Source organism: Salmo salar, chromosome 18 (assembly GCF_965601325.2).
Source record: "Salmo salar chromosome 18, fSalSal1, whole genome shotgun sequence".
Classification (NCBI taxonomy): domain Eukaryota; kingdom Metazoa; phylum Chordata; class Actinopteri; order Salmoniformes; family Salmonidae; genus Salmo; species Salmo salar.
Genome location: NC_138308.1, coordinates 80,683,721 through 80,744,668, shown reverse-complemented (window position 1 = coordinate 80,744,668; position 60,948 = coordinate 80,683,721). Strand labels below are relative to the sequence as shown.

Genomic DNA, 60,948 nt, shown 5'->3' with positions numbered 1-60,948 from the left:
TCAGATCCATCATAATTAAAAAACATCATGTATTTAAGCTGTTACAGTATTACAATTAAACTACGATAAAAAATATATGTTCGCAAATAAAATAAGATAAAAATCCTTAATGTACAAGGTGTTATTGTGTGTGTGTATAATCCATGTTCCCAGGTTGCTCCTGTTCCTCCTCTGATGGTGTGTCCCTCCATCTCCCTCAAGGACCTGTAACATATCACCACACACAGTTATCCTCTCCAGCGTCCCGTCCCGTATGCGGGATCAAAATCCAGGGAAAACTCCTAGCGACATTAGCATAACGAAATGTAATACTTTTTTTTTTTCAAATATATGACTGTCTCATATCGTTTTATAGATACACCTCTCCTGAATCGACCCACGTCGTCCGATTTCAAAAAGGTTTTACAGGAAAAGCAAATCATTAGATTATGTTAGAGGAGTCCATCGTAAAAGCAGCAACATAGCCATTTTCCGACCAACCACATGCATCACATATAACCAAAAAACAGCTAAATGCAGCACTAACCTTTTACAAACTTCATCAGATGACACAACTAGGACATCATGTTACACAATGCATGCATTCTTTTGTTCAATAAAGTTCATATTTATATATGAAAACAGCATTTTACATCGGCGTCTGACGTTGACTAACTATTTTCCCGTCAAATGCATCCAGGGAAACAGTGCTACAATTTACTGAATTACTATTCGAAAACATTTTTAAAATGTAATATTGTCATTCTAAGATTGAATATAGATGAATATCTCTTGAAAGCACATGTCATACCAGATTTAAAAATAACTTTACTGGGTAATCACACTTAGCGATAAAAGGGGAAGCAATACTCAGAAAATGAGCTAGTAAACGTAGCTCGGCGCCATCTTGGAACAATCGCATATCACATCTAATCTTGTATAATATTGTCAATAATCGCTTACCTTTAGTTGTCTTCATCAGAAAGCACTTCCAGGAATCCCAGGTCCACAACAGATGTATTTTCGGTCGAAAAAGTCCATCCTTTATGTTCCATTAGCTTGCTGTTGTTAGCGCGTCTGAATGCTGTATCCAAATACTCTGCCGGCCGCGGGACAGCCGTTTCGAAATATTTTTTTTTTTTCCCCATTTAGGTTCATTCAAACATGTCAAACGTTGTATAACATAAATCTTCAGGGCCTGTTTCAACAAGAGAGCCAATAAGATTCGAGTGGGACGATTGCATTGTGTTTCAAAACCTTTCCAAAGGTGGGGGTAGACAGGGCCGCCGGCGTCATAATGGTGATGGCCCTCCCCCTGTGACCAATTTCCAACGCGTCTCATTCACTGAGTTTCGACAGTAGAAGGCTCAAAACACTTTGTAAAGACTGGGGACATCTTGTGGAAGCAATAGGAAGTGCTCAATGAACGATAGCTCACGGTGTGAATAATAGGCAACGCCGTGAAGTTGAGTCCACAATTCAGAATTCCACTTCCTGTTTCAATCGGTCTCGAGGTTTTGACTGCCATATGAGTTCTGTTATACTCACAGACACCATTCAAACAGTTTTAGAAACTTTAGGGTGTTTTCTATCCACAGGTATTAATTATATGCATATCCTAGCTTCTGAGTTTGATTAGTAGGCCGTTGACAATGGGCACGAATTTTTTCCAAAATGCGCTGTGGCGCCCCCTATCCTAGGGTAACGTCAAGAGGTTATTTATCCCTCCATCTCCCTCAAGGACCTGTAACATATCACCACACAATGATATTTATCCCTCCATCTCCCTGAAGGACCTGTAACATATCACCACACAGTTATTTATACCTCCATCTCCCTCAAGGACCTGTAACATATCACCACACAACATTTGTTTGTGCATGCAGTCAAACAAAATCTTAAGAATAAAACAGAGATATACTGTAAATAGATACAGTATACTATGATATATGAGCATCAGTTCCATGTAAGTGTAATACCCTGATAAACCATGTATTAGAAACATGTCATTTTACTACAGCCTCTGCTGTTAAGCCTATGTTATATCATTGTCATGTGCAAGCGTCAAAGAAATGACATGTAAAAAATTCCTTCCCACCAAAACAGGCTGAAATGTCGATCGGTCTTTTCGCTTTTAAAATAAATGGGCACTGTTATAAATTTAACAATTTCACAGTATTATTGCAACATCAGTGTGGAAATATATATAAAACATAGAAAAATCATGTTTTTGATTGCACTGGGCCTCTAAGAGTCACAGTTTGTTGAATTCTTTGATGTACAGTCCACTCAATTATTTGGACATGTTTTATGTTCATGTAAACTAAGTAAACTGATTTGGTTTAGCCAACGACAAGCCTTGTTAAAGTTCTGGGCCAATTGCGTAAACTCCTGGTTTGCTGTGGCAGAGGACTTTTGAGGCACTGGAAAGGGTGATGCTGCTGGAGACACGAGGATAACTGAGACAGACACTATTGTTTTTGGATGTATAACTTATACATTTGAAGGGATTAAGGATTGCATTTAGCAAAGAGACTGTTGCTTAATTGCACTTACAAGTGTACAGAAAGTCTTGTTAAATATCTATAGAATTTACCTGCTGCTGTGTGGATAATTTTGTCATGGTAGCTTACCTTGTGTATTTGTGTAACTGCAAATCTTTTATTCAAAATATATTCACGTTAAATTGCATTCTGTGTGTGTTTATATTTTCAATGAGTCATTCATTTTGTAGTGTCAGAAAACATTCTGGAAACAGTAATATAAGCCTTTATGTATCTATTAGTAATATCCCTAGCCTCTTGTTTTTCCCCTAGCAAGTCAATATCATACTAGTTCATACACTGAGATGTCCTTTTCACCATTATTCCCTTGCTGATCTATCCAAGTCTATAGTGAGAGGCTGACATATGTATCAATAGCATCTTACCTGGGGTTGTGCCTGGCTTCAGTTGAGAATAGACTGAATCTGCCTCTGGTGGGGTTGTTGTTTCTGTAGGGAGTGAGGACAAAATACATAGATATTCAATATGGGGTCAGAGGTGTGAGGTTCTGATAGGGGGAATATGGAGGGAGGGATGTCTAGTCTTACCTCTCTTCTTCTTGGCTTTGGTCTTCTTTTTGAGGACAACCTCAGCGTAGGTCACATCAACAGGTCCAGCTGCTGCTGACAATGGACATTTCCAGTCAACAAATTAAGGAATTAGCTTATTGTATATTCTGCCTCTTCATCAAAACTCCCAAATTGTGAATTTAGTGACTAACTGCCAACTTGTAGAATAGGTCTTGGCTTTCCCTGTCTTCACCTCAGAGTAGACTGGACTTTCTTTTGGATCATTCCTCCTGAGGAGGAGGATGGGAAGAGATTTTGTAGATTGAAACATTTACAATATTTAAAAATAAAACTACAGTGACTTGCAAAAGTATTCACCTCCCTTGGCATTTTTCCTATTTTGTTGCTTTACAACCTGGAATTAAAATACATTTTTGGGGGTTTGTATAATTTGATTTACACAACATGCCTACCACTTTGAAGATGCAAAATATTTTCTTGTGTGAAACACAGAAGAAATAAGACAAAAAAATTGAAAACTTGAGAGTGCATAACTATACACCCCCCAAAGTCAATACTTTGTAGAGTCACCTTTTGCAGCAATTACAGCTGCAAGTCTCTTGGGCTGTCTCTATAAGCTTGGCACATCTAGCCACTGGGATTTGCCCATTCTTGAAGGCAAAACTGCTCCAGGTCCTTCAAGTTGGATGGGTTCCACTTGTGTACAACAATATTTAAGTCATACTACAGATTCTTAATTGGATTGAGGTCTGGGCTTTGGCTAGGCCATTCCAAGAAATGTAAATGTTTCCCCTTAAACGGCTTGAGTGTTGCTTAGGGTCATTGTCCTGCTGGAAGGTGAACCTCTGTCCCAGTCTCACATCTCTGGAAGACTGAAACAGGTTTCCCTCAAGAACTTCCCTGTATTTAGCACCATCCATCATTCCTTCAATTCTGACCAGTTTCCCAGTCCCTGCCGATGGTGTGAGATGAGAGGTGTTGGGTTGGGTTCCTTGATGGCCAAAAAGCTCAATTTGTCTCATCTGACCAGAGTACCTTCATCCATATGTTTGGGGAGTGTCCCACATGCCTTTTGGCAAACACCAAATGTGTTTGCTTATTTTTTTTCCTGGACACTCTTCTGTAAAGCCCAGCTCTGTGGAGTGTACGGCTTAAAGTGGTCCTATGGACAGATACTCCAATCTCCGCTGTGGAGCTTTGCAGCTTCTTCAGGGTTGTCTTTGGTCTCTTTGTTGCCTCACTGATTAATGCCCTCCTTGCCTGGTCTGCAAGTTTTGGTGGGCAACCCTCTCTTGCCAGTTTTGTTGTGGTGCCATATTCTTTACACTTTTTAATAATGGATTTAATAGTACTCCGTGGGATGTTCAAAGTTTCGGATATTTTTTTATAACCCAACCCTGATCTGTTCTTCTCCACAACTTTGTCCCTGACCTGTTTGGAGAGCCCCTTGGTCTTCATAGTGCCATTTGCTTAGTGGTGTTGCAGACTCAGGGAACTTTCAGAACAGGTGTATATATACACTGAGATCATGTGACAGATCATGTGACATTTAGATTGCACACAGGTGGACTTTAACTAATTATGTGACTTCTGAAGGTAATTGGTTGCACCAGATCTTATTTAGGGGCTTCATAGCAAAAGGGATGAATACATATGCACACACCACTTTTCTGTTATAAATATTAAAAAGAAAATTGAAACAAGTAATTTTTTTCATTTCACCAATTTGGACTATTTTGTGTATGTCCATTACATGAAATCCAAATTAAAATCTATTAAAATTACAGGTTGTAATGCAAAAGAAAAAATGCCAAGGGGGTGAATACTTTTGCAAGGCACTAAACTTTGATACACTGTACATTATTAATAATTGATGTCACAGTTGAGTCACCTTTCTTTTTGTTGTCCAAATTTTTGAGTTGAATCTGGGCGTATGTCACATGACATGGTCCAGCAGCAGCATCTGAAACATACAGTTGATATACTAATATCTCTACTTAGGACTATTCAGCCAACTAAACTACTGAAAGAGCTGCTTCCTGTGCTTGGCCCTATGATGGGGTTTTAGACCCCATCATAGCACTGAGACTGCACTTGTGAAGGTGGTAAATTACCTTTTAATGGTGTCAGACCAGGCTCCGCATCTTTTCTCGTGCTCCTAGATCTTAGTGCTGCTTTTGATACCATCGATCACCACATTCTTTTGGAGAGATTGGAAACCCAAATTGGTCTACACGGACAAGTTCTGGCCTGGTTTAAATCTTATCTGTCGGAAAGATATCAGTTTGTCTCTGAATGGTTTGTCCTCTGACAAATCAACTGTACATTTTGGTGTTCCTCAAGGTTCCATTGTAGGACCACTATTGTTTTCACTATATAGTTGACCTCTTGGGGATGTCATTCGAAAACATAATGTTAAATTTCACTGCTATGCGGATGACACACAGCTGTACATTTCAATGAAACATGGTGAAGCCCCAAAATTGCCCTCGCTAGAAGCCTGTGTTTCAGACATAAGGAAGTGGATGGCTGCAAACTTTCTACTTTTAAACTCGGTCAAAACAGTGATGCTTTTTCTAGGTCCCAAGAAACAAAGAGATCTTTGTTAACCTGTTGGGTATAGGGGGCAGTATTTGCACGGCCGGATAAAAAACGTACCCGATTTAATCTGGTTATTACTACTGCCCAGAAACTAGAATATGCATATAATTATTGGCTTTGGATAGAAAACACCCTAAAGTTTCTAAAACTGTTTGAATGGTGTCTGTGAGTATAACAGAACTCATATGGCAGGCAAAAACCTGAGAAGATTCTGTACAGGAAGTGCCCTCTCTGACCATTCCTTGAGCTTTTTTACTCTGTTTATTGAAGACTGAGGATCTTTGCTGTAACATGACACTTCCTATGGCTCCCATAGGCTCTCAGAACCCAGGAAAAAGCTGAATGATGTAATTCCAGCCACTAACTGAAAAACATTAGCGCCTTTTGTAAGTGCTCTATCAGAGGACAATGGGCTGAGGCGCGTGCACGAGTCGACCCCATGTTTTTATTTTCTTTCGTCTTTGAACCTAAACACGCTTTCCCGGTCGGAATATTATCGCTTTTTTTAACGAGAAAAATGGCATAAAAATTGATTTTAAACAGCGGTTAACATGCTTCGAAGTACGGTAATGGAATATTTAGAATTTTTTTGTCACGAAATGCGTCGTGCGCGTCACCCTTCTTTACCATTCGGATAGTGTCTTGAATGCACGAACAAAACAGAGGATATTTGAATATAACTATGGATTATTTTGAACCAAACCAACATTTGTTATTGAAGTAGAAGTCCTGGGAGTGCATTCTGACGAAGAACAACAAAGGTAATAACATTTTTCTTATAGTAAATCTGACTTTGGTGAGGGCTAAACTTGGTTGGTGTCTAAATAGCTAGCCCTGTGATGCCGGGCTATCTACTCAGAATATTGCAAAATGTGCTTTCACCGAAAAGCTATTTTAAAATCGGACATATCGAGTGCATAGAGGAGTTCTGTATCTATAATTCTTAAAATAATTATGTTTTTTGTGAACGTTTATCGTGAGTAATTTAGTAAATTCACCGGAAGTTAGCGGGGGGTATGCTAGTTCTGAACGTCACATGCTAATGTAAAAAGCTGTTTTTTGACATAAATATGAACTTGATTGAACAAAACATGCATGTATTGTATAACATAATGTCCTAGGGTTGTCATCTGATGAAGATCATCAAAGGTTAGTGCTGCATTTAGCTGTGGTTTGGGTTTATGTGACATTATATGCTAGCTTGAAAAATGAGTGTCTGATTATTTCTGGCTGGGTACTCTGCTGACATAATCTAATGTTTTGCTTTCATTGTAAAGCCTTTTTGAAATCGGACAGTGTGGTTAGATTAACGAGAGTCTTGTCTTTAATATGGTGTAAAATAGTCATATGTTTGAGAAATTGAAGTAATAGCATTTCTAAGGTGTTGAATCCCGTGGCGCGTTATTCAAATGGCTGTTGAGTATGTGGGAAGATTTCGTCCCGCCGACCCTAGAGAGGTTAAAGCTAACAATTCATCTTGATGGTTGTACAGTCGTCTCAAATAAAACTGAAGGTTCTCAGCGTTTCTCTGGACCCTGATCTCTCTTTTGAAGAACATATCAAGACTGCTTCAAGGGCAGCTTTTTTCCATCTACGTAACATTGCAAAAATCAGAAACTTTCTGTCCACAAATGATGCAGAAAAATGAATCCATGCTTTTGTTACTTCTAAGGTGGACTACTGCATTGCTCTACTTTCCGGCTACCCGGATAAAGCACTAAATAAACTTCAGTTAGTGCTAAATACGGCTGCTAGAATCCTGACTAGAACCCCAAAAATGTGATCATATTACTCCAGTGCTAGCCTCCCAACACTGGCTTCCTGTTAAGGCAAGGGCTGATTAAGGTTTTACTGCTAACCTACAAAGCATTACATGGGCTTGCTCCTACCCATCTTTCCGATTTGGTCCTGCCGTACATACCTACACATACGCTACGGTCACAAGACACAGGCCTCCTAATTGTCCCTAGAATTTCTAAGCAAACAGCTGGAGGCAGGGCTTTCTCCTATAGAGCTCCATTTTTATGGAATGGTCTGCCTACCCATGTGAGAGATGCAGACTCGGTCTCAACCTTTAAGTCTTTATTGAAGACTCATCTCTTCAGTGGGTCCTATGATTGAGTGTAGTCTGACCCAGGAGTGTGAAGATGAACGGAAAGGCTCTGTAGCAACAAACCGCCCTTGCCGTTTCTGCCTGGCCGGTTCCCCTCTCTCCACTGGGATTCTCTGCCTCTAACCCTATTACAGGGGCTGAGTCACTGGCTTATTGGTGTTCTTCCATGCCGTCCCTAGGAGGGGTGCGTCACTTTAGTGGGTTGAGTCACTGACGTGGTCTTCCTGTCTGGGTTGGCGCCCCCCCCTTGGGTTGTGCCGTGGCGGAGATCTTTGTGGGCTATACTCGGCCTTGTCTCAGGATGGTAAGTTGGTGGTTGAAGTTATCCCTCTAGTGGTGTGGGGGCTGTGCTTTGGCAAAGTGGGTGGGGTTATATCCTTCCTGTTGGCCCTGTCTGGGGGTATCATCGGATGGTGCCACAGTGTCTCCTGACACCTCCTGTCTCAGTTTCCAGTATTTATGCTGCAGTAGTTTATGTGTCGGAGGCTAGGGTCAGTCTGTTATATCTGGAGTATTTCGCCTGTCTTATCCAGTGTGAATTTAAGTATGCTCTCTTTCATTCTCTCTCGGAGGACCTGAGCCCTAGGACCATGCCTCAGGACTAGCTGAAGTGATGACTCCTTGCTGTCGCCAGTCCACCTGGCCGTGCTGCTGCTCCAATTTCAACTGTTCTGCCTTCGGCTATGGAACCCTGACCTGTTCACCGGACATGCTACCTGTCCCAGACCTGCTGTTTTCAACTCTCTAGAGACAGCGGGAGCGGTAGAGATACTCTCAATGATCGGCTATGAAAAGCCAACTGACATTTACTCTTGAGGTGCTGACTTGTTGCACCCTCGACAACTACTGTGATTATTATTTGACCATGCTGGTCATTTATGAACATTTGAACATCTTGGCCATGTTCTGTTATAATCTCCACACGGCCCAGCCAGAAGAGGACTGGCCACCCCTCATAGCCTGGTTCCTCTCTAGGTTTTGGCCTTTCTAGGGAGTTTTTCCTAGCCACCGTGCTACTACACCTGCATTGCTTGCTGTTTGGGGTTTTAGGCTGGGTTTCTGTACAGCACTTTGAGATATCAGCTGATGTAAGAAGGGCTATATAAATACATTTGATTGTATTGATGAAGGGGTACAGATTGACTGACAGAAATGTAAAGGTAATTTCTGATTGAGCCGACATATACAGCATTTACCTTGAATGCTGCCTCCACTAACGTGGGAACATTGCCTTTAAATTTCAATCACACTATAACGCTGAACTTCCATGATACGGACTGAATACAGTCCTTAGTCTTAGTGTGTTAGTCATATTAAACACATGAAGAACAGCAGCAGTACTCTATACTGTATTCATACTAAACGTAACATACACAATACAGTACCATTAACATTGTTGTCTGAGGGATTGATTGTGTCGTAGATGTGAGCACCACCTGTTGGTCAATGAAGATAGAGACAGGTTAGTTAGGTTGGTTCTCCCTCAGCTTATCTAGGGACAGGGAGTACAGTAACATGTTATATAAAGTGCATGTTGATGAGTCAGTGTATGAGGTTACAGAGAGAGGAGTGGTAGAGGTCTGGGTTGAGAAACTGACCAGGCTGCAGAAGTGTATACCCAGCATCAGGAGCCCAGCCCTGGGTAGATCCTTGGTCCTGTTGGGGGTCCTGGTTGGTGCTCTGGGGCTGGGGGTTCCTAGAGGGAGAGATATACTCATGAAGAACTAAGATGATATGTTACTGAATTATCATAGTTGAGAGACAGGTGTACTCACAAGAATATTCTGTTAAAACAGGAACCTGTAAAGAGAAATGCATACTATTATATCAGGTAAATTATGTTTTGAACTATTGTAATTACACATTTTTCTAACTAAACATGAACTACAGTGTTAAATGATGAAAAATAAAAATCTCAACTTTGCCATTTTTAAATCTCCACAGCAGGACCAGGAGAATGACCAGTAGAACACCAGCAACAACCAGACCCACAACCACTCCTACTAGGACTGATGTAGAGGATCCAGGAGATACGACTGGAGAGAGAACAGCACAACACCATCAGCCTCAGAGAGGTAATATAGGTGTCACAAGGTAGAGACCAAGACGCAGCGGGAAAATGTATACTCATCTCCTTTATTACGGACAAAGAAGGAAAACCCAAAACATACACGTATACGAAAAACACAGCGACGAACACCAGGCCAGTAAGGCACAAAGCTATACACAGCACAATCTCCCACCAACTAACAGGTGAGAACAGGCGACCTAAGTATGACTCTCAATCAGCAACAACGATGTACAGCTGTTCCTGATTGAGAGCCACACCAGGCCAACACAGAAATACAACACTAGACCAGCCCCCTAGAAATACAATACAAGAACATACCCAACAACCCGGAACACCTAAATCAAACACCCCACCTTACATAAATACATATCTAATAAACCCCGAACCACTTAAATCAAATACCCTTTCTACATAGATACACCACCAAACCCAGAAACACTCTACACAAAATAACCCTCTACATAAACACATAACCAAAAACATGTACAACAAATACCCTCTGCCACGTCCTGACCAAACTACAATAACAAATAGGCCCTTTACTGGTCAGGACGTGACAATAGAAGTATAGACTGGCATGTATCTTTTTGATTTGAGTACAAATCCAAATGTATGTTAACATCAACACTAAAATCACTATCACACAGATGAGGAAAAGTTAACTTGAGATCATAATCGTTTTCTCTCCTCTCACTGTCATCCAGCTCTCTGGTGATTCTCCCTTGTCAGGGGATTTGCATTTGTAGAATCCTTCATCTGACTTGGATACTGCAGGGATGGTCATCTCTCCTGTGGTCTCATTCTTGATGAGTACTCCATCTTTGTAGAAATCAGCCTTGATGGTTGAGCTGTTTGTCCGGTATTTGCAGTGCAGAGTCACAGAGTCTCCTTCAGTCATGGGATGGGCAGGGCTCTCCAGGATCACATCACCAGCTGTTTATCATAATATATAAATAATGCTTTAAATCTGCATACTGGAGTCATCACCCTCAAAATCGTATTAACTTGTATTTTATAAGCGATGCAATTCAGTTAAAGAATTGAACATCCTATCATACATTGAAATGTTGTTGTTTTTTGTGTGTGAATGTCGTGCAATCGACGTACCATCCACTGTGATATTTACAGCATTACTGTACTCTCCGGATCCAGACTCACACCAGAACACTCCACTGTACCATGTGTAGGTGTAACTGATGGTACATGTGGACCCTGTTATTGATCCCCAGTTAGAGACACACCCTGACTCTACTCCTCTCTCTGTGTATCTCATCAGTCTCCATCCAGTAGAGTTCCCCTTCTCCTCACAGCTCAGTGAGAGAGACTTTGATCTAAAGTGTTGAGTTGTGTTGGGACTTATTCTGAGAGACACTGAAGGCTGCAGATCTGAAACAAAGAGAGACGGAGTCAAACCTTCAGTGATATCATGATATATATTACACACCCGAGTGGGAACTTAAATATGATTCAATGCAGTTAGTTACCTCCTGACCAGAGAAACTGAGGTTCACTGTAGAGTGTGTCATAGACTGGGTCTCCTCTCCCAGCTCTACACACATATCCTCCTGTGTGACCAGCAGGACTCAGGGTGTAGATGCTCTCTGTAGTTCCAGTACTACTGTAACACTTGCAGTAGTGGGTGTGGAGTCAGGCGCAGGAAACAGGAGTAGTTGCTAACGGGCTTTTAATGAATTGCACCGTAAAGGAAAAGTACACCCACGAAAACACAACTGGGTTTGATCCAAAACACACAAGGCTCCAATAACATGTACCACTGCATAAACAACAGACGACAACAGAAAGTAATCCCACACACAGAACAGGTGGAGAAACGGTTTAAATACTCAACTAAACACTAATCAAACACAGGTGCAAACAATCAAGACAAAACCAACAGAACAGGGAAAAAGGGATCGGTGGCAGTTAGTAGGCCGGTGACGACGACCGCGGGGCGCCACCCGAACAGGGAGAGGAGTCACCCTCGGCAGGAGTCGTGACAACTACTGTCAGATAGGGGCTCAACATAGTATGATGAGTCAGATAGAGAGGTTAACCCAGCTCTGTAGGGAACAGTCCTGTACCAGGAGAACCTCCAGCCTGTAGACGTCTTGTCAACTTCACAGCTCAGAGTCACTGAGTCTCCAGGGTTCAGCCACTGAGGAGAGACACAGGACAGGTTGGGGTTTACCTGTTTTTAGGCCAGAGAGAGTACGTTTTCAAACTTTCAGTCTTAGCAATGATTCTCGTTACCCATGGAGATGTTTACATGATTAAATAGACTTACCAGACACAGTCAGTTGTACAGCATCATTGGTCTTGGAGATCTTGTTTCCCTTTACACCCTCACAGGTATATGAATCACTGTTAGACATGTAGACAGGACTGATTCTGTACTCAGGCTTTGTGTTAAAGGGGATCAGTAACTGATTATTCTTATACCATCTGTACTTCCAGTCAGTCTCCTCCTCCCTGTATGTCACATCTCATAGTAACAGACTCTCCTCTGAATATCTGGGTCCAGTTAGGTTGGAGGGTCAGAACAGCAACAGGTCTCTCTGCACAGACACAACACAGACAACTACCTGAATAAATAGTTACACATCTATAAATGTATTTATTTACCAATAGGTCTACTCATGAATACATCTTCAAGTTAGCTACAGTTGTCGGGATACAGTAAGCAGGCAAAATATTATACCCTGAATTACTTTCTATCAATGTAATAGTATCCATTTATCATAAAACTGTTTTAGACTCACCAGTAACGTGTATCTGGACTGGGTCACTGTACAGGGTGTAGTAGACTGGGTCTCCTCTCCCAGCTCTGCACCAGTACTGTCCTCCATCAGAGACACTGACCCTGCTGAGTGTGTAGGAGTATCCAGAGGTTGTGGTTACTGGTGTAGAGTCTGGTCTGTGTCTGTACCAGTAAAACGTCCATCCAGAAGACTCTACAGTACAGCTCAGTGTCACACTGTCTCCTGTGAATACTTCCTCCTTGTCTGAAGTCAGTGTAGTCGACGGCTGATAATCTGTTGGTATTGAAATAGGTTTGAGTGGGAAGATCCACTTTACTGACACACACAAACAACATCAACAGCAACAACAACAGCAGCAACAACAACAACAACAACAACAACAACAACAACAACAACAGCAGCAACAACAACAACAACAACAAAGTAACTCACCAGTCACAGTGAGGGTAATAACATTACTATGTTGTGAAGATGTGGGTCTGGATCTTCTCTCTCCCTGACACCAGTAGAGACCCTGGTCAGACTCAGTAACTCTACTGATGGTGAGGGTGTCTCCTGTTATAGTGTGTCTGACAGACTGGGATACTACATTATCATTCCTGTCTTTGTACCACTGATAGTTCCAGATACTGTCAGACTCTACTGAACACGTCAGAGTAACTGTTTCTCCAGGGAACACAGTGTTTGGCTCTACACTCAGCGTAGGTTCAGGCAGAGCTGAGTAAATTCAGAGCAGAATATTAAAACATCTGCATATATGCTTGGTGATTGAAAATCATTGACCTGTTGCTGTAAAGTTTTGATAAAATGTATTTTCCGTAGGGTTTGTTGACTCGATTTAGTTAGAATTTACAGTATGCATGTCTGTATTCAGTAAGATTAACCCACATTGGCTCACACTTGAGAATGTCCAGATTGAAAATAGCTCACCAGTGATGATGATGGAGAGAGATGAGCTGAAATTTGACCACTGGGGCCACGTTGTCCTTTTCCCCAGACACTGGTACTGACCAGCCTGGTCAGGGAGAGAGATGGTGATGGTTTCACTGGTCTGACTGGAAAGCTGTTGGCTGTTTATGTACCAGTGGTATGTCCAGTCTGTGTAGTCTGGTATGTCACACTGCAGAGTGACTGTATCTCCAGAGTAGAGGAGACCCTGAGGAGAGATTCTCACTGAGGCCGTGGGCAGAGCTGTTGAAAGACAATGCAGTTAGTTGTTGATTCATACATAAGATGAGAACAGTTATTGTGGAATCTTGCTACCATGGTACTGATTCAAAAAGGTTATCATTGGGAATAAATGCATTTGGAGTTTGTACATAAGGCCTCTTTTTACTCTTTGTCAATGATTGAGTCTCAAGCTCACCAGTGAGCTGGATAGAGAGGGCTCTGCTGAGTTGAGACTTCTGGGGCTGATCTCTCCTGTTCCCCTGACACTGGTACTGACCAGCATGGTCAGGGAGAGAGATGGTGAGGGTTTTATCATGTGTACTGTAACCTGGTTGGTTGTTTATGTACCAGTAGTACATCCAGTCTGTGTAGTCTGGTATGTCACACTGCAGACTGACTGTATCTCCATCGTAGAAGGGACCCTGAGGAGAGACACTCACTGAGGCACTGGGCAGAGCTGTGGAAACACAAACAAAATATATGCAATATACACTGAGTGTACAAAACATGATGAACTTTCCATGACATAGACTGGCCAGGTAAATCAGGTAAATCCATCCATGTCACCTGTTAAATCCACTTCAATCAGTGTAGATGAAGGAGAGAAGACAAGTTAAAGAAGGATTCTTAATCCTTCAGACAATTTAGACATGGATTGTGTATGTGTGCCATTCAGAGGGTGAATGGGCAAGACAAAAGATTGAAGTGCCTTTGAATGAGGTATGGTAGCAGGTGCCAGGAGCACCGGTTTGCGCCAAGAACTTCAACGCTCCTGGGGTTTTCACACTCAACAGATTCACGTGTGTATCAAGAATGGTCCACCACTCTAAGGACATCCAGCCAACTTGACACACCTATGGGAAGCATTGGAATCGACATGGGGCAGTATCCCTGTGGAACGCTTTTGACACCTCATAAAGTCCTTGCCCTGACGAATTGAGACTCTTTCGAGGGAAAAAAGTGGACGGTTGCAACTCAATATTAGAAAGGTGTTCTTTATGTTTTTTTACACTCACTGTAAATTATTATAGTTACCCATGGAGATGTTTACATGATTAGTTAGACTTACCAGAAATTGTCAAATGTACAGGATCACTGGTTTCAGAGCGCTTGATTCCCTTCACACCCTGACAGGTATATGAACCACTGTTAGACGTGTACACAGGACTGATTCTGTACTCTGGCTTTTTGTTAGAGTAGACTAACTTCCTGTTGTTATGCCACTCATACTGCCAGTAAGAGTCTCCTCCCCCCTGTATGTCACATCTCATAGTGACAGTCTCTCCTCTGAATATCTGGGTCCAGTTAGGTTGGAGGGTGGATTTTCACATGACAAAATTGCCACATTTTTTCCAACTTAAAGGAAAGGTTCACCCATTTTCAATGTTATAATGTTTTTGTGCATCTCTAAATGATGTTCTATTGATTCCCTGGGTCTTTTCATGTTTTCATTTGTATCTGAGTTGTTGGAGTTCAAGCAGACAGAAATACAACTGGTATGACGTATCATACTGGCTCCAATACAGGCTTTAGTCTACCTGCATAAACACAACCATCATAACACAATTACCTATCAGTCAAGTAAAACATGTACATAAACTATGTTTCCTACCTCTTTACAGATCATACATACACAACTGAATCACCTTTTCTCATAACATTTAATGAATGTGAGGAAGGAAAAGCAGAGACAAAGATGATGAAACATAAAGAGACGGAGGTTTGATCAAATAAATGAATATCTACCATCATCTTCACCACAGTGTCCACAGTAGATGATGATACTCAGCACTTCAACAAAGACAAAGAAAGTCATTACAGTACAGAAGTAATACAGAAGTGTATACTACTATAGTAATAGAGTAGTAATATTAATATTAGTGCATTGTGCTGATAGACAAACACACAAACACTAATACAACGTCAATAATTACAGAGCAGCACACAGAGCAATGTGTTGTCCATTCTGTCCCACTGACAAGTGACTTTCTCTACAACTACAGTTCTTCTGACAAACCCCTCTACTTCCTATATGATGACAGTCTGTTTAGATCACACCTCTTCACCGTCACACAGAAAATAGAGAGAAAATTATTGAGAAACGTACAAAGACTGTGAGAATAAAGAGCAGCGGTTGATGGCGTGTTAAATATCTGACCAACTTCTTTTTATGGTTGGCTACATGACCTCACACTGGTTACTTCCTCTTTATTGGATTAAGAGAGAATGGAAGGAGAAAGGAGATCTGAGATGAGATCAGAACTTGTGGTTTGATATCAGAACATGCAGATGTTAGTTCCATTTTTACACCCACCATGCACAGATAGATGCCTCCCCTCAAACCTTTGCTATGGTGACTACTGGTATCCCAGCTAGCCTCAGCTTCAGCTATCCCCTCCATACACACATACACTATTTCTATAGGAGGAGCATGTGTCAGAACCACAGTCAGCTAGCTGACTCTTCTCAGGGGTTTGGTGGTTGACTTGTTCATTAGTCAGATGGTCTTGAGGGACACTTTTTAGTTAGATACTCTTTACATAGATATGTCTTTGTTATTGTGTTGTTTATGGTTGTGTTTCAATTTGTTTGTTTATGTGATGTGTGTCAGTGTGTCAATTGTTTGTTTATTGTGAACATGTGTCTGTGTTTTTTGTTGAATATAGCACATAATATAAACATTTAGTTATTGTATCAGTTTTTTGTATTTTGTGTTCAAATGAAAACAATTATGTGTTCCTCATTTGCATAAATACACCAGGTATATTAGTAAATATGACTAAAGTAACATAAAGTGGAGGAACATGGCTGCCACCAGTAAACACTTGCTCTGTCTACCCTACCTGCACTCATCTGCGTTGTCTGGACTGCCTCTTTAATTATTGTTGTTGTCAAGTTCACTTCATAATTCAACAAGTGTGTCAATAGCAGGATCCCCTCAGATAAAAAATCAACAGGCTTGTCTCTATATTACACCTATCTATACATACTTTACATTGTTTGCAAGGTCAGACATATAATGTGATCAATCTGGGCATTTTCCAATATGGATAAATAATCAGGTACATTTTTAAGGTTTTAGTCTAAGCTGCATTAAGCACCAATTTCTGTTCAACAAAGGGTTTCTGCAAAGCAAAAAAGTCAGATTGTATCTCTGAAAGAGCCTTGTCAACAGAAGGGGCAACAGAATATACAACAGTATTGTCCGCATACAAATGGAGGTTACAATTTCTTACAGACAACACAGAAACTAATATGGTCATTGGTCACATAGCAACAACATAACCCCTCAGTGTACTGGGTCTGCCCTCTTATCAAATGTTATTTAAAATCAATACAATGATGTAGGAAATTATCACTTTTTATTTTATATATGAAAATTAATACAAAATACAACCTACCTTCTCCATTACACTTACATAGTGGAACACTCATCTGGCTCCTATAACAACTACTGTAAAAATACAACAATTAATAGACTTACATAGACAGTATATATGTATATAGAAATATGCATTAATTTAGTTAATAACAAACTATACATGTTCCAAATTAGTTATAACAGGTCAGCAAATCAAGTATAACCAAGCCACTCCTCAGTAAAAGGCAAATGACAAATGACTTGGAGTTTGCATAAGGCACCTAAAGGACTCTCAGACCATTAGAAACAAGGTTCTCTGGTCTGATGAAACCAAGATTGAACTCTTTGTCCTCAATGCCAAGCATCACGTCTGGAGGAAACCTGGCACCATCCATACGGTGAAGCATGGTGGTGGCAGCATCATGCTGTTTGGATGTTTTTCAGAGGCAGGGACTAGGAGACTCGTCAGGATCAAGGGAAAGATGAACGGAGCAAAGTACAGGGAGATCCTTGATGAAAACCTGCGCTCAGGACCTCAGACTGGGGCGAAGGTTCACCTTCCAACAGGACAACGAGCCTAAGTATACAGCCAAGACAATGCAGGAGTGGCTTCGGGACAAGTCTCTGAATGTCCTTGAGTGGCCCAGCCAGAGTCCGGAATGGAACCCGATCTAACATCTCTGGAGAGACCTGAAAATAGCTGTGCAGCGACGCTCCCCATCCAACCTGACAGAGCTTGAGAGGATCTGCAGAGAAGAATAGGAGAAACTTCCCAAATACAGGTGTGCCAAGCTTTTAGCATCATACCCAAGAAGACTCGGGGCTGTAATCATTGCCAAAGGTGCTAAAACTAAGCACTGAGTAAAGGGTTTGAATACTTTGTAAATGTCATAGTTCAGGATTTGTTTTTGCTAAAATGTCTAAAAACCTGTTTTTGCTTTGTCATTATGGGGTACTGTGTGTAGATTGATGAAGGGGAAAAACTTTTTTTTAAATTCCATTTCAGAATAAGTCTGTGATGTAACAAAATGTGGAAAAAGTGAAGGGGTCTAAATAGTTCCCGAATGCACTGTATGCCCCTGTATGTAAACAGCATGGTTTTATGTAAAACACAACATAAAAAAATACAGCAAATTCCACTTTTAAACATAAACAGGCACTACACTATTGTTTAATTAACAAACTGAAATAAAGAGAGACGTGTAATATTTCAAGAAAAAACAAGACCAACAACAATAACAAAGGAAAGCATATGAGCCACCAAAAGCAAAAAAATATCACCTTACAAAACAATAACATTCAGCATTTGTGAAATTCCATTCAATGATATTAAACTCAGTAAACACTATCATATATCAATGGCAAGGCAATGGCAAAATGTCAAAATTATAAAAACTGTTGTTCTGTTTACAGTTCATACTGTTATAATCAAACGGATGATTCAGTCTGTTCGATGACATCATCAGATCATATCTGGTCTTGAGGAGATTTGACTGTTGAACACAAACCTACAGGTAGAAAACAGATGGAGAGTAGCATTAGAGTTTAACTGATCAAACTGCTCTTTCAACTGTACAAAGCTCTAAAATGTCATCCATCAGAAGTAACTGTAGCCATGTGGTAAAATTCATTTTTATTAACTGGGTGGTTCAAGCCCTGAATGCTGACTGGCTGACAGCTGTGGTAAATCAGAACGTATACCAAGGGTATGGCAAAACATTTATTTTTACTGCTCTAATTACTTTGATAACCAGTTTATAATACCAATAAGGCACCTCTGGGGTTTGTGGTATATGGCCAATATACCACGGCTAAGAGCTGTATCCAGGTACTCCTCGTTGCGTTGTACATAAGAACAGACCTGAGCCTTGGTATATTGTCCATATACCACACCCCTACGGCCTTTTTGCTTAAATATCCACTAGATGACACTGTCCCTTTAAGAGAGTCCATAAATAATGTGTGCATGGGATTGTGCATGAGCATTGTGTAAGAGTGAGAGCAAGCAATTACACTGTAGAGCCTTTTAAATCCATTGTGGGTCCAACGTTACTTTAGATGGGTAAATAATACTTTTTATCTTACTCTTGTACCGGAATATATCCTATTTTGAATCATCTGCAGCGTATAAGAGTTTTTGTAATATTTATGCCAGATGGTCATGTTAACCTGTTGATACTTTCACATTGACATGAGGAAGTTAGCTTCTTGCTAGCTGAATACCAGTGTTCTCAGAACCACGTTGTGGAGTTGATAATAACATTATTTGAAGCGTGAGTAATTATCATAATTACATTTTATTTCATGTAAAGCTTCATGGTGGTGTATTTTGTTTCATTTTTGAGTTGTAATTTATATGTTGATATGACATTTACCCCAGTGCAGTATGGGTGAGATGAGGATCTACTGTTCCTTGTGAGGTTAGGGTATCATGTGGGGTTAGGGTATCATGTGGGGTTAGGGTATCATGTGGGGTTAGGGTTTCATGTGGGGTTAGGGTATCATGTGGGGTTAGGGTATCATGTGGGGTTAGGGTATCATGTGGGGTTAGGGTATCATGTGGGGTTAGGGTTTCATGTGGGGTTAGGGTATCATGTGGGGTTAGGGTATCATTTGGGGTTAGGGTATCATGTGGGGTTAGGGTATCATGTGGGGTTAGGGTATCATGTGGGGTTAGGGTATCATGTGGTGTTAGGGTATCATGTGGGGTTAGGGTATCATGTGGGGTTAGGGTATCATGTGGGGTTAGGGTATCATGTGGGGATAGGGTTTCATGTGGGGTTAGGGTATCATGTGGGGTTAGGGTATCATTTGGGGTTAGGGTATCATGTGGGGTTAGGGTATCATGTGGGGTTAGGGTATCATGTGGGGTTAGGGTATCATGTGGGGTTAGGGTTTCATGTGGGGTTAGGGTATCATGTGGGGTTAGGGTATCATTTGGGGTTAGGGTATCATGTGGGGTTAGGGTATCATGTGGGGTTAGGGTATCATGTGTGGTTAGTGTATCATGTGGACAGTGTGTTTGTAACTATTCATTCCGTTTTATGACTAAATATATTTTTAGTTTTTTATGCACAAAGTCATTTTGTTTTATGGACATCTTGTTCTCAGGTATTTGAAATGTTGGAAAGTCCATTCTAACTGTGAACATTGTGGTCTCTGTATTTTCTTGTTATTTTATAGAAAGTAGAGCCACTACCGTTTATGCATTTTACTTTGTACTTATTGTACTCAGATTGTTTTTATGCACTTTACTAACAGATTTATTTTACTAGATGGTGATTTAGACTGAACTTTACTTTATGGTGACTTCACCTTGCTGTGATTTCCCTCCTACATTATCCTATTTTAAATGTAAGCTTTCACTGAATACACAACCCCACATTTGTTTGTTCTGTGCCCCAGCACATGTTTTAGTTGTAACTGTTTTAGTTGTTACTCTCGCCAGGCTACATTATGAAATCTTTAGTTTGCCTTTTTGTGAGGAAACACTTCCATAAATGACATTTAACAGAAATAGCTGCCCCTGGACACTTTGTCTATTTACATTTGAAATGAACCATTTCATTCCACATTACTTTAACAGTGATATAAAAGCATGCCATAAAGAAGGAGAATCTCCAGCTGGATAAACTGATTGTAGAGACACTGAAAGAAAGTTCTCACCTCGAGCCCTGCAGCATTTCACCATCAGCATGATGGACACCAGTAGAAAGGGAGACACCACCAGTAGACCACACAGCAGCCTGGTCAGAGAGATGGAGACAACGGAACCTGGAGGGACTAGAAAAACACATGTTTTACCATCAAGATACTTGAACAAACACACATACACACACGCACAGCTCTTCTGACCTCTCCTTGATCAGAGTTACATTTGTAGAATCCTTCATCTGACTTGGATACTGCAGGGATGGTCATCTCTCCTGTGGTCTCATTCTTGATGAGTACTCCATCTTTGTAGAAATCAGCCTTGATGTTTGAGCTGGTTGTCCAGTATTTGCAGGTCAGAGTCACAGAGTCTCCTTCAGTCATGGGATGGACAGGGCTCTCCAGGATCACATCACCATCTGTGTAACATAATATATAAACAATTCTGTAAATCTGCAAACTGGAAGATCACCTTCAAATTCTTATAAACCTTTTTTTATAAGAGATGCAATAATACAGAAATGAACATCCTATCATGCATACAGTATGCAAAACATGTTAGTTGCAATAGACGTAACATCCAAGGTGATATTGACAGCATTACTGTACTCTCCAGATCCAGACTCACACCAGAACAATCCACTGGACCATGTGTATGTGTAGCTGATGGTACATGTGGACCCTGTTATTGATCCCCAGTTAGAGACACACCCTGACTCTACTCCCCTCTCTGTGTATCTCTTCAGTCTCCATCCAGTAGAGTTCCCCTTCTCCTCACAGCTCAGGGAGAGAGACTTTGATGTAAAGTGTTGAGTTGTGTTGGGACTTATTCTGAGAGACACTGAAGGCTGCAGATCTGAAACAAAGAGACAGAGTCAAACCTTCAGTGAGATAATGATATATATTACACACCCGAGTGGGAACTTAAATATGATTCAATGCAGTTAGTTACCTCCTGACCAGAGAAACTGAGGTTCACTGTAGAGTGTGTTATAGACTGGGTCTCCTCTCCCAGCTCTACACACATATCCTCCTGTGGGAGTAGGACCAGCAGGGATCAGAGTGTAGGAGTCTTCAGTAGTCCCATCGTCAGATAGGGGCTGTAGAGAGTAAGACTTGTCTGATAGGGAGGGTAACCCAGCTCTGTAGGGAACAGTCCTGTACCAGGAGAACCTCCAGCCTGTAGACGTCTTGTCAACTTCACAGCTCAGAGTCACTGAGTCTCCAGGGTTCAGCCACTGAGGAGAGATACTCAGGACAGGTTGTGGCTGATCTGTGATTAGGCAGTTGACTGGTTAAAAACTTCTAATCTAAGAAAATATTCTAGTTGCCCATGGAGATGTTTACATGATTAAATAGACTTACCAGACACATTCAGATGTACAGCATCACTGGTATTGGAGAGCTTGTTTCCCTTTACACCCACACAGGTACATGAGCCACTGTTAGACATGTAGACTGGACTGATTCTGTACTCAGGCTTTGTGTTAAAGGGGATCACTAACTGACTATTCTTATACCATCTGTAGTACCAGTCAGAGTCTCCTCCTCCCTGTAGAGCTGTGAGAGAAGCGCATCAAATGAATCAGATGATGTGAACATTATTTGAAACACATCATGTGGATTCATTTCCAACAGTTTAGCTGTTGTTGGAGAGTTTTGATAAAAGTACATTTTAGGTGTCCATACAGTTGCAGCCAAATATATTGGCACCCTTGCACTTTTCTTAAATAATTCCCTATTTCTTCTAAAATAAGTTGATATTTATTGTCAGCATAGCTGGGCAGGGCTGAGAAAACATAGACTTGCAGATTAGACACATGCTATACATTACTTAAACTGGATACAAGTAGCTATTTAAAATTGCTCTTTAAAGAAAAGTTATCTGAGAATTTGTCATGTTCAGTTAGTGAACCATTTGTGTGGTTGTATCGGGTTAGAGTGATGAAATGCAGAAAGCACTTAAACACAGACAGAGAGACGGAGAGGGAGAACAAGAGAGAAAAAGAGAAATAGAGAGAGCGAGAAAGATAGAGAGTTAAAGAGGGAGAAAAACAGAGAGAACTGACTAAATTACATTGAGAGACTGAGAACAGGAAATGAGCTAGAAGACCAATACTATACAATTGTATTGAATCTAAAAATATATTTGGTAAAAAACTACACAATGTCTATAGATTTCTAATGTTTCTCAGGCTCATGCAACAACCGAATTAGAAGCTGCAGTGACCAACAACTCCATTCCTATGTAACACAGTATTACCAAACAAAGTCATCATCTGATGCCATATGTATTGTGCATGGTTGACATACTTCATATTCTATAAATGAAACAATTTCTCATCCAATAAAGGAAATGTGCTCGATTCTGAGCACCAGCGCTTCCTCTGGACTGGACCCCTACAGTTCCTGTGGCTGTGACATAAATGGGTCTTTGTCAGGATTAGAAAGCAACAGATCCTTAAAGAGAAACAGAAAGAATTTGCATCTGATGTCATGTTCATCTTGACTCAACTTCCTCTTTCTGTAAAAGGAGCAGACACAGCAACACTGTGGTCTTATTGTTGGTGGAAGAGAGAACTAACAAAACTAAAGTAATGATCTGAGGAAGGAGCATTGATGATAAAATTATATTTGTGCGAAAGGCAACATTGCATTGACCATACCAGGTCATGTTTACATTTTCAGTAGAATCTTTATTAATGTCAGTAGGAGAAGTGGAGAGGTGTCAAATGGTTGACTTCATGGTTTAGGAGCTATTTATAAGTTAGCTGTGTGTGAAGATTCTTGCGTTACAAGGCAGGTCTGTCAACTGTTCAGAGGAATAACACAGGAAATGAGTTGTCAGACTGCAGTGGAGGCTCCTCAGAGGAGGAAGGGAAGGACAATCATCCTCTGTGAATTTCATAAAAATACATATTTTAAAACATTTAAAAAGTGATCCTTTTTAGATAAAACTATATTAAATATATTCAGGTCACCAAATAATTGTTTAAAACACATTGTTTTGCAATGAAGGTCTACAGTAGGCTCAACAGCACTCTGTAGGTAGCACCATGGTGTAGCCAGAGGACAGCTAGCTTCAGTCGTCTTCTGGGTACATTGACTTCAGTAGAAAACCTAGGAGGATCATGGTTCTCACCCCATTCTATAGACTTACAAAGAAATTATGACAACTTCTGGAGGATGTTCTCCAACCTATCAGAGTCCTTGCAACATGAACTGACATGTGGCCCACCCAATCAAACGATCAGAGAATTAATCTAGTACTGAAAGCATAAGCTACAGCTAGCTAGCACTGCAGTGCATAACATGTGGTGAGTAGTTGACTCAAAGAGAGAGAAAGACAATAGTTTAACAGTTTTGAACAAATTAATTTCTTCCAAAATTAAGGAGAAGCAAGAGCAAGAGAGAGAAAATTAGTTTAAAAAAATTCACGTTCACTTTCACTTACTTAGCTAGCAAATGCAGCTAGGTAGTTTAGCCTACTGAAACACCCTGCTCAAACAGAGGGAGGCTATATTAGCTAGCTGGCTATGACTATCCAACACAACACTGGAACTCTTCCAAGTCAAGATTAGCTTTTGGTTTTACAAATGTATTGCCACCGGGGCCAGCTGGTGTAATCGCTAAACTGCTTAGTGACTGTACACTGTAACATTACTGCATGATTGAAGCAGGTTTACTAACGTTTTAGTTATATTAGCTATGTTGAATATGACGTTACTTTAGCTAATATCGTTACAACGATGTAGGCTTGGTGTAGCGGTTATGGCATGGTTTGGCTTAGAAAGTTTTTTTTTGCCTGGTCACATACAGCTGATGTGTTGTGCATTGAAGTCCACAAGAGAAGAGAAAAGGTGAGAGGAGGAGAGCTCATAGATGCAAGAAGCAATACAACGTGGCTGCTATGAAAGTGACCCATGTTTACACGTGATCAGGGGTGTATTCATTCCGCTGATTCTGTTGAAAAACGTTTCTTATACGGAAGCAAACGGGGATAAACAGACCTAAATTTGTCCAATAGAAACTCTCGTTTGCAACTGTAGGATTAAGGATTACACCCTAGATCAACTAGATTTAGGCAAGAGTGTGTCACTGTCTGTCACCTCAAATTTGTCATGGGCTAGCAACCCCATGATGGGTATAGGGAAAATGTTTGTATCATGTAGTAGCGTAAATGTATCGTTGTTACATTGAACTGGGTGAATGGAATATGAATAACAGTCATCCAATATGCTGTAATAGAAATAAGGCCATGCTCATAAGGAAAAACATCGTCCTCCCTCATCTTAAACGGCACTGACCGCCACTGTCAGTGATAGATTAAATGTAAACGAGAAATTAATATGACAAGTGAACTGCAGTACTGCAGTATGCTAAAATAACATTGACATTAGTCTCTCTGATAAACAATGAAAGCCCCACACACCTTTTCATGTATAGGCCTATTCATCATTTTGACATCTACAACCCTTTCTCCATTTGTCTCTCTCTGACCTCCTTCACAAACCCTCACTGCTAAAGAGGAAGAGATCAAACCATAACCACTCAACTCCTCTCTGTTTGAGCAGGGTTGTTGGTTTGTGGTAACTATAACAAACCAGTGTAAAGTATCTCAGGCTTTGTGCACAGCATTTTATGTCTTGAGAGGCATACACACAAACAACTGACTTAAGTTGAGGTTGAAGTGCTTAATAAAGTGTCAATTTATGAACAGTTCTTGTTGATCCAACAGTGAAGGCACCATATAATAGACCTACAATATATCAGTCTAGATTTACTAAATATACACAGGCCACAGCCCAAAAGGAATAGCCTCTGTATCAGGCTTAACCTGTCCTATCTATAGGTAGAGGGAGAGACTGAGAGAAACCACATCTAATCTGTCTCACAGGACCTCAAACAGGAACATTATGCACTTGGCCCCACCCAGGACCTGACCAATACCCAATTGGCAAGTACAAACACTAAACTGGTTTTAAATGTAAAAGGATATTTTCACATCCCTAAATTTGTTTAAATCAGATTGAATCATACTATTTCATCACAGTACATGAAGTGAACAATGGTTTAAATGTTTTTAACAGTACTGACTCCCAAACGTTGCACGCAGGCCACATACTCTATGTCTTTGCGCACTGAGGCGTGAGCTCCCATTACCCACAGACATGACAGACACTGACAGACATGGAGCGGAGATGCACAAATTACAAATAAAGGAAAAGTTACACTATGGACATAAACTAAATGTATTTCTGTAAGTGTAGCGAGTGTTCATGTCCACCTGAACATCGTGTCCACTTGGAGGATTGCAAACGTGTAAATTACTGCAATTAAATATTAAAGATAAATGCACCAATAACTTGACCAAACATTTCCTCGACACATGATTGGACTTGCGCACAGTAAATACTCATCATACTGGTAAAATTGAAAAAAGAACAACAATATATTTGGAGAAATTCATTATTAAATACATGGGGAAAACATGAACGCGCCAAACTATTTATAAGGGTATTAAATATGTGCGTTCTATTCTTGAGTGGCTGAGTGTGCTTCCTCCTAACATAGGCTACTTTTGCTGTCCAGGGTCAGTACACAATCTTCTTGGGAAATTGGCATAGGCTGGTGTCTCCTTTTAACTGAAACACATTCTCAGCCACATCATAGATAATGTGGCAGAAGCTTTTTCTGACCTCTGCTGTAATGAAATTGTGCAAACCTGTGCATTGCCAAACTGCCAACTACTACCAAAGTTGATGGATAAATGAAGGTCTTACTCAGGCACTTTACCATTGAAAGAAATGGTCACAGCTCCGGTCTGCTTAAGCCTTAAGTGGTGGCTCTCCCATAGACACCAATGTGTTAGCAGCTGGGTCTGATCTGCTTAGTTCATTGACTGACTGTATATGAAGCAGAAAAAAGGAGTGAGTGAGGTCACCCGCTTCCTCTTCTGTCTCTGCTACTACAACTGTTATTGAGGTAAATATTGTGAATAATGGCACTGATGAGACACCTAGTGGAATGTATTGAATGTGGACAACTGATGACAGTATCTATTCAGTAAGATGGTTCTGGAACTCAACCTTTCTTCTCCATGCAACACATTACAGAGATCTGTTATCTGACAACAATACCATGACGTTAATGCACTGACACCCATCTCTCTTTTTGTTGAGTCATGCTAGAATAACACAGTGGGGTTTAGTGCTATATGTAAAATGTATTGTGAGCCATGGTGATACAGTAGTAGTAGTAGTAGCAGTAGTAGTAACAGTAGTAGTAGTAGTAGTAGTAACAGTAGTAGTAGTAGTAGTAGCAGTAGTAGTAGTAGCAGTAGTAGTAGCAGTAGTAGTAGTAGTAGTAGTAGTAGTAGTAGTAGTAGTAGTAGTAGTAGTAATTGAGTATTTCATACACTTTGGTACGTTTGGTCATTTTAAAAGCATGAAATAGGATCAAAGGACTAATACCTCATGTGAATACACCTCACCACATCATGTACCTGCCTTGGACAACAAGCAACAGAGACAGTATGTAAATATGAGAATAGTGTCACTGTTACCGGTTATACAAATAGATTCACAGAAAACAACAGTTGCTTCCACAGCTGTCAGTATCAGGCTCCAAGAGAGACGACAAAAAGAGTGACATTGAAAGGTTCTGTCATTATGAAATGTATTATTATTAGAAATGATTTGATGATATATTATGTTATATACAGTATTATATTAGGATTCTGGAAATAATGTATTATCTGCTGGCTCTCTTTAACCATCTATCATGAACGATACTGAGAGCATTTTATAAGCATCCAAAGTCCCTGTGTTGCCCTGTGTAAGATGATGGACACACACAGTAATTACAGCCAGGTAGAATCCTACCTACAGTAAATACTACAGGCCATGTTGTAACGCCCTGGCCATAGAGAGGGTTTTTTCCTCTGTTTTTGGTTAGGCCAGGGTGTGACATGGGTGGGCGTTCTATGTTCATTTTTCTATGTTTTTGTATTTCTTTGTTTTGGGCCGTGTGTGGCTCCCAATCAGGCACAGCTGAAGTTCGTGTTGCTGATTGGGAGTCACACATAAGGAGCCTGTTTTTCCTTTGGGTTTTGTGGGGGATTGTTTCTGTTTAGAGTGTTTCCTAACAGGACTGTTTTGCTGTTGTGTTTTGTTCATTTTTGTAGTGTTCTCTTTGTTCAAATTCAATTTCAAGATGAACACTAACTCCGCTGCACCTTGGTCTACTCTCTCTTCCGACAGCCGTTACAGATGTTTGAATGAGCATGACACGCCAATTGTCTTGGTACTGCCTTTAGAGATGGTATCAGTATGACTGCAGTACATTGACAGGGTTGCTAAATGACCACATATGCAAATGAAGTTATAGTGTACCACATCAAATAAAGCCCAGGGGAAAATAGGAACTGAATATGAGTTTTGTATTGCACCTCACCACACCCCTTTCTCAGCATTCTCCTGGGACGTGTGTATGTGTGAAAGCTTTCGGGCGTGTGTAATCCTTAATTTGAGCTGCATCCTGCCGGAACAGAATCCGGCACCTCTCCGTTTTGGACTGTTTCGTTCCGGGACCTATTTGGACGGATCCGGTTCCTCCCGTGGCATGAATGTTTTTTTCTTCACATTTTTGCACAATGTAAAAATTATAATAAAACCCATCAAAGTTAATCCCCTCCCTCCACACTACAGTAGTGTTGCATCCACAAAGCATGTTTGAATATTGTATATGCTATCACTGTATATCAGGAAGTGTATATCAGGAAAGACATGTTTTTTTCTTGAACAGGAAAAAGTCCTGGCCCTAAGGGCAACTTAGTCTTATGAGCGTGGTGAAGTGCGTTGGAAAGTCATTTTGTACTTCTCATTTTTTGTTTGCCCCGATTTGAACCCGATCAAATATCTCTGGAGAGTCCTGAAAATAGCTGTGCAGCAACGCTCCCCATCCAACCTGACAGAGCTTGCGAGGATCTGCCTGAGAAGAATGGGAGAAACTCCCAAAATACAGGTGGGCCAAGCTTTTAGCATCATACCCAAGAAGACTTAAGGCTATGTCATAGACTCTCAAAGTTCCAAAATGGGGTAAAGATGGCAGCCATATTGTTCAGGGAGAAATCCAAACCAGTCTAATTGGAATGAATGACAGAAGAGGCTAAATCCTAATTTTACTTATGCAGGAAAATAAAAGTAAGGCATGTAAGATATCAGAAATTGTGTCAACCTAAATAATTGTCAAATAATTCAAAATATACTTTATATGGGTTTTATACCAATTGTCTGTATAAATAGCCTCTAAAATATACAGACTATCCAAAACATTAAGAACACCTGCTCTTTCCATGACATTGACTGACCAGGTGAATCCAAGTGAAAGCTATGATCCCTCACTGAAGTAATTGGTTAAATCCACTTCAAATCAGTGAAGATGAAGGGTTGAAGACAGGTTAAATAAGGTTGGTTCAGTCTTGACATAATTGAGCCATGGATTGAGGTGAACAGGCAAGACAAAAGATTTAAGTGCCTTTGAATAGGGTATAGTAGTACTGTAGATGCCAGGCGTGTCAAGAACTGCAATGTTGCTAGGTTTTTCACACTCAACAGTTTCCTGTGTGTATCAAGAGTGGTCCACCTCCCAAAGGACATCCAGCCAATTTGACACAACTGTGGGAAGCATTGGTCAACATGGGCCAGCATCCCTGAGGAATGCTTACAACACTTTGTGGAGTCCATGTCCCAACGAATTGAGTCTGTTCTGAGAGAAAAAGGGGGGACGGGGGGTGCAACTCAACATGAGGAAGGTGTTCCTAATGTTTAGTATACTCAGTATATGTGAACAGACTATAAATATCTACATTTGTGTATTGTTGGAAAGCTGTCAAGTTATTATTACACAATGTCAGTACATGTTGCATTTCAAACTTTTCTAAGTCCTATTGTCAACTGATTTCATCCAGTGTATGGCTGTGGATTGCATTGTTTGAATGGAATGTTGACATATTAGCAGTTGATTCGATTTTTTTATCATTCCTCTAAAACTGTCTGGCTAGCTAGCTAACAAACATACAGTGCAGATAACGTTTTTCAAATCCATTATTATACACAATATCTTATCACAGAACTGGCGAACCATGATTGAGCAACTCCCTAACTAAAATGGCTGACATTATCGCATCATAAGGTTCATGTCCATTCTAGTATTTTAATTCCTAATTCTATGGCAGTGACACTATGACCTCTGTCTGTCTGTCTGTCTGTCTGTCTGTCTGTCTGTCTGTCTGTCTGTCTGTCTGTCTGTCTGTCTGTCTGTCTGTCTGTCTGTCTGTCTGTCTGTCTGTCTGTCTGTCTGTCTGTCTGTCTGTCTGTCTGTCTGTCTGTCTGTCTGTCTGTCTGTCTGTCTGTCTGTCTGTCTGTCTGTCTGTCTGTCTGTCTGACCACATAGGTCTAAACACATAGACACATAACCCCCCTAACTGGAACAGTGATCTTACCAACCATGCAGGTAAATATCAGAGTCAGACAACCACTAATGTCATGAATCACCTTGACCTTGTCTGTATGATGAGGAGGCAATATGTAAGAACTGTTAGTCATGCATAGGTAGGTAGGTTAGCACTTGGAATTCAACACAGTATTGGAAACATTCAATATTGTTACCATGTTTTAAATCACATTCTGACTTATGAGTCTGGCCTTTGTTTACTTGGAAGACCCCTTTGCAATCATAGGTGTGAATGTCCACATTTACATTTTTCAGTTTATTAAAAACAGTGAAGACATTTATGTGTTGGTTGTAGAACTACAGAAGTATAATGTTAAAGTATAGTGAGAGGTCCTTTCTGTCTTAGATGAGGGGGGTTATTAAATGTTGCACATCACTCTATTTTTATCAGAGAAAGCATGTCATATTTCTCAAGTTCTTGATATGTATTTCTGTTAGTATTTCCTGATGTTACATTTTACATTTTTACATTTAAGTCATTTAGCAGACGCTCTTATCCAGAGCGACTGACAAATTGGTGCATTCACCTTATGATATCCAGTGGAACAACCACTTTACAATAGTACATATATATCTTTTTTGGGGGGGGGGGGTTTGAAGGGTTACTATATCCTATCCTAGGTATTCCTTAAAGAGGTGGGGTTTCAGGTGTCTCCGGAAGGTGGTGATTGGCTCCGCTGTCCTGGCGTCGTGAGGGAGCTTGTTCCACCGTAGGGGTGCCAGAGCAGCGAACAGTTTTGACTGGGCTGAGCGGGAACTGTGCCCAGCAGGCCAGAGGTGGATGAATGCAGTGCCCTTGTTTGGGTGTAGGGCCTGATCAGAGCCTGAAGGTACGGAGGTGCCGTTCCCCTCACAGCTCCGTAGGCAAGCACCATGGTCTTGTAGCGGATGCGAGCTTCAACTGGAAGCCAGTGGAGAGAGCGGAGGAGAGGGGTGACGTGAGAGAACTTGGGAAGGTTGAACACCAGACGGGCTGCGGCGTTCTGGATGAGTTGTAGGGGTTTAATGGCACAGGCAGGGAGCCCAGCCAACAGCGAGTTGCAGTAATCCAGACGGGAGATGACAAGTGCCTGGATTAGGACCTGCGCCGCTTCCTGTGTGAGGCAGGGTCGTAGTCTGCGAATGTTGTAGAGCATGAACCTACATGATCGGGTCACCGCCTTGATGTTAGTGGAGAACGACAGGGTGTTGTCCAGGGTCACGCCAAGGTTCTTAGCACTCTGGGAGGAGGACACAATGGAGTTGTCAACTGTGATGGCGAGATCATGGAACGGGCAGTCCTTCCCCGGGAGGAAGAGCAGCTCCGTCTTGCCGAGGTTCAGCTTGAGGTGGTGATCCGTCATCCACACTGATATGTCTGCCAGACATGCAGAGATGCGATTCGCCACCTGGTTATCAGAAGGGGGAAATGAGAAGATTAATTGTGTGTCGTCTGCATAGCAATGATAGGAGAGGCCATGTGAGGATTTGACAGAGCCAAGTGACTTGGTGTATAGCGAGAATAGGAGAGGGCCTAGAACAGAGCCCTGGGGGACACCAGTGGTGAGAGCACGTGGTGCGGAGACAGATTCTCGCCACGCCACCTGGTAGGAGCAACCTGTCAGGTAGGACGCAATCCAAGCGTGGGCCGCGCCGGAGATGCCAAACTCGGAGAGGGTGGAGAGGAGAATCTGATGGTTCACAGTATCAAAGGCAGCAGATAGGTCTAAAAGGATGAGAGCAGAGGAGAGAGAGTTAGCTTTAGCAGTGCGGAGAGCCTCCGTGACACAGAGAAGAGCAGTCTCAGTTGAATGACCAGTCTTGAAACCTGACTGATTTGGATCAAGAAGGTCATTCTGAAAGAGATAGCAAGAGAGCTGGCCAAGGACGGCACGTTCAAGAGTTTTGGAGAGAAAAGAAAGAAGGGATACTGGTCTGTAGTTGTGGACATCGGAGGGGTCGAGTGTAGGTTTTTTCAGAAGGGGTGCAACTCTCGCTCTCTTGAAGACGGAAGGGACGTAGCCAGCGGTCAAGGATGAGTTGATGAGCGAGGTGAGGTAAGGGAGAAGGTCTCCGGAAATGGTCTGGAGAAGAGAGGAGGGAGGAAAATATAGAGAGGAGGGAGTGAAAGGATGCCAGGTCCGCAGGGAGGTGAGTTTTCCTCCATTTCCGCTTGGCTGCCCACAGCCCTGTTCTGTGAGCTCGCAATGAGTCGTCGAGCCACGGAGCAGGAGGGGAGGACCGAGCCGGCCTGGAGGATAGGGGACATAGAGAGTCAAAGGATGCAGAAAGGGAGGAAAGGAGGGTTGAGGAGGCAGAATCAGGAGATAGGTTGGAGAAGGTTTGAGCAGGTGGAAGAGATGATAGGATGGAAGAGGAGATAGTAGCGGGAGAGAGAGAGCGAAGGTTGCAACGAAGCAATACCATCCGAGTAGGGGCAGAGTGAGAAGTGTTGGATGAGAGCGAGAGGGAAAAGGATACAAGGTAGTGGTCGGAGACTTGGAGGGGAGTTGCAATGAGATTAGTGGAAGAACATCATCTAGTAAAGATGAGGTCAAGCGTATTGCCTGCCTTGTGAGTAGGGGGGGAAGGTGAGAGGGTGAGGTCAAAAGAGGAGAGGAGTGGAAAGAAGGAGGCAGAGAGGAATGAGTCAAAGGTAAACGTGGGGAGGTTAAAGTCACCCAGAACTGTGAGAGGTGAGCCATCCTCAGGAAAGGAACTTATCAAGGCGTCAAGCTTATTGATGAACTCTCCAAGGGAACCTGGAGGGCGATAAATGATAAGGATGTTAAGCTTGAAAGGGCTGGTAACTGTGACAGCATGGAATTCAAAGGAGGTGATAGACAGATGGGTCAGGGGAGAAAGAGAGAATGTCCACTTGGGAGAGATGAGGATTCCAGTGCCACCACCCCGCTGGCCAGATGCTCTCGGGGTATGCGAGAACACGTGGGTAGACGAGGAGAGAGCAGTAGGAGTAGCAGTGTTATCTGTGGTAATCCATGTTTCCGTCAGCGCCAAGAAGTCGAGGGACTGGAGGGTAGCATAGGCTGAGATGAACTCTGCCTTGTTGGCCGCAGATCGGCAGTTCCAGAGGCTGCCGGAGACCTGGAACAACACGTGGGTCGTGCGCGCTGGGACCACCAGGTTAGAGTGGCAGCGGCCACGCGGTGTGAAGCGTTTGTATGGCCTGTGCAGATGGGAGAGAACAGGGATAGACAGACACATAGTTGACAGGCTACAGAAGAGGCTACGCTAATGCAAAGGAGATTGGAATGACAAGTGGACTACACGTCTCGAATGTTCAGAAAGTTAAGCTTACGTAGCAAAAATCTTGACTAAAATGACTAAAATGATACAGTACCGCTGGCTGATGAAGTAGGCTAGCTAGCAGTGGCTGCGTTGTTGACTTTGAAAGTGTAGCTGGCTAGGTAACCTCGATAGTTTCAGTACTACACCTTTATCATGATACAATGGCAACTATGTAGCTAGCTAACATAACACTAATCAAGACGTTCCTTTGTAATGTATTTAGTTTCTACAATGCTGCTCGTCGGTAATAGTTGGCTAGGTTTGGAAAAATGGCGTCGCGGGGGACGAAAATAGCTGGCTAACTAACCTCGATAATTACTCTAAACTACACAATTATCAAACTATGACAAAGACAAGTATAGCTGAACTATAACTGATCAACCTAAAGTAGTAGTTTGGAGAGTTCTATTGTATTGCATTATACTGTATTGTATTCCATTATATTATCAGGGGTATTAGTTGTGTAGTCAGTGTCAAATGTAATACCTGAAATTTCATTATAGAGTTTTGCTGTCAACAATGTAGTTTAATTAAACGCTGAAATGTTGTCTTCCTAACACTTTTCCTGTAATGTTGCCCAACAACTCTATTAGGCTGAAAGGAGGGCTGAACAAAGTAGGTTGGTTGTATGGAACAGTTGACCATGAGGACAATATCTGTTTACTGTAACAAAGCATTCATTCTATCTGGTGGATAAAAAAATTAAAGTTTAATAAAAAAGCATGATGCAAAGATATTGTAAAAGTACAGATCATTAGAAGCGAACATGTATATGTGACATTCATATAGAAAATATGTTATTCTATCATCTGAATGACAGAAATAATGAATCAATGATAATACATTTCAGTACATTTACAACCCAACAATTCAATACACAATACAAAGCAGATAGAATTACTGTAGCTGTTTATAAGATCTATCATCATTACACCATATCATTTATTTAAGCTGTTACAGTAATACACAATACAAAGCAGATAGAATTACTGTAGCTGTTTATAAGATCTATCATTACACCATATCATTTATTTAAGCTTTTACAGTAATACACACGGTTAAATGTAATATATTGGTTGTATTTATCTGATAAATTAAAATAACATACAAATCCTTAATGTACAAGGTGTTATTGTGTGTGTGTGTGTGTCCCTCACAGAAAAAACACATGAGAATGTAAAGTGAAATCACGTTTTCACATGTGCAGTTTCTGTCATCACATGTTGCTTCATATGTTGTCACATGTTATCACACTAACTTCACATAAGATCACGTTATCACATTAACTTAACATAAGATCACATGTGATCACATTAACCTAACATAAGATCACAAGTGCTTTTGGAATACTGCACATGTTCACTTGTAAAAATGAATGTGTTTTTTCTGTATTTGTGTGTTCGTGGGCATGTGTGTGTGTACGTGCGCGTTTTTATTTGTGTGTGTGTGTGAGCATGCCTGCATGTGTGTGTGCTTGCGTGCGTTGAGCATGCATAACCCATGTTCCCAGATTGATCCTGCTTCTCCTCTGATGGTGTGTCCCTCCGTCTCCCTCAAGGACCTGTAACATATCACCACACAAAGTTATTTATCCCTCCATCTCCCTCAAGGACCTGTAACATATCACCACACAAAGTTATTTATCCCTCCATCTCCCTCAAGGACCTGTAACATATCACCACACAAAGTTATTTATCCCTCCATCTCCCTCAAGACCTGTAACATATCACCACAAAGTTATTTATCCCTCCATCTCCCTCAAGGACCTGTAACATATCACCACACAAAGTTATTTATCCCTCCATCTCCCTCAAGGACCTGTAATATAACACCACACAAAGTTAATTATCCCTCAAGGACCTGTAACATATCACCACACAAAGTTATTTATCCCTCCATCTCCCTCAAAGACCTGTAACATATCACCACACAATGTTATTTATCCCTCCATCTCCCTCAAGGACCTGTAACATATCACCACACAAAGTTATTTATCCCTCCATCTCCCTCAAGGACCTGTAACATATCACCACACAAAGTTATTTATCCCTCCATCTCCTTCAAGGACCTGTAACATATCACCACACAAAGATATTTATCCCTCCATCTCCCTCAAAGACCTGTAACATATCACTACACAAAGTTATTTATCCCTCCATCTCCCTCAAGGACCTGTAACATTTCACCACACAAAATTATTTATCCCTCCATCTCCTTCAAGGACCTGTAACATATCACCACACAAAGTTATTTATCCCTCCATCTCCCTCAAAGACCTGTAACATATCACCACACAAAGTTATTTATCCCTCCATCTCCCTCAAAGACCTATAACATATCACCACACAAAGTTATTTATCCCTCAAGGACCTGTAACATATCACCACACAAAGTTATTTATCCCTCCATCTCCCTCAAAGACCTGTAACATATCACCACACAAAGTTATTTATCCCTCCATCTACCTCAAGGACCTGTAACATTTCACCACACAAAGTTATTTATCGCTCCATCTCCCTGAAGGACCTGTAACATATCACCACACAAAGTTATTTATCCCTCCATCTCCCTCAAGGACCTGTAACATATCACCACACACAGTTATTTATCCCTCCATCTCCCTCAAGGACCTGTAACATATCACCACACAAAGTTATTTATCCCTCCATCTCCCTCAAGGACCTGTAACATATCACCACACAAAGTTATTTATCCCTCCATCTCCCTCAAGGACCGGTAACATATCACCACACACAGTTATTTATCCCTCCTTCTCCCTCATGGACCTGTAACATATCACCACACAAAGTTATTTATACCTCCATCTCCCTCAAAGACCTGTAACAAATCACCACACAAAGTTATTTATCCCTCCATCTCCCTCAAGGACCTGTAACATATCACCACACAAAGTTATTTATCCCTCCATCTCCCTCAAGGACCTGTAACATATCACCACACAAAGTTATTTATCCCTCCATCTCCCTCAAGGACCTGTAACATATCACCACACAAAGTTATTTATCCCTCCATCTCCCTCAAAGACCTGTAACATATCACCACACAAAGTTATTTATCCCTCAAGGACCTGTAACATATCACCACACACTGTTATTTATCCCTCCATCTACCTCAAGGACCTGTAACATATCACCACACAAAGTTATTTATCCCTCCATCTCCCTCAAGGACCTGTAACATATCACCACACAAAGTTATTTATCCCTCCATCTCCCTCAAGGACCTGTAACATTTCACCACACAAAGTTATTTATCCCTCCATCTCCTTCAAGGACCTGTAACATATCAACACACAACATGTTTTAGTGCATGCAGTCAAACAAAGTCCTAAGAATAAAACAGAGAATAAAACAGAGATATACTGTATCTATTGACAGTATATACCATGTATATACCATGTATTAGAAACATGTTGTTTTACTACAAACCTCTGTTGTTCAGCCTATGTTGTATTACTTTCATGTGCAAACTTCAAAGAAAAACATCAGTAATTTAAAGATCCAATGCAGCCATTTTCATCTCAATATCAAATCATTTCTGGGTAACAATTAAGTACCAACCTGTGATTGTTTTCAATTAAAATGGTCAAAAATAAACAAAAAGCTTCTTTGGAAAGGGTCATTTCTCAAGCAAGAATTTTCTAGGACTCTCTGGAAGTGGTCTGAGTGGGGAGGGGAAAACTGAAAATTAGCTGTTATTGGCAGAGCTGTTCGGAACTCTTTCTTATTGGTGTTTAACACATTTTGGACATGGTGATGTCACCATGGAAGGCCAAACCTCCATCCCACCAAAACAGGTGGAAATTTCTATTGGTCTTTTCAAAACAGCTCTTAAACTAAAAGGGCATTATCATAAACTAAATGGGCCTATCGCGTGAACACGTGACTTTTGAGGCACTGGAAGGGATGATGCTACTCGAGACACGAGGAGAACTGAGACGGACATTATAGTTGTTGAACTTACAACTTTTCCATTTGAAGGGATTATGGATTGCATTTAGCAAAGAGACTGTTGTTCAATTTCACTTACCTCTTACAAGTGTACAGAAAGTCTTGTTAAATATCTATAGAATTTACCTGAATTGACCTGCTGCTGTGTGGAGAACTTTGTCACGGTAGCTTACCTTGTCAGATCAGGAGCTGTTTTGCTGCTTGCTAGGTCCAACAGTGTCAGTGACTGAGTTTTAAGAGTACACTCTCTGTACCCGGGGTTATATTATCTTTATTCCTATATTGTAATTGATTGTGTGGTATTTGTGTAACTGCAAATGTTTTAATCAAAATATATTCACGTTAAATTGCATTCTGTGTGTGTTTGTATTTTCAATGAGTCATTAATTTTGTAGTGTCAGAAACATTCTGAAAACAGTAATATAAGCCTTTATGTATCTATTAGTAATATCCCTAGCCTCTTGTTTCCTCTAGTGAGTCAATATCATAAAGGTTTATACACTGAGATGTACTTTTCACCATTATTCCCTTGCTGATCTATCCAAGTCTATGGTGAGAGGGTTACATATTAGTATCAATAGCATCTTACCTGGGGTTGTGTCTGGCTTCAGTTGAGAATAGACTGAATCTGCCTCTGGTGGGGTTGTTGTTTCTGTAGGGAGTGAGGACAAAATACATAGATATTCAATATGGGGTCAGAGGTGTGAGGTTCTGATAGGGGGAATATGGAGGGAGGGATGTCCAGTCTTACCTCGCTTCTTCTTGGCTTTGGTCTTCTTTTGGAGGTCAACCTCAGCATAGGTCACATCAACAGGTCCAGCTGCTGCTGACAATGGACATTTCCAGTCAATAAATAAAGAAATTAGCTTATTGCATATTCTGCCTCTTCAAAAAAAAATCTCAAATTGTGAATTTATTGACTAACTGCCAACTTGTAGAATGGGTCTTACCTGTGACTTTCCCTGTCTTCACCTCAGAGTAGACTGGACTTTCTTTTGGATCAGCTGGCTTTTCTGAGGAGGAGGAAGATGGGCTGAAGTTTTGTAGATTTGGTTTTATTTTCAAATATGTAAATGTTGCAACTTTCATACACTGCACATTATTAATTGATGTCACAGTTGAAAGTCACCTTTCTTTTTCTTGTCCAACTTTTTGAGTTGAATCTGGGCGTATGTCACATGACTTGGTCCTGCAGCAGCATCTGAAACAGACAGGTAATACACTAATATCTCTACTTAGGACTCTATTCAGTCTGTATTGATGAAGGGTTACAGATTGACTGACAGAAATGTAAAGGTCATTTCTGATTGAGCCGACATATACAGCGTTTACCTTGAATGTCGTCTCCACTAATGTGGGAACATTGCCTTTAAATTTAAATCACACTGAAACGCTGAACTTCCACGATACGGACTGAATACAGCCCTTAGTCTTAGTGTGTTAGTTATATTAAACACATGGAGAACAGCAGCAGTAACTCTATACTGTATTCATATTAAACACATGGAGAACAGCAGCAGTAACTCTATACTGTATTCATATTAAACACATGAAGAACAGCAGCAGTAACTATACTGTAGTCATATTAACCACATGAAGAACAGCAGCAGTAACTCTATACTGTATTCATATTAAACACATGAAGAACAGCAGCAGTAGCTCTATACTGTATTCATATTAAACACATGAAGAACAGCAGCAGTAACTCTATACTGTATTCATATTAAACACATGAAGAACAGCAGCAGTAACTCTATACTGTATTCATATTAAACACATGAAGAACAGCAGCAGTAACTCTATACTGTATTCATATTAAACACATGAAGAACAGCAGCAGTAACTCTATACTGTATTCATATTAAACACATGAAGAACAGCAGCAGTAACTCTATACTGTATTCATATTAAACACATGAAGAACAGCAGCAGTAACTCTATACTGTATTCATATTAAACGTAACATACACAATACAGTACCATTAACATTGTTGTCTGAGGGATTGATCGTATCATAGATGTGAGCACCACCTGTTGGTCAAAGTAGAGAGAGACAGGTTGGTTAGGTTGGTTATCCCTCAGCTTGTCGAGGGACAGAGAGTACAGTAACATGTTGATAATAAAGTGGATGTTCATGAGTTAGTGTATGAGGTTACATAGAGAGGAGTGGTAGAGGTCTGGGTTGAGAAACCGACCATGCTGCAGAAGTGTATACCCAGCATCAGGAGCCTGGCCCTGGGTAGATCCTTGGTCCTGTTGGGGGTCCTGGTTGGTGCTCTGGGGCTGGGGGTGCCTAGAGGGAGAGATATACTCATGAAGGACTAAGATGATATGTTACTGAATTAACATAGTTGAGAGACAGGTGTACTCACAAGAATATTCTGTTAAAACAGGAACCTGTAATGAGAAATGCATACGATTATATCGGGTCATTGCTGTTTTGAACTATTGTAATTACACATTTTTCTAACTAAACATGAACTAAAACGTTTAATGATTAATAATAAAATCTCACCTTTGGTGTTTTTAAATCTCCCCAGCAGGATGAGGAGAATGACCAGTAGAACACCAGCAACAACCAGACCCACAACCACTCCTACTAGGACTGATGTAGAGGATCCAGGAGATACGACTGGAGAGAGAACAGCACAACACCATCAGACTCTGAACAAAAATATAAACTCGACATGCAACAATTCAATGTTTTTACTGAGTTACAGTTCATATAAGTACATCAGTCAATTGAAAAATAATATTAGGCTCTAATCTATGGATTTTACTGACTGGGCAGGGGTGCAGCCATGGGTTGGCCTGGGAGGGCATAGGCCCACCTACTGGGGAGCCAGGCCCAGTCAATCAGAATGAGTTTTCCCCCTGAAAGTGCGTTATTAAATACAGAACCCCCCCCCCCCTCAGATTACCGGATGTGGAGGTCCTGGACTGGCGTGGTTACACTTGGTCTGTGGTTGTGAGGTAATAATCTGTGTAATAATCATGCTGTTTTATCAGCTTCTTGATAAGCCACACCTGTCAGGTGGATGGATTATCTTGGCAAAGGAGAAATGCTCACTAACAGGGATGTAAACACATTTCTTCACTAAATTTGAGAGAAATAGGCTTTTTGTGCATATGGAACATTTCTGGGATCTTTTATTTCAGCTCATTAAACATGGGACCAACACTTTACATGTTGCGTTTATATTTTAGTCAAATAGGTGTATAGACCAGACTGTATCTTTTGCTAATTTAGTTGAGAGGTCATATTTTCTATGGGAATACAAATCCAAACTTATGTTAACATCAACACTAAAATCACTATCACACAGATGAGGAAAAGGTAACTTGAGATCATAATCGTTTTCTCACCTCTCACTGTCATCCAGCTCTCTGGTGATTCTCCCTTGTCAGGGGATTTGCATTTGTAGAATCCTTCATCTGACTTGGATACTGCAGGGATGGTCATCTCTCCTGTGGTCTCATTCTTGATGAGTACTCCATCTTTGTAGAAATCAGTCTTGATGTTTGAGCTGGTTGTCCAGTATTTGCAGGTCAGAGTCACAGAGTCTCCTTCAGTCATGGGATGGACAGGGCTCTCCAGGATCACATCACCAGCTGTTTAACATAATATATAAATAATACTGTAAATCTGAATACTGGAGTCATCACCCTCAAAATATTATGATCTTGTATTTTATAAGAGATGCAATTCAGTTACAGAATTGAACAACATATCATACATTGAAATGTTGTTGTTTTTTGTGTGTGAATGTTGTACAATAGACGTACCATGCACTGTGATGTTGACAGCATTACTGTACTCTCCTGATCCAGACTCACACCAGAACACTCCACTGAACCATGTGTATGTGAACCTGATGGTACATGTGGACCCTGTTATTGATCCCCAGTTAGAGACACACCCTGACTCTACTCCCCTCTCTGTGTATCTCTTCAGTCTCCATCCAGTAGAGTTCCCCTTCTCCTCACAGCTCAGGGAGAGAGACTTTGATGTAAAGTGTTGAGTTGTGTTGGGACTTATTCTGAGAGACACTGAAGGCTGCAGATCTGAAACAAAGAGACAGAGTCAAACCTTCAGTGAGATAATGATATATATTACACACCCGAGTGGGAACTTAAATATGATTCAATGCAGTTAGTTACCTCCTGACCAGAGAAACTGAGGTTCACTGTAGAGTGTGTTATAGACTGGGTCTCCTCTCCCAGCTCTACACACATATCCTCCTGTGGGAGTAGGACCAGCAGGGATCAGAGTGTAGGAGTCTTCAGTAGTCCCATCGTCAGATAGGGGCTGTAGAGAGTAAGACTTGTCTGATAGGGAGGGTAAACCAGCTCTGTAGGGAACAGTCCTGTACCAGGAGAACCTCCAGCCTGTAGACATCTTGTCAACTTCACAGCTCAGAGTCACTGAGTCTCCAGGGTTCAGCCACTGAGGAGAGACACTCAGGACAGCCTTGGGTTTATCTGTTATGAAGGAAAAGCTGGTTTCAAACTTTTAATATAAAAAAATATTCTAGACAACCATCATGACTAGTATAGGCTTAAATAGACTTACCAGACACAGTCAGTTGTACAGCATCACTGGTATTGGAGAGTTTGTTTCCCTTTACACCCTCACAGGTATATGAATCACTGTTAGACCTGTAGACAGGACTGATTCTGTACTCAGGCTTTGTGTTAAAGGGGATCACTAACTGACTATTCTTATACCATCTGTAGTTCCAGTCAGGGTCTCCTCCTCCCTGTATGTCACATCTCATAGTGACAATCTCTCCACTGAATATCTGGGTCCAGTTGGGTTGAAGGGTCAGAACAGCAACAGGTCTCTCTGCACAGACAGAACACAGACAACTAACTGAACAAAGTTGCACAATTATACATGTATTTTTTTATTAATAGTTCTACTCATGAATATAGCTTCAAGTTAGCTACAGTTGTTGGGATACAGTAAGCAGACAAAATATTATACCCTAAATTACCTTTCTATCAATGTAAAATAGCATCTTATTTATCATTACACCGTTTTAGACTCACCAGTAACATGTATCTGGACTGGGTCACTGTACAGGGTGTAGTAGACTGGGTCTCCTCTCCCAGCTCTGCACCAGTACTGTCCTCCATCAGAGACACTGACCCTGCTGAGTGTGTAGGAGTATCCAGAGGTTGTGGTTACTGGTGTAGAGTCTGGTCTGTGTCTGTACCAGTAAAACTTCCATCCAGAAAACTCTACAGTACAGCTCAGTGTCAAACTGTCTCCTGTGAATACGTCCTCCTTGTCTGAAGTCAGTGTAGTCGACGGCTGATAATCTGTTGGTATTGCAATAGGTTTGAGTGTAAAGATCCAGTGTCCTGATACAGTACGACAAGTTAGTGATGGAGCGTCAATAGTGAACTCACCAGTGACTCTGATGGGGAGGAAAGCACTGAGTTGAGACCTCTGAGGCCGACCTGTCCTCCCCCCAACACATCTGTACTGACCAGCCTGGTTAGACAGAGTAGTGATGGTTTTATCAGGCGTACTGGATTTGAGGTTGTAGCCTATAAACCAGCTGTACGTCCAGTCTGTGGACATTGATATGTCACACTGCATGCTGACTGTCTCTCCAGAGTAGAGGAGACCCTGAGGAGAGATACTCACTGAGGCCGTGGGCAGAGCTGTAGAAACACAGTTAAATATTAAGACATATGTAGTCAGAGAACCAATCTTTCCAGATGATGATCTTACTTCAGTAGGTAATACAGTAACTAAATATTAACACACTGACAATGTCTATTTGATTGACTCAATATAAATAGTGTTTGACACACAAGAGAGACACAACAAAGTAACTCACCATTCACAGTGAGGGTAATAACATTACTTGGTTGTGAAGATGTGGGTCTGGATCTTCTCTCTCCCTGACACCAGTAGAGACCCTGGTCAGACTCAGTAACTCTACTGATGGTGAGGGTGTCTCCTGTTATAGTGTGTCTGACAGACTGAGGTACTACATTATCATTCCTGTCTTTGTACCACTGATAGTTCCAGATACTGTCAGACTCTACTGAACACGTCAGAGTAACTGTCTCTCCAGGGAACACAGGGTTTGGCTCTACAGTCAGTGTAGGTTCAGGCAGAGCTGAGTAAATTCAGAGCAGAATATTAAAACATCTGCATATATGCTTGGTGATTGAAAATAATTGACCTGTTGCTGTAAAGTTTTGATAAAATATATTTTCCGTAGGGTGTATGTTGACTCGATTTATTTAGAATTTACAGTATGCATGTCTGTATTCAGTAAGATTAACCCACATTGGCTCAGACTTGAGAATGTCAAGATTGAAAATAGCTCACCAGTGACGATGATGGGGAGAGACGAGCTGAGATTTGACCACTGGGGCCGCATTGTCCTTGTCCCCCAACACTGGTACTGACCAGCTTGGTCAGGGAGAGAGATGGTGATGGTTTCACTGGTCTGACTGGAAAGCTGTTGGCTGTTTATGTACCAGTGGTATGTCCAGTCTGTGTAGTCTGGTATGTCACACTGCAGAGTGACTGTATCTCCAGAGTAGAGGAGACCCTGAGGAGAGATTCTCACTGAGGCCGTGGGCAGAGCTGTTGAAAGACAATGCAGTTAGTTGTTGATTCATACATAAGATGAGAACAGTTATTGTGGAATCTTGCTACCATGGTACTGATTCAAAAAGGTTATCATTGGGAATAAATGCATTTGGAGTTTGTACATAAGGCCTCTTTTTACTCTTTGTCAATGATTTAGTCTCAAGCTCACCAGTGAGCTGGATAGAGAGGGCTCTGCTGAGTTGAGACTTCTGGGGCTGATCTCTCCTGGTCCCCCAACACTGGTACTGACCAGCATGGTCAGGGAGAGAGATGGTGAGGGTTTTATCATGTGTACTGTAACCTGGTTGGTTGTTTATGTACCAGTAGTACATCCAGTCTGTGTAGTCTGGTATGTCACACTGAAGAGTGACTGTATCTCCAGAGTAGAGGAGACCCTGAGGAGAGACACTCACTGAGGCTCTGGGCAGAGCTGTGGAAACACAAACAAAATATATGCAATATACACTGCGTGTACAAAACATGATGAACTTTCCATGACATAGACTGACCAGGTAAATCAGGTAAATCCATCCATGTCACCTGTTAAATCCACTTCAATCAGTGTAGATGAAGGAGAGAAGACAAGTTAAAGAAGGATTCTTAATCCTTCAGACAATTGAGACATGGATTGTGTATGTGTGCCATTCAGAGGGTGAATGGGTGAGACAAAAGATTGAAGTGCCTTTGAATGAGGTATGGTAGCAGGTGCCAGGAGCACCGGTTTGCGCCAAGAACTTCAACGCTCCTGGGGTTTTCACACTCAACAGATTCACGTGTGTATCAAGAATGGTCCACCACTCTAAGGACATCCAGCCAACTTGACACACCTATGGGAAGCATTGGAATCGACATGGGGCAGTATCCCTGTTGAACACTTTTGACACCTCATAAAGTCCATGCCCTGACGAATTGAGACTCTTTCGAGGGCAAAAAGTGGACGGTTGCAACTCAATATTAGAAAGGTGTTCTTAATGTTTTTTTACACTCACTGTAAATTATTATAGTTACCCATGGAGAGGTTTACATGATTAGTTAGACTTACCAGAAATGGTCAATTGTTCAGCATCACTGTTTCAGAGCGCTTGATTCCCTTCACACCCTGACAGGTATATGAACCACTGTTAGACGTGTAGACAGGACTGATTCTGTACTCTGGATTTTTATTAGAGTAGACTAACTTCCTGTTATTATGCCACTCATACTGCCAGTCAGAGTCTCCTCCCCCCTGTATGTTACATCTCATAGTGACAGTATCTCCTCTGAATATCTGGGTCCAGTTAGGTTGGAGGGTGGATTTTCACATGACAAAATTGCCACATTTTTTCCAACTTAAAGGAAAGGTTCACCCATTTTGAATGTTATAATGTTTTTGTGCATCTCTAAATGATGTTCTATTGATTCCCTGGGTCTTTTCATGTTTTCATTTGTATCTGAGTTGTTGGAGTTCAAACAGACAGAAATACAACTGGTATGACGTATCATACTGGCTCCAATACAGGCTTTAGTCTACCTGCATAAACACAACCATCATAACACAATTACCTATCAGTCAAGTAAAACATGTACATAAACTATGTTTCATACCTCTTTACAGATCATACATACACAACTGAATCACCTTTTCTCATAACATTAATGAACGTGAGGAAGGAAAAGCAGAGACAAAGATGATGAAACATAAAGAGACGGAGGTTTGATCAAATAAATGAATATCTACCATCATCTTCACCACAGTGTCCACAGTAGATGAGGATACTCAGCACTTCAACAAAGACAAAGAAAGTCATTACAGTACAGAAGTAATACAGAAGTGTATACTACTATAGTAATAGAGTAGTAATATTAATATTAGTGCATTGTGCTCATAGACAAACACACAAACACTAATACAACGTCAGTACTTACAGAGCAGCACACAGAGCAATGTGTTGTCCATTCTGTCCCACTGACAAGTGACTTTCTCTACAACTACAGTTCTTCTGACAAACCCCTCTACTTCCTATATGATGACAGTCTGTTTAGATCACACCTCTTCACCGTCACACAGAAAACAGAGAGAAAATTATTGAGAAACGTACAAAGAAAAAAAAAGAGTAGCGGTTGATGGCGTGTTAAATATCTGACCAACTTCTTCTTATGGTTGGCTACATGACCTCACACTGGTTACTTCCTCATTATTGGATTAAGGGAGAATGGAAGGAGAAAAGAGATCTGAGATGAGATCAGAACTTGTGGTTTGATATCAGTATGTGCAGATGTTAGTTCATTTTTACACCCACCATGCACAGATAGATGCCTCCCCTCAAACCTTTGCTATGGTGACTACTGGTATCCCAGCTAGCCTCAGCTTCAGCTATCCCCTCCATACACACATACACTATTTCTATAGGAGGAGCATGTGTCAGAACCACAGTCAGCTAGCTGACTCTTCTCAGGGGTTTGGTGGTTGACTTGTTCATTAGTCAGATGATTCTGAGGGACACTTTTAGTTAGATACTGTCTACATAGATATGTCTTTGTTATTGTGTTGTTTATGGTTGTGTTTCAATTTGTTTGTTTATGTGATGTGTGTCAGTGTGTCAATTGTTCATTTATTGTGAACACGTGTCTGTGTTTTTTGTTGAATATAGCACATAATATAAACATTTAGTTATTGTATCAGTTTTTTTGTATTTTGTCTTCAAATAAAAACAAGTATGTGTCATTTGCATAAATACACCAGGTATATTAGTAAATATGACTAAAGTAACATAAAGTGGAGGAACATGGCTGCCACCAGTAAACACTTGCTCTGTCTACCCTACCTGCACTCATCTGCGTTGTCTGGACTGCCTCTTTAATTATTGTTGTTGTCAAGTTCACTTCATAATTCAACAAGTGTGTCAATAGCAGGATCCCCTCAGATAAAAAATCAACAGGCTTGTCTCTATATTACACCTATCTATACATACTTTACATTGTTTGTGAGGTCAGACATACTATCACTATAATGTGATCAATCTGGGCATTTTCCAATATGGATAAATAATCAGGTACATTTTTAAGGTTTTAGTCTAAGCTGCATTAAGCACCAATTTCTGTTCAACAAAGGGTTTCGGCAAAGCAAAAAAGTCAAATTGTAGCTCTGAAAGAGCCTTGTCAACAGAAGGGGCAACAGAATATACAACAGTACTGTCCAAATATAAATGGAGGTTACAATTTCTTACAGACAATATAAACTAATATGGTCATTGGTCACATAGCAACAACATAACCCCTCAGTGTACTGGGTCTGCCCTCTTATTCCTTCCTCTCTCTATCTCATCATAATAGTACAGACATGGAACACTTCTGTATGGGTTCATATCAGTAGAAGACAATCTGAATGTGGTTTACAGTAGACTGACTGCACTGTGGTGCATAGAGATTTTGTTAGAGAGTGTTGCTTTGCATAATTATAAATGAATAGGAATTTTCAAGTAGAAAATGCATTGTTTCAACTCGGCAATACAGACAGTAAAATGAATATGCCCTTACATCAAATGTTATTTAAAATCAATACAATGATGTAGGAAATGATCACTTTTTATTTTATATATGAAAATTAATACAAAATACAACCTACCTTCTCCATTACACTTACATAGTGGAACACTCATCTGGCTCCTATAACAACTACTGTAAAAATACAACAATTAATAGACTTACATAGACAGTATATATGTATATAGAAATATGCATTCATTTAGTTAATAACAAACTATACATGTTACAAATTAGTTATAATAGGTTCGGCCAATCAAGTATAACCAAGCCACTCCTCAGTAAAAGGCATATGACAGCCCACTTGGAGTTTGCATAAGGCACCTAAAGGACTCTCAGACCATGAGAAACAAGGTTCTCTGGTCTGATGAAACCAAGAATGAACTCTTTGTCCTGAAAGGCAAGCATCACGTCTGGAGGAAACCTGCCACCATCCATACGGTGACTTGAATTGAACATCCTATCATGCATACAGTATGCAAAACATGTTAGTTGCAATAAACATAACATCCAAGGTGATGTTGACAGCATTACTGTACTCTCCTGATCCAGACTCACACCAGAACACTCCACTGTCCCATGTGTACGTACGTGTAGCTGATGGTACATGTGGACCCTGTTATTGATCCCCAGTTAGAGACACACCCTGACTCTACTCCTCTCTCTGTGTATCTCATCAGTCTCCATCCAGTAGAGTTCCCCTTCTCCTCACAGCTCAGTGAGAGAGACTTTGATCTAAAGTGTTGGGTTGTGTTGGGACTTATTCTGAGAGACACTGAAGGCTGCAGATCTGAAACAAAGAGACAGAGTCAAACCTTCAGTGATATAATGATATATATTACACACCCGAGTGGGAACTTAAATATGATTCAATGCAGTTAGTTACCTCCTGACCAGAGAAACTGAGGTTCACTGTAGAGTGTGTTATAGACTGGGTCTCCTCTCCCAGCTCTACACACATATCCTCCTGTGGGAGTAGGACCAGCAGGGATCAGAGTGTAGGAGTCTTCAGTAGTCACATTGTCAGATAGGGGCTGTAGAGAGTAAGACTTGTCTGATAGGGAGGGTAACCCAGCTCTGTAGGGAACAGTCCTGTACCAGGAGAACCTCCAGCCTGTAGACGTCTTGTCAACTTCACAGCTCAGAGTCACTGAGTCTCCAGGGTTCAGCCACTGAGGAGAGATACTCAGGACAGGTTGTGGCTGATCTGTCATTAGGCAGTTGACAGGTTAAAAACTTCTAATCTAAGAAAATATTCTAGTTGCCCATGGAGATGTTTACATCATTCGATAGACTTACCAGACAAAGTCAGTTGTACAGCATCACTGTTATTGGAGATCTTGTTTCCCAGTTATATGATCCACTGTTAGACATGTAGACAGGACTGATTCTGTACTCAGGCTTTGTGTTAAAGGGGATCACTAACTGACTATTCTTATACCATCTGTAGTTCCAGTCAGAGTCTCCTCCCCCCTGTATGTCACTCACTGTCGCTTTGGAAAGAGCTGTGAGAGAAGAGAATCAAATGAATCAGATGATGTGAACATTATTTGATACACATGATGTCGATTCATTTCCAACAGTTTAGCTGTTTTTGTAGAGTTTTGATTAAAGTACATTTTAGGTGTACATACAGTTGCAGCCAAATATATTGGCACCCTTGCACTTTTCTTAAATAATTCCCTATTTCTTCTAAAATAAGTTGATATTTACTGTCAGTATAGCTGGGCAGGGCTGAGAAAAAATAGATTTGCAGATTAGACACATGCTATACATTACTTAAACTGGATACGAGTAGCTATTTCAAATTACTCTTTAAAGAAAAGTTATCTGAGAATTTGTCATGTTCAGTTAGTGAACCATTTGTGTGGTTGTATCGGGTTAGAGTGATGAAATGCAGAAAGCACTTAAACACAGACAGAGAGACGGAGAGGGAGAACGAGAGAGAAAAAGAGAAATAGAGAGAGCGAGAAAGATAGAGGGAGAGTTAAAGAGGGAGAAAAACAGAGAGAACTGACTAAATTACATTGAGAGACTGAGAACAGGAAATGAGCTAGAAGACCAATACTATACAATTTTATTGAATCTAAAAAATATATTTGGTAAAAAACTACACAATGTCTATAGATTTCTAATGTTTCTCAGGCTCATGCAACAACCGAATTAGAAGCTGCAGTGACCAACAACTCCATTCCTATGTAACACAGTATTACCAAACAAAGTCATCATCTGATGCCATATGTATTGTGCATGGTTGACATACTTCATATTCTATAAATGAAACAAATTCTCATCCAATAAAGGAAATGTGCTCGATTCTGAGCACCAGCGCTTCCTCTGGACTGGACCCCTACAGTTCCTGTGGCTGTGACACAAATGGGTCTTTGTCAGGATTAGAAAGCTACAGATCCTTAAAGAGAAACAGAAAGAATTTGCATCTGATGTCATTTTCATCTTGACTCAACTTCCTCTTTCTGTAAAAGGAGCAGACACAGCAACACTGTGGTCTTATTGTTGGTGGAAGACAGATCTAACAAAACTAAAGTAATGATCTGAGGAAGGAGCATTGATGATAAAATTATATTTGTGCGAAAGGCAACATTGCATTGACCATACCAGGTCATGTTTACATTTTCAGTAGAATCTTTATTAATGTCAGTAGGAGAGGTGGAGAGGTGTCAAAGGGTTGACTTCATGGTTTAGGAGCTATTTAGAAGTTAGCTGTGTGTGAAGATTCTTGCGTTACAAGGCATGTCTGTCAACTGTTCAGAGGAATAACACAGGAAATGAGTTGTCAGACTGCAGTGGAGGCTCCTCAGAGGAGGAAGGGGAGGACAATCCTCCTCTGTGAATTTCATAAAAATACATATTTTAAAACATTTAAAAAGTCATCCTTTTTAGATCAAACTATAGTAAATATATTCAGGTCACCAAATAATTGTTTAAAACACACTGTTTTGCAATGAAGGTCTACAGCAGCCTCAACAGCACTGTGTAGGCAGCACCATGGTGTAGCCAGAGGACAGCTAGCTTCTGTCGTCTTCTGGGTACATTGACTTCAATACAAAACCTAGGAGGCTCATCATTCTCACCCCATTCTATAGACTTACAGTGTAATTATGACAACTTCTGGAGGATGTTCTCCAACCTATCAGAGTCCTTGCAACATGAACTGACATGTTGCCCACCCAATCAAAGGATCAGAGAATTAATCTAGTACTGAAAGCATAAGCTACAGCTAGCTAGCACTGCAGTGCATAACATGTGGTGAGTAGTTGACTCAAAGAGAGAGAAAGACAATAGTTGAACAGTTTTGAACAAATTCATTTCTTCCAAAATTAAGGAGAAGCAAGAGCGAGAAAATTAGTTACAAAAATTCACGTTCACTTTCCCTTACTTAGCCAGCAAATGCAGCTAGGTAGTTTAGCCTACTGAAACACCCTGCTCAAACAGAGGGAGGTTATATTAGCTAGCTGGCTATGACTATCCAACACAAAACTGGAACTCTTCCAAGTCAAGATTTGCTTTTGGTTTTACTAATTTATTGCCACCGGGGCCAGCTGGTGTAATCGCTAAACTGCTTAGTGACTGTACACTGTAACGTTACTGCATGATTGAAGCAGGTTTACTAACGCTTTAGTTCTATTAGCTATGTTGACTATGACGTTACTTTAGCTATTATCATTACAACGATGTAGGCTGTGTGTAGCGGTTATGGCATGGTTTGGCTTGGAACGTTTTTTTTGCCTGGACAAGAGAAAAGGTGAGAGGAGGAGAGCTCATTGATGCAAGAAGGAATACAATGTGGCTGCTATGAAAGTGACCCATGTTTACACGTGATCAGGTGTGTATTCATTCCGCTGATTCTGTTGAAAAAAACGTTTCTTATACGGAAACAAACGGGGATAAACGGACCTAAATACGTCCAATAGAAACTCTCGTTTGCAACTGTAGGATTAAGGATTACACCCTAGATCAACTAGATTCAGGCAAGAGTGTGTCACTGTCTGTCACATCAAATTTGTCATAGGCTAGCAACCCCATGATGGGTATAGGGAAAATGTTTGTATCATGTAGTAGCTTAAACTTATCGTTGTTACATTGAACTGTGTGAATGGAATATGAATAACAGTCATCCAATATGCTGTAATAGAAATAAGGCCATGCTCATAAGGAAAGAAATCGTCCTCCCTCATCTTAAAGGTCACTGACCGCCACTGTCAGTGATAGATTCAATGTAAACGAGAAATGAATATGACAAGTGAACTATTGTATGCTGTATGCTAAAATAACATTGACATTCATCTCTCTGATAAACATAGAAAGCCCCACACACCTTTTCATGTATAGGCCTATTCATCATTTTGACATCTACAACCCTTTCTCCATTTGTCTCTCTCTGACCTCCTTCACAAACCCTCACTGCTAAAGAGGAAGAGATCAAACCATAACCACTCAACTCCTATCTGTTTGAGGAGGGTTGTTGGTTTGTGGTAACTATGACAAACCAGTGTAACGTTTCTCAGGCTTTGTACACAGCATTTTATGTCTTGAGAGGCATACACACAAACAACTGACTTAAGTTGAGGTTGAAGTGCTTAATAAAGTGTACATTTATTAACAGTTCTTGTTGATTCAACAGTGAAGGCACCATATAATAGACATACAATATATCAGTCTAGATTTACTAAATATATACAGGCCACAGCCCAAAAGGAATAGCCTCTGTATCAGGCTTAACTGAAACACATTCTCAGCCACATCATAGATAATGTGGCAGAAGCTTTTTCTGACCTCTCCTGTAATGAAATTGTGCAAACCTGTGCACTGCCCACTACTACCAAAGATGGTGGATAAATGAAGGTCTTACTCAGGCAGTTTACCATTGAAAGAAATGGTCACAGCTCCGGTCTGCTTAAGCCTTAAGTGGTGGCTCACCCATAGACACCAATGTGTTAGCAGCTGGGTCTGGTCTGCTTAGTTCATTGACTGACTGTATATGAAGCAGAAAAAAGGAGTGAGTGAGGTCACCCGCTTCCTCTTCTGTCTCTGCTACTACCACTGTTATTGAGGTAAATATTGTGAATAATGGCACTGATGAGACACCTAGTGGAATGTATTGAATGTGGACAACTGATGACAGTATCTATTCAGTAAGATGGTTCTGGAACTCAACATGTCTTCTCCATGCAACACATTACAGAGATCTGTTATCTGACAACAATACCACATTAATGCACTGACACCCATCTATCTTTTTGTTGAGTCATGCTAGAATAACACAGTGGGGTATAGTGCTATATGTAAAATGTATTGTGAGCCATGGTGATACAGTAGTAGTAGTAGTAGTAGTAGTAGTAGTAGTAGTAGTAGTAGTAATTGAGTATTTCATACACATTGGTACATGCTTGGTCATTTTAAAAGCATGAAATAGGATCAAAGGACTAATACCTCATGTGAATACACCTCACCACATCATGTACCTGCCTTGGACAACAAGCAACAGAGACAGTATGTAAATATGAGAATAGTGTCACTGTTACCGGTTATACAAATAGATTCACAGAAAACAACAGTTGCTTCCACAGCTGTCAGTATCAGGCTCTCTTTAACCATCTATCATGAACGATACTGGGAGCATTTTATAAGCATCCAAAGTCCCTGTGTTGCCCTGTGTAAGATGATGGACACACACAGTAATTACAGCCAGCTAGAATCCTACCTACAGTAAACACTACAGGCCATGTTCGAACGCCTTGGCCATAGAGAGGGTTTTTTCCTCTGTTTTTGGTTAGGCCAGGGTGTGATATGGGTGGGCGTTCTATGTTCATTTTTCTATGTTTTTGTATTTCTTTGTTTTGGGCCGTGTGTGGCTCCCAATCAGGCACAGCTGAAGTTCGTGTTGCTGATTGGGAGTCACACATAAGGAGCCTGTTTTTCCTTTGGGTTTTGTGGGGGATTGTTTCTGTTTAGAGTGTTTCCTAACAGGACTGTTTTGCTGTCGTGTTTTGTTCATTTTTGTAGTGTTCTCTTTATTCGAATTAAATTTCAAGATGAACACTAACTCCGCTGCACCTTGGTCTACTCTCTCTTCCGACAACCGTTACAGATGTTTGAATGAGCATGACACGCCAATTGTCTTGGTACTGCCTTTAGAGATGGTATCATTATGACTGCAGTACATTGACAGGGTTGCTAAATTACCACATATGCAAATGAAGTTATAGTGTACCACATCAAATAAAGTCCAGGGGAAAATAGGAACTGAATATCAGTTCTGTATTGCACCTCACCACAGTCCTTTCTCAGCATTCTCCTGGGATGTGTGTGTGCAAGCTTTCAGGCATGTGTAATCCTTAATTTGAGCTGCATCCTGCCGGAACAGGATCCGGCACCTCTCCGTTTTGGACTGTTTCGTTCCGGGTCCTATTTGGACGGATCCGGTTCCTCCCGTGGCATGAATGTTTTTTTCTTCACTTTTTCCACAATGTAAATATTATAATAAAAGCCAACAAAGTGAATCCCCTCCCCCCACACTAAAGTAGTGCTGCATCCACAAAGCCTGTTTGAATATTGTATATGCTATCATTGTATATCAGGAAGTGTATATCAGGAAAGACATGTTTTTTTCTTGAACAGGAAAAAGTCCTGGCCTTAAGGGCAACTTAGTCTTATGAGCGTGGTGAAGTGCGTTGGAAAGTCATTTTGTACTTCTCATTTTTTGTTTGCCCCGATTTGAACCCGATCAAATATCTCTGGAGAGTCCTGAAAATAGCTGTGCAGCAACACTCCCCATCCAACCTGACAGTGCTTGCGAGGATCTGCCTGAGAAGAATGGGAGAAACTCCCAAAATACAGGTGGGCCAAGCTTTTAGCATCATACGCAAGAAGACTTAAGGCTATGTCATAGACCCTCAAAGTTCCAAAATGGGGTAAAGATGGCAGCCATATTGTTCAGGGAGAAATCCAAACCAGTCTAATTGGAATGAATGACAGAAGAGGCTAAATCCTGATTTTACTTATGCAGGAAAATAAAAGTAAGGCATGTAAGATATCAGAAATTGTGTCAACCTAAATAATTGTCAAATAATTCAAAATATACTTTATATGGGTTTTATACCAATTGTCTGTATAAATAGCCTCTAAAATATACAGACTATCCAAAACATTAAGAACACCTGCTCTTTCCATGACATTGACTGACCAGGTGAATCCAAGTGAAAGTTATGATCCCTCACTGAAGTAATTGGTTAAATCCACTTCAAATCAGTGAAGATGAAGGGTTGAAGACAGGTTAAATAAGGATGGTTCAGTCTTGACATAATTGAGCCATGGATTGAGGTGAACAGGCAAGACAAAAGATTTAAGTGCCTTTGAATAGGGTATAGTAGTACTGTAGATGCCAGGCGTGTCAAGAACTGCAATGTTGCTAGGTTTTTCACACTCAACAGTTTCCTGTGTGTATCAAGAGTGGTCCACCTCCCAAAGGACATCCAGCTAATTTGACACAACTGTGGGAAGCATTGGTCAACATGGGCCAGCATCCCTGAGGAATGCTTACAACACTTTGTGGAGTCCATGTCCCAACGAATTGAGTCTGTTCTGAGAGAAAAAGGGGGGACGGGGGGTGCAACTCAACATGAGGAAGGTGTTCCTAATGTTTAGTATACTCAGTATATGTGAACAGACTATAAATATCTACATTTGTGTATTGTTGGAAAGCTGTCAAGTTATTATTACACAATGTCAGTACATGTTGCATTTCAAACTTTTCTAAGTCCTATTGTCAACTGATTTCATCCAGTGTATGGCTGTGGATTGCATTGTTTGAATGGAATGTTGACATATTGGCAGTTGATTCGATTTTTTTATCATTCCTCTAAAACTGTCTGGCTAGCTAGCTAACAAACATACAGTGCAGATACATTTTTCAAATCCATTATTATACACAATATCTGTCTGTCTGTCTGTCTGTCTGTCTGTCTGTCTGTCTGTCTGTCTGTCTGTCTGTCTGTCTGACCACATAGGTCTAAACACATAGACACATAACCCCCCTAACTGGAACAGTGATCTTACCAACCATGCAGGTAAATATCAGAGTCAGACAACCACTAATGTCATGAATCACCTTGACCTTGTCTGTATGATGAGGAGGCAATATGTAAGAACTGTTAGTCATGCATAGGTAGGTAGGTTAGCACTTGGAATTCAACACAGTAATGGAAACATTCAATATTGTTACCATGTTTTAAATCACATTCTGACTTATGAGTCTGGCCTTTGTTTACTTGGAAGACCCCTTTGCAATCATAGGTGTGAATGTCCACATTTACATTTTTCAGTTTATTAAAAACAGTGAAGACATTTATGTGTTGGTTGTAGAACTACAGAAGTATAATGTTAAAGTATAGTGAGAGGTCCTTTCTGTCTTAGATGAGGGGGGTTATTAAATGTTGCACATCACTATATTTTTATCAGAGAAAGCATGTCATATTTCTCAAGTTCTTGATATGTATTTCTGTTAGTATTTCCTGATGTTACATTTTACATTTTTACATTTAAGTCATTTAGCAGACGCTCTTATCCAGAGCGACTGACAAATTGGTGCATTCACCTTATGATATCCAGTGGAACAACCACTTTACAATAGTACATATATATCTTTTTTTTTGGGGGGGGGGGGGTTAGAAGGGTTACTATATCCTATCCTAGGTATTCCTTAAAGAGGTGGGGTTTCAGGTGTCTCCGGAAGGTGGTGATTGGCTCCGCTGTCCTGGCGTCGTGAGGGAGCTTGTTCCACCGTAGGGGTGCCAGAGCAGCGAACAGTTTTGACTGGGCTGAGCGGGAACTGTGCTTCCTCAGAGGTAGGGGGGCCAGCAGGCCAGAGGTGGATGAATGCAGTGCCCTTGTTTGGGTGTAGGGCCTGATCAGAGCCTGAAGGTACGGAGGTGCCGTTCCCCTCACAGCTCCGTAGGCAAGCACCATGGTCTTGTAGCGGATGCGAGCTTCAACTGGAAGCCAGTGGAGAGAGCGGAGGAGCGGGGTGACGTGAGAGAACTTGGGATGGTTGAACACCAGACGGGCTGCGGCGTTCTGGATGAGTTGTAGGGGTTTAATGGCACAGGCAGGGAGCCCAGCCAACAGCGAGTTGCAGTAATCCAGACGGGAGATGACAAGTGCCTGGATTAGGACCTGCGCCGTTTCCTGTGTGAGGCAAGGTCGTAGTCTGCGAATGTTGTAGAGCATGAAGCTACATGATCGGGTCACCGCCTTGATGTTAGTGGAGAACGACAGGGTGTTGTCCAGGGTCACGCCAAGGTTCTTAACACTCTGGGAGGAGGACACAATGGAGTTGTCAACCGTGATGGCGAGATCATGGAACGGGCAGTCCTTCCCCGGGAGGAAGAGCAGCTCCGTCTTGCCGAGGTTCAGCTTGAGGTGGTGATCCGTCATCCACACTGATATGTCTGCCAGACATGCAGAGATGCGATTCGCCACCTGGTTATCAGAAGGGGGAAATGAGAAGATTAATTGTGTGTCGTCTGTATAGCAATGATAGGAGAGGCCATGTGAGGATTTGACAGAGCCAAGTGACTTGGTGTATAGCGAGAATAGGAGAGGGCCTAGAACAGAGCCCTGGGGGACACCAGTGGTGAGAGCACGTGGTGCGGAGACAGATTCTCGCCACGCCACCTGGTAGGAGCAACCTGTCAGGTAGGACGCAATCCAAGCGTGGGCCGCGCCGGAGATGCCAAACTCGGAGAGGGTGGAGAGGAGAATCTGATGGTTCACAGTATCAAAGGCAGCAGATTGGTCTAAAAGGATGAGAGCAGAGGAGAGAGAGTTAGCTTTAGCAGTGCGGAGAGCCTCCGTGACACAGAGAAGAGCAGTCTCAGTTGAATGACCAGTCTTGAAACCTGACTGATTTGGATCAAGAAGGTCATTCTGAAAGAGATAGCAAGAGAGCTGGCCAAGGACGGCACGTTCAAGAGTTTTGGAGAGAAAAGAAAGAAGGGATACTGGTCTGTAGTTGTGGACATCGGAGGGATCGAGTGTAGGTTTTTTCAGAAGGGGTGCAACTCTCGCTCTCTTGAAGATGGAAGGGACGTAGCCAGCGGTCAAGGATGAGTTGATGAGCGAGGTGAGGTAAGGGAGAAGGTCTCCGGAAATGGTCTGGAGAAGAGAGGAGGGAGGAAAATATAGAGAGGAGGGAGTGAAAGGATGCCAGGTCCGCAGGGAGGTGAGTTTTCCTCCATTTCCGCTCGGCTGCCCACAGCCCTGTTCTGTGAGCTCGCAATGAGTCGTCGAGCCACGGAGCAGGAGGGGAGGACCGAGCCGGCCTGGAGGATAGGGGACATAGAGAGTCAAAGGATGCAGAAAGGGAGGAAAGGAGGGTTGAGGAGGCAGAATCAGGAGATAGGTTGGAGAAGGTTTGAGCAGAGGGAAGAGATGATAGGATGGAAGAGGAGATAGTAGCGGGAGAGAGAGAGCGAAGATTGCAACGCCGCAATACCATCCGAGTAGGGGCAGAGTGAGAAGTGTTGGATGAGAGCGAGAGGGAAAAGGATACAAGGTAGTGGTCGGAGACTTGGAGGGGAGTTGCAATGAGATTAGTGGAAGAACATCATCTAGTAAAGATGAGGTCAAGCGTATTGCCTGCCTTGTGAGTAGGGGGGGAAGGTGAGAGGGTGAGGTCAAAAGAGGAGAGGAGTGGAAAGAAGGAGGCAGAGAGGAATGAGTCAAAGGTAAACGTGGGGAGGTTAAAGTCACCCAGAACTGTGAGAGGTGAGCCATCCTCAGGAAAGGAACTTATCAAGGCGTCAAGCTCATTGATGAACTCTCCAAGGGAACCTGGAGGGCGATGAATGATAAGGATGTTAAGCTTGAAAGGGCTGGTAACTGTGACAGCATGGAATTCAAAGGAGGTGATAGACAGATGGGTCAGGGGAGAAAGAGAGAATGTCCACTTGGGAGAGATGAGGATTCCAGTGCCACCACCCCGCTGGCCAGATGCTCTCGGGGTATGCGAGAACACGTGGGTAGACGAGGAGAGAGCAGTAGGAGTAGCAGTGTTATCTGTGGTAATCCATGTTTCCGTCAGCGCCAAGAAGTCGAGGGACTGGAGAGTAGCATAGGCTGAGATGAACTCTGCCTTGTTGGCCGCAGATCGGCAGTTCCAGAGGCTGCCGGAGACCTGGAACAACACGTGGGTCGTGCGCGCTGGGACCACCAGGTTAGAGTGGCAGCGGCCACGCGGTGTGAAGCGTTTGTATGGCCTGTGCAGAGGGGAGAGAACAGGGATAGACAGACACATAGTTGACAGGCTACAGAAGAGGCTACGCTAATGCAAAGGAGATTGGAATGACAAGTGGACTACACGTCTCGAATGTTCAGAAAGTTAAGCTTACGTAGCAAAAATCTTATTGACTAAAATGACTAAAATGATACAGTACTGCTGGCTGGTGAAGTAGGCTAGCTAGCAGTGGCTGCGTTGTTGACTTTGAAAGTGTAGCTGGCTAGGTAACCTCGATAGTTTCAGTACTACACCTTTATCATGATACAATGGCAACTATGTAGCTAGCTAACATAACACTAATCAAGACGTTCTTTTGTAATGTATTTAGTTTCTACAATGCTGCTCGTCGGTAATAGTTGGCTAGGTTTGGAAAAATGGCGTCGCGGGGGACGAAAATAGCTGGCTAACTAACCTCGAAAATTACTCTAAAATACAAAATTAACGAAATATGATAAAGACAACTATAGCTGAACTATAACTGATCAACCTAAAATAGTAGTTTGGAGAGTTCTATTGTATTGCATTATACTGTATTGTATTCCATTATATTATCAGGGGTATTAGTTGTGTAGTCAGTGTCAAATGTAATACCTGAAATTTCATTATAGAGTTTTGCTGTCAACAATGTAGTTTAATTAAACGCTGAAATGTTGTCTTCCTAACACTTTTCCTGTAATGTTGAGGAGCCCAACAACTCTATTAGGCTGAAAGGAGAGCTGAACAAAGTAGGTTGGTTGTATGGAACAGTTGACCATGAGGACAATATCTGTTTACTGTAACAAAGCATTCATTCCATCTGGTGGATAAAAAAATTTAAGTTTAATAAAAAAGCATGATGCAAAGATATTGTAAAAGTACAGATCATTAGAAGCGAACATGTATATGTGACATTCATATAGAAAATATATTATTCTATCATCTGAATGACAGAAATAATGAATCAATGATAATACATTTCAGTACATTTACAACCCAACAATTCAATACACAATACAAAGCAGATAGAATTACTGTAGCTGTTTATAAGATCTATCATCATTACACCATATCATTTATTTAAGCTGTTACAGTAATACACAATACAAAGCAGATAGAATTACTGTAGCTGTTTATAAGATCTATCATCATTACACCATATCATTTATTTAAGCTTTTACAGTAATACACACGGTTAAATGTAATATATTGGTTGTATTTATCTGGTAAATTAAAATAACATACAAATCCTTAATGTACAAGGTGTTATTGTGTGTGTGTGTGTGTCCCTCACAGAAAAAACACATGAGAATGTAAAGTGAAATCACGTTTTCACATGTGCAGTTTCTGTCATCACATGTTGCTTCATATGTTGTCACATGTTATCACACTAACTTCACATAAGATCACGTTATCACATTAACTTAACATAAGATCACATGTGATCACATTATCCTAACATAAGATCACAAGTGCTTTTGGAATACTGCACATGTTCACTTGTAAAAATGAATGTGTTTTTTCTGTATTTGTGTGTTCGTGGGCATGTGTGTGTGTACGTGCGCGTTTTTATTTGTGTGTGTGTGTGAGCATGCCTGCATGTGTGTGTGCTTGCGTGCGTTGAGCATGCATAACCCATGTTCCCAGATTGATCCTGCTTCTCCTCTGATGGTGTGTCCCTCCATCTCCCTCAAGGACCTGTAACATATCACCACACAAAGTTATTTATCCCTCCATCTCCCTCAAGACCTGTAACATATCACCACACAAAGTTATTTATCCCTCCATCTCCCTCAAGGACCTGTAACATATCACCACACAAAGTTATTTATCCCTCCATCTCCCTCAAAGACCTGTAACATATCACCACACAATGATATTTATCCCTCCATCTCCCTCAAGGACCTGTAACATATCACCACACAAAGTTATTTATCCCTCCATCTCCCTCAAGGACCTGTAACATATCACCACACAAAGTT

The 60,948-nt window shown here is 41.3% G+C and overlaps 3 protein-coding genes and 1 pseudogene across 6 annotated transcripts in view; all 4 read right to left on the bottom strand.

The window, feature by feature from the left end:
• Positions 1-9,695: 9,695 nt before the first annotated feature.
• On the bottom strand, positions 9,696-15,091 carry LOC106577810 (cell adhesion molecule CEACAM5-like; annotated as a pseudogene). The gene is made up of 10 exons (XR_014381314.1): positions 14,836-15,091; positions 13,963-14,223; positions 13,527-13,787; positions 13,029-13,313; positions 12,597-12,869; positions 12,129-12,392; positions 11,817-11,992; positions 11,322-11,485; positions 10,945-11,223; positions 9,696-10,770 (listed from the first exon to the last, which is right to left on the bottom strand). The product of XR_014381314.1 is annotated as a cell adhesion molecule CEACAM5-like (transcript).
• Positions 15,092-18,265: 3,174 nt separating this feature from the next.
• LOC106577784 (cell adhesion molecule CEACAM5-like) lies at positions 18,266-46,257 on the bottom strand. Of its 3 annotated transcripts, none has more exons than XM_082965184.1 (20): positions 46,078-46,257; positions 45,890-45,934; positions 44,342-44,602; positions 43,906-44,166; positions 43,406-43,690; positions 42,969-43,226; positions 42,606-42,878; positions 42,127-42,399; positions 41,715-42,035; positions 41,340-41,618; positions 40,920-41,165; positions 40,069-40,185; positions 39,926-39,950; positions 39,749-39,846; positions 39,534-39,584; positions 38,683-38,754; positions 38,504-38,566; positions 38,305-38,379; positions 38,143-38,205; positions 34,273-35,143 (listed from the first exon to the last, which is right to left on the bottom strand). In XM_082965184.1, exons 1-20 carry the CDS (start codon positions 46,106-46,108, stop codon positions 35,136-35,138), a joined length of 3,105 nt encoding a protein of 1,034 aa, XP_082821310.1. In that variant the 5' UTR covers positions 46,109-46,257; the 3' UTR covers positions 34,273-35,135. The 3 variants fall into 3 exon arrangements, with proteins under 3 accessions (XP_082821312.1, XP_082821310.1, XP_082821311.1); XM_082965185.1 differs by having other exon boundaries at positions 38,305-38,376; XM_082965186.1 differs by lacking the exons at positions 34,273-35,143; positions 38,143-38,205; positions 38,305-38,379; ... (4 more) ...; positions 39,926-39,950; positions 40,069-40,185 and adding exons at positions 18,266-18,635; positions 20,794-20,910.
• On the bottom strand, positions 20,980-22,231 carry LOC145861831 (sialoadhesin-like; the record flags this gene model as incomplete). The annotated part of the gene is made up of 4 exons (XM_082965444.1): positions 22,144-22,231; positions 21,731-22,051; positions 21,355-21,634; positions 20,980-21,193 (listed from the first exon to the last, which is right to left on the bottom strand). Coding segments are annotated over exons 1-4 (903 nt in total), but the record flags the coding sequence as incomplete, so codon positions are not given.
• Positions 46,258-59,787: 13,530 nt separating the features above from the next.
• Positions 59,788-60,948, bottom strand: part of LOC106577787 (Fc receptor-like protein 5) — a 13,282-nt gene continuing 12,121 nt past the window's right edge. The window contains 1 exon segment of the mRNA XM_082964571.1: positions 59,788-60,664. Coding sequence (XP_082820697.1) covers positions 60,657-60,664 — 8 coding nt within the window. The 3' untranslated portion in view covers positions 59,788-60,656.

What these genes read in the sequence shown, in the direction of transcription:
- LOC106577784 (XM_082965184.1), bottom strand. Translation starts at nt 46,108, where the DNA reads ATGGACAACACATTGCTCTGTGTGCTGCTCT. An exon ending in ACACTGTGGTGAAGATGATG is followed by an intron (nt 44,603 to 45,889) that starts GTAGATATTCAT and finishes GTGTTTCCACAG; the next exon opens with CTCTGCCCAGAGCCTCAGTG. An exon ending in CAAAGCCAAGAAGAAGCGAG is followed by an intron (nt 38,206 to 38,304) that starts GTAAGACTGGAC and finishes CACTCCCTACAG; the next exon opens with AAACAACAACCCCACCAGAG.